Source organism: Stylophora pistillata, chromosome 6 (assembly GCF_964205215.1).
Source record: "Stylophora pistillata chromosome 6, jaStyPist1.2, whole genome shotgun sequence".
NCBI lineage: Eukaryota > Metazoa > Cnidaria > Anthozoa > Scleractinia > Pocilloporidae > Stylophora > Stylophora pistillata.
Window position 1 is genome coordinate 22,194,950 of NC_142524.1, and position 72,089 is coordinate 22,267,038.

The 72,089-nt window shown below is 39.5% G+C and overlaps 4 protein-coding genes and 2 pseudogenes across 6 annotated transcripts in view; 2 read left to right on the forward strand and 4 right to left on the reverse strand.

Moving 5' to 3' along the window:
- Positions 1–5,177: 5,177 nt before the first annotated feature.
- LOC148728812 (atlastin-like) lies at positions 5,178–7,446 on the reverse strand. The gene is made up of 2 exons (XM_088762468.1): positions 7,102–7,446; positions 5,178–6,566 (listed from the first exon to the last, which is right to left on the reverse strand). The coding sequence occupies exons 1-2, from the start codon at positions 7,429–7,431 to the stop codon at positions 6,477–6,479; spliced, it is 420 nt and encodes a 139-aa protein (XP_088618594.1). The 5' UTR covers positions 7,432–7,446; the 3' UTR covers positions 5,178–6,476.
- Positions 7,447–9,130: 1,684 nt separating this feature from the next.
- LOC148728813 (ryncolin-1 pseudogene) lies at positions 9,131–10,177 on the forward strand (annotated as a pseudogene).
- Positions 10,178–17,837: 7,660 nt separating this feature from the next.
- LOC148728814 (veficolin-1-like) lies at positions 17,838–33,337 on the reverse strand. 2 transcript variants are annotated; one of them, XM_088725552.1, is made up of 2 exons: positions 32,349–33,337; positions 17,838–23,069 (listed from the first exon to the last, which is right to left on the reverse strand). In XM_088725552.1, the coding sequence occupies exons 1-2, from the start codon at positions 32,482–32,484 to the stop codon at positions 22,882–22,884; spliced, it is 324 nt and encodes a 107-aa protein (XP_088581678.1). In that variant the 5' UTR covers positions 32,485–33,337; the 3' UTR covers positions 17,838–22,881. The 2 variants fall into 2 exon arrangements, 1 of the variants encoding a protein (XP_088581678.1); XR_015988862.1 differs by lacking the exon at positions 17,838–23,069 and adding an exon at positions 27,835–31,780.
- Positions 33,338–33,346: 9 nt separating this feature from the next.
- LOC148728815 (uncharacterized) lies at positions 33,347–38,610 on the forward strand. Its single transcript, XM_088725038.1, has 3 exons — positions 33,347–33,416; positions 33,843–35,410; positions 38,476–38,610. Exons 1-3 carry the CDS (start codon positions 33,347–33,349, stop codon positions 38,608–38,610), a joined length of 1,773 nt encoding a protein of 590 aa, XP_088581164.1.
- Positions 38,611–40,307: 1,697 nt separating this feature from the next.
- Positions 40,308–42,583, reverse strand: LOC148728816 (uncharacterized; annotated as a pseudogene).
- Positions 42,584–51,152: 8,569 nt separating this feature from the next.
- The window catches only part of LOC111324665 (microfibril-associated glycoprotein 4), a 94,950-nt gene continuing 74,013 nt past the window's right edge, over positions 51,153–72,089 (reverse strand). For both annotated transcript variants that reach the window (XM_088763310.1, XM_088763311.1), the window contains exons 3-4: positions 53,405–53,785; positions 51,153–52,882 (exon numbers count right to left, since the gene is read on the reverse strand). In XM_088763310.1, coding sequence (XP_088619436.1) covers positions 52,623–52,882; positions 53,405–53,785 — 641 coding nt within the window. In that variant the 3' untranslated portion in view covers positions 51,153–52,622. The remainder of the gene's footprint in view (positions 52,883–53,404; positions 53,786–72,089) is intronic.

Here is a 72,089-nt window from a genome sequence, read left to right on the forward strand (position 1 = left end):
ACAAATTTTTGTCTCTGGGTATAGATAATAATTGAGAACGGAATTTGTTTATTCGTTTTCTTTCGTCAGAATAAGATTTAGCCTGCTTCAAAAAAACAAGTTTCATTAAAAACGAATCGCACAATACACTGGAAACGAAATTCCAGATATAAGATGGTGGAGGAAATTCTTTTGCTAAATAGTCTGCAGAGCAGGCCTAATTTTGGCGAGGCAGTGATCAGTCTTTTCTTAGCGAAAATTATGGACGTCATCTTTGATTTGAATGGAAGCGGAAGGCTGGAGAGAGAAAGAAATTAGGGACTGGTCATTTATTAGAGGGAGGAGGGGGGTCGGGCTGATACATTTTAATTGTCCTATACATAATTTCACTTGGGCCTGTTCTCGCCACTGCATAACATAATGTGGCCACCCTTCGAGTCTGTACATAAAATAAGATGACCTACCCTCAACTACAGAAATATTTTAAATAAAACTTGAATAAAACTCGCCGAACTATTTAAAGCAAATAGCGAAAATAAGAGAAAGGCATAGAAGAGAAAAGCTGGTCGAGAAGAATAGAATTTTGGTTTAATCTCCAAACTACAGTCTGATGGTAAGAATCCAGTTAAGGAAGTCAATGTGGCTGCTCTAATATCCTTAAAAGGGACACAAGTTTACTGGCTAAAGCAAATGATGGAAAGATGGCTTACAAGTGATCAAGCTTGTACACTAATTTAAGAGTACTTGCCCTCTATCAGCTCTTCAAACAGTGAATCAGAGGACAGTGCATGATGTTGAGTAATATTAAGTTATACATGAAGTTTTTTTTCCAATGTGAAAGAACTGCTCTACACCATGTTATGTTGGTTTGTTATTGCATCATTTTGATAATAAATCGTATTTGAATTGTTGATTCCTTCAGTGTTGTTTCTTTTTTGTGGAACGGAAATTGGAATGCACAAAAATACATAGCCCCTCAGAAATGGTTGCACAATTTTATGCAGCCCCCCCCCATTTTCAGGTGCGAAAAAGGTATGACCCTCACCCTATTTTCACTAACCCACCCCCCTCTAATAAATGACCGGTCCCTTTTTACCAAGGGGATTAGTAACAATGGAAAAAAAAAAAAAAAAAGAAAGGAGGGAGTGAGTGTGGGGAGTGGGTATTATGAATATTTCGCCCTTCCCCGTCCCCTCCCTCTACCGTCGCCCCTAACTCCAAATCAAACATAACTAAACCGCCGCCTGGTTAGCTCAATTGGGAGAGCGCCGGACTGCTGTGCGGGAGGTCGAGAGTTCAATACCGGCCGGACCAACACTCAGGGTCTTAAAATTAACTGAGAAGAATATGCTTCCTTTCTTTAACATCAAGAAATGGTTAGATATTCTAGTCTTCTCGGATAGGGACGAATAAATGGAGGTCCCGTCTCCTGCAGGGTTAGGGGCAGGAGACGTTAATTTCCCACGCACGAGATTACTGTGTGATGGATGTCCTCCCCTGGGGTGGGTTGGGTGGGTATACAGCGCTTTGGACAATTAGTGGATTTTAGCGCTATATAAATACAATTATTATTATTATTAATTATTATTATTAACTAGCCGGTTGAATAGACCACGATCGCGCGCTTCTTAAAATTAACTCACCATAATAAGACGCTTGCACTGCAGGCTTAGCTTCTTGCTGAAGGGCTTAACTTGCTCGCTTTGACTTCATTGTGAAGGTAAAGAAAATAAAGAAAATATTATAACAACTAAGGTTTTTTTAATTTTTCTGGCATTTTCAAAGGATGAACTATTCTGAACGTTGTTCTCACCCATAATTTCACCCTAAACATCAATTAATGTTTCGCACGCTGGTTATTATTTTTAGAAAATTATCAAATTAAAGCTTATTTCCTACCAAGAATTCTACTACTTGACAAGAAAAAGGTACATTCTAGCTCCAGCTATCCAGCATAATCAATGAAAATGTAAGCCATGAAATCTCTTACCACTCGTTACTGGTGTGGGCAGTATATTCAGCTAGACTATGCGAACCAGACGAATGTCGGGAAAAACAGAGTTCTGTTCTAAAAGTTGTAAAAACACCATTAAACGGCTATGATTAAAAAACATGTTGTTGTTCTTCCATTATTCTGTCAAATCTGACAGACGATATGGTTATTTCATAACAAAAATCATTGTTAACATGAGATAAACAACTCAGTGAAAATACTGATGCGTTCTCGTTGAATTGTTCTTTCAATGTGGACAATATTTTGTAAGAAAGATGGATGCTTAATCTATCTTTCCTGGAAAGTAGAAGAGTGTTAAATACAAGCAAACCACTGTATTTTGACCAATATCCTCGCACACCTTATTTGGCCACTGAAATGAGATACTGCCTCTTCTTCTCTTCTCGCCACCGGATCGGTCTTCGACCCATTTTGAAGATGGCGCCCTGTAGCTAGCGCTTCCTACCAGCCGCGAAATGCTGCATTGTCAAAGGGTAGTCGGCTAAGAACTTTAGACATTGTTATTTGTGTTTCTCAGAAAGTTTTCGGACCATATTTCTGGGCTCGCCTACTTGGAGCTGGCCATTTTCTCACACCTTCTTGCACAACAGCTTAAAAAAATTTTGTTAGGTTTGCCTCTTGGCTTCACAACTTGAATCTTGGATTCTCTAAACCGCTGATGTATCACAGGAGAGAAAATTCATTCAGGTTCCTTTTCTTGTTCTATTATCATATAGTAAAATCCAGAAAAGTTTAACTAAGACACCTCTTAGTATTCGTGATTACGAAAACTAAGAGCCCCACCAAACCATTTTGTAAAATTTCTACAAAATCGAATTACGACCGTTCAAAAACCATAATCCGTAGAACAACCAAACACTACTATCATACTTGACGATCAGGTATGTGGAAAGCATCCTCCGAAATCTGTCAGAAGGGGTAGTTTGGAAATTAAGGAATGCCGGAATTTGGAACCGGAACTGGAATACTCGGAATACTTCGGAATATCCGGAATACCCGGAATGACCGAAAAATAATAAATTTTAAAAAATAAAAGTAAATTAATAAATAAATAAGAATATCGATTATTAAAAATTGATGGTAAATTCAGAACTTGATTAAATAATTTAATACGAAATTTTTCTCTGAGGGTCCCTTCCCCCCCCCCCCCCCCAAAAAAAAAAAAAACACTTACCGGCACTCTTCATGGAGATGCACGTATTAGAATTAAAAAAAAAAGTCTACGTCAGGCCAGTAGCCCATACAGCCTAAGCGACGGAATATTTGTACTCTAGTACTCTCTCTTCACCCTGGATGGGATGCAAATCCATCACATGGTTTCTCCCTGTTTTAAATTCGCCTCCACCGGTTTACACACCTGTAGGATGTCATGGTCCGTCTTTAGCACCTAATTATCGACCGATCTGGTAACCAGTGAAAATGAGATTTTGATAGTAGCAAACAACCACTTATCCTCAAGAGGTCTATTCCAAACGTATACAGTGTTACTGAATCGCACGAGCGCAATCTCTCAAGAATAGGAGTGTTCTTTTTCCCTTCTCTCTTGCTTCTTTGCTTTCTTTTGTCGACCTTGTATGTCTTTACCACTGGTTAAGCTAAAATAAATATACCTTTCTCCTCATAATAGAAAAAGGAGGCTTTCAAAACACGAAATGGACCATGAGTGTTTCCAAAGAATACTACACTCCCAGACACCACCTATCAAACAATAAGTATGCGGGCTTACACAATGATATTGTACTGAACTGTATGCAAATTTTTGGCTTAGCGACTGTAACCTTGTTTACATCGTTGAGAAGAAACCCCATCCCCTAAAAAACAAAAGAAAACAAAACAAAGCAAAAAAAAAAGAAACACTTAGTATGAAAGATCTTGAAAGTACTCAGTAGAAAGCGTATTGAACAAGATATCACTGAATTAACCGAATAAAAAAGGTTTTTTGCTTTTGTTTTTTTTTGGGTTTTCCATCCTGGCAAACGTCCTTTCGTTATATCTAAATTCTGCCTCGTGAATACGACTCTGCGGTATTCAATGAGACGGTGTAATTTGATAAATTGAAAATGATCCTTGAGTTGGAGACCAAATTGATATAATCATCTTTGAGAGGAAATTAATGAAATCCCAGAGTTTCGTCCTGTGCAAAACATCCTCAACGAGTGTTTACATCGTTCAGAAGTGTCAATAACGATATCGTCAAGGTAAGCGGTGAGATCAAAATGATTTCAATCGCCATTAAAACAATTCATCAACATTTTTCAGGTTTAATTTAACAGGGCAAACTAATGAAAGGACCCCGTTCTATTTTTTACGCTCAAATTTAAAATAGCTTTCATTTCGGCGTTCTTAATTTATGTGCAGGTGGTCATGGAATCTGGTGGTTTTCAAATTAAAACTATAATGCATTTCAATATTTTTTTACATGTTAATGGAATAATCGAGGGCATGCCTAAATGCCTCCGCGCAAAAATTGCACAGCTACCGCTGATGACTTCCGTAAATAGTATTATCACTCCAAATTCACCCATTCCTGTCTGACATATTTCCATGTAATTCTTCCAAAGGAATTTGTTACAGCAATGTTTTTCTATTCAGTCTATAAGAATGAAAACAAAAAAATTAACCTTTTAAAGTGTATAGCCTTCATTATCACAAGGAGAAAAGTTTTTTCAAAGCTTACAATGGTCAACGAAAAACAAAGGAAACACAGGAAATCGTCACAAAATCTATCGGTTAGACAGCTCACCCTATCAGCACACGTAAACTCAGTACTCTTGGCCGAAAATTTGGAAACATTTTGTAGAGTTAAGTGCTGCGAATGCTTTGGCTTTGTGAGTTAATTTGCCTTAGGCATGTAAAAACGGAGCGAGGGTACCGTTCTTCCGTTAATTTTCCAATGCAGTAAACGCTAAACATTGGCGAAATTAAAAACATACCATTGAACATAGAAAGACTTTAGGGGCAAACAAAAGATAAAGAAAAGACAAATCAATAAATGAGTTCACAATAAAAATAAAACAAACAAAAAATTCGGCATACAAAGAAACTTCACAATACCAATACGGGTGTGCATAAGATTTAGCCAAAAAAATTCTGTACAACCTTGTTAGATGAGATCGGTTTCGTCTCAAGGAACTCACATTCTGCTTTGTATTTTTCAAACTGGCTCTATTCGCGAGGCAACTCCCCTTCTTTTTTTTTTTTTTTTTTTCGACAGATAAATCAGCGACAGTGGCTTGCATAGAAAACGCCACAAACTGCATTCCATTTACAACAAAAAAAGATGACGCAATCCAACGGATAAATCGCTATCCAGCGGGTAGGTGAGAGCAAAACGTACCGCGATATCCACCGGATAGAGCTTTATCCATTGAATGGTGGTGGGGGAGATCGCTAATCGCAACATGCAGCAAATAAATTGCTACCACCAACTTTTTCTTTATTTCTGTTAATTTTCAGTTTTATTCTTTTTAAAATTCTAAAGGTGGCGGAGCAAAGTAGTAACCTAAGAATTCTAGCTGCCCTTCGAACATGTGCACCCAAGTTTTCGATAACTACACGAGAAATAACTAGGCTGCGGTTGTATACATTGTAAAGAGTTTAATTTCAACCCAGAAACACTGTTCTGTGGACAAATTATTCAGCTTAAAAGTAAATATCTGCAGTAAATATAAATTTGTGTAAAGCAAATCATTTTGTCTTGCGATATTAGAAACTACAAAGTGCTGCCATTAAGTAACAGTATGAAACCACCCCTCTCCATAAATTTAATTTCTTAATCCCCCGACAGAGTCAACGGCAAATATTTTCCTTTACCAGCAATTTTTGCTATTTACATGTCGTCTCACTCTTCATTCAAGTTTAGTTTTCAGAAAAAATAAACTACTCTTAGTTTTTTCAAAGATTAACGCAAAAGATTTTGGAAATTCACAGAAACAATTTCCATATTGACAACTGAGTCTGGATGAACAGACTGCAAAATGCCACTTATCAATGTGTTCACGAAACTCAGCAACAGTTACTGAAAAAATGATGGCTTGCCAGCCTTTTATGTTGCCTCTTGTACCCTTTTCCTAACAAGCGGTTTTCAATTACTTGCCAAAATTACTTCAAGAGTTAATTAAAACAAACAAATAGACAAACGAAAGTACGTGACTTGGTCTCCAACCCAGTTCAGTCGCAGTTCAGCTCGAGCGCAAATGAATTCAACAAATTCTGAGTTCATTTACAAGGGTGAAGTAAAAATTAAAAGATTATTTTGTTAATGTTTCAACACCTAACTGGAAACCGCACTTAACCTCCACTTTGTGGCAATTATCAAAATATCTCCAAGTTCTTCGCAATCGGCGATTGACTTATTCACAATTAATTTTTCGGACGCAATTACTTAAAGTAGTTGCGAGAGCATAGTCTGTAAGAGCGGTTGAACTTCCCGCGAGTTGAACTGCTTTTAAATTCGACTTTAACTCGTAGTTTTGTTTTTTCATCAATTAGTTTTCCTGGATGATTGTGGCTGAGACGCTATCACTGTTTGCACACCACGTTGAAATGCAGCATTGTATGCCGGCATAAATGCCTGAGAAGTAAACAATAATAATGAAAAAACGGTTAACCATTTAACTGAGAGAAGCTATTTCCGTGTATCTTCTTCTTCTACTTACACTGTCAACACTTTTCCTCGCAAACACGCCAGGATATGAGACAGACTTGTCCGTGAGAGGGAAGTGTCTCGATAAAGCGTCACTTCTTTCAACAAATTTACAAGGAACGTCGCAAGAAAGAAGTTCACGTTATAACTTGAAAGTGAAAAAGTTACTATATAATCCACCACATAAGCTATATATCTTAAGCCTTGCACTCCGTTTAGCAGATTTCACTCCGCATTACATATCACAACACTCGCTTAACCTTTTTTTAAGTGTGTAACCTAGTAACACAATCGCACCAATGCACCATAATTAGTTAGCACTTATGGCAAAACAGGTGACATTCGCCAGCTAAAGATGGCAGACTAGCCAGCGTTTTTGGCTGGCTACCGGCTCCTGTTAACAACTCTGAACATGCGCCTAGTTCCTACTCGATTTCCAGTATATTAAAGCATGTTTCCTTACCTCGTCCCAAATAACTTCTGCCACGTGATCCAGCTTGGCTCCATATTCTCTGAACTCCCCACTGAATCGAATGTAAGACCACACGACAATAGCTAACAGACCGGACCATATCACCAGATTGCACATGCGCACAAACGCCACCAATCCAATCGAACCGAACACACTTGAGAGAAAGTATTCCAGAACCACTAGCGTAAAGAAGACGGCCGGAGTGCGGGCAGCATTAAAGATGTTTTTGCCGTCATTAAGTTTAACAAAGTTCTCAAATGCCTCACCGATCTCCTTCTTAAGTCTCTTGGCGTATTCCCGGCTAAATTCCCTGCCTCCCATCTTCCGAGTGCCGTGTAACATCGCCAAAGAGGTTTCCATCGCTTGCTGGTGTTTCTTTTCTAATTTATGCGGCGCTAAGTACGGTGTGTCGCCGCCACACAGCTAAGAAGAAATAACACTAATAAACAAACAAACAAACAAAAAAAACGCAGGAATATATTGGAAACCTTCTACCTTTGTCTGTGTTTGCATTTGTGACAGCACTTGTCAATACGTTTGACTTAGTCGTCCCCCGTTAAAAAATCACCTCGTGCATTTGAAATGCTGCGTTTTAACTCAGCAGCAACAGTGCTCTTTCCAAAACTCACTTGCGGTAAATACGCTTGAGTGCAACCTCCATGCAGGCTCATAGTTTGAGCCACATGAGCCCGCCGAAGAAGGAGAAGAAGAAGGGGAAAAAAGTGACGGGTAAAAAAAAAAAAAAAAAAAAAAAACTGAGCCATGGTCTCCACTAAACTTACTTCGGTAGAGTCGACCTATTATCAAACCCAACATAATGGGGCATAAATTTAATTTTCTATCACGTATTTCAACTCACTTGTTCCCTCTGTTTTGAGTAAGAGTCTTTCGAGCTTGCAAGAGCTGCAAGGTTGTTAGCTTCAGCCGTAGCTTGGAAGAAAAGCAAAAACAATCCATAGATGGACTAGAATTGATGCCTCTCTCCTGTGTCAGAGTCAGTTGCCAATAACTCGCTATTCACTAGCAGAAAACTTACCAGCAACATAGACTTTGGTTGCGGTAGTTCTTCACCTTGGAAAATCTTCATATAGGCCTGTTGAAGACAAACGGACAGTCAAACAGACAGAGATTCGCTGGAACGAAGGTTTAACGCTCGAAACGTCAGCTTAGAAACTCTCTACAGTGGCCATGTTCCATCAGCAAAGTAAACTGCAGTAAGCGTCACAATAGGGTTCAGTTTTAATTATGACGTTGAAATTCGAAATGAACGTAAATAGCTATGGGTCGGTATGCAGTTACTCAGATGGAATGTATTTTTATTCGATAGAATCGAATTCCACTCGATTTGGGGAAAAAACATGTTCAGATATGTGTCCGTAGGCATATCTGTTCAGGGAAGCAAACAGTTTCTCGAAAGCGAATGTTTTCCGAAGTTCGAGGGTAATGTTGCAACGTGCTTCGCGTGACCTTAGCTAAAATTGGCGGATATCTCGCCTGTGTTAAAATGGGCAGGTCGAAGCTTTAACCAGCCAAGCCATAAGCATTTTATTGTCGTCTACCCCGGCGGGGGAGGGGGCGATTGAGGCACACATGTTTTATCTTTTGATATGGAGGTGTTTAGAATAGAAGGTAAAGAGTAATCTAGAACCTAGATCCCAACTGTGCAACTGTAACCGCTCGGCCGTGGAAGGTCAGGTTCGCGAGCGAATTAGCGGCTGGGTCAGAAGAAAATGTCTGCGAGGTCTAGGTTTAAGGTTTTGCCAAAACATTTATCATCAAATCCGGCAGTGGGGTAGGGTATTAGAACACAATTTTGGTCCTGAGGGGGGAATATTTGAAATGATCATTATTCAAAGGTCCAAATTAACAGGGGATTGCCAGAAGAGGGAAGAGGGGGGGGGATGCTGAAGTCTCGAATTTATCAACGAATAGACTATGAGCAGCAGTCCCTCCTTTTCGGCGCGCTAACATCATCGAGCGACGTATTTCGCCGGAAAGAGGGACTACTCGTAGTCTATGACGTGATCTATCCCCAGTGCCAGAGTTCCTCGAAGTACCAGGTCGTTATTTCGTTACTATTATTGTTGTTTTCTTTTATTTTTTAAGGTTTTTGTTTTATTTATTTTTTTCATTGTCAGAGCATGAGAACTGTACCGTGCTGTACAAATCTGGTAAAGCAATCAGTGGTGTTCATAAAATCAACCCAGATGGTGCTGGACCTGAATTTAAAGTGTTTTGCGACCAAAAGACTGCCGGTGAGGGATGAACAGTGCTCCAAAAGAGGCTAGATGGCACTGTTGATTTCCACTGCAACTGATCTGACTACAAGAAGGGCTTCGGTAACCTTGAAGACGAATTCTGGCTCAGACTAGACAAAATATTCCGCCTGACAAAGTCCCCGAGCAATCTTCGGGTCGATCTAGAAGATTTTGACAGCATGACTGCTTAGGCTGAGTACTGCATGTTTGCAGTAGCGAACGCGAGCGAGAAGTAACAGTTGAGAGTTAAGGCATATTCACGTAAATTCTTTGAGGAAAATAAAATTAATTCTTAGAAAGACTCAGAAGTTTTTGGATCACTCATATGTTTCTGGTGCAAATTCAAATGCTGCGAATGCATTGTGGCGAACTTCATCGACATTGTCTGTGATGACTCGGATTTAGTATTTACTTTCCAAAACTGTAACGAAGTACTCTCGACTGATGGTAACGGGAATTTGTGTCTTTTCTTCTTGAGTATATGGTCGAATTTAAGTCTTTTGAATATCTCTCAACAACTAATTTCAAATTTTTACTTTATTATAGGAACTGCTAGGGACTCCCTTACTCAACATCGTGGCTATCCCTTTACAACCAAGGATCAGGACAATGACAGCTACGAAGGGAACTGTGCTAAGGAATATAGAGGAGCCTGGTGGTACTTAGCCTGTCACAGCTCAAACCTCAACGGTTTCTATCATCATGGGCGGCACTCATCGTATGCTAATGGAGTCAACTGGTTTCACTGGAAAGGATACCACTACTCTGCGAAAAGGGCTAAGAAGAAAATCAGACCAGTGGAGTTTTAGAGTTAGGGCTGGATACATTATGCCGGCATTATTTTGGGCATAACGCTATTGTCGGACTGCAATGCCGATATAATAAGCATTTTTTCAGCATAAAGAGAATAATACTTCTCTGACCGTAAAGAGAAGTTAATTTTTTGTTTGGCCACAACAATTTCCTCTCCGAAATTTCTTTCCCAAGCCTAGGTAGTATGGTTAATGTAAATCGAGGTGAGCAAAATAACAAACCGTCACAAAGCATCATCTGGCACAAGAATTCATTAAAGAATACTTGGGAAATCATTGCGATTTGGGATTGGTTCCAGAACAAAATGTCTTTAACCATTCAATATGCCACTCTTTTGCTGAAAACGTGTTTGCTGTGGTGTCTTTTCCATGGCGCAGATCAAATGAAACATCTTTTACAAAATCAGAAGTTTAAAGCTTGGCAGTTAATTTGGTGAAATCTGCGGCTTTTTGTGGCCCTGTGCTTCGTGAGAGAATGCGATTTGGGATTTTACTAGCCTGATTGTATACTTGTTTCATGTTGCGGGAATGTCAGAAGTGACCAGGCTCTGAGAAATATTGATCATTTTAGTAGTGGACACGTTTTGTTTCGGACGAGGGGGACATATTTGCTAAATAAAGGTGAAAAAACGCAATTTCGCAAAATAGTAATTCTGGCAAAATTACTACTTTGCGAAACGAGTTCTATTATGGTCAATAAAATGAGAGGTGACCAGGCTCTTAGAAATACTTGATCATTATATTAGTGGACACATTTTGTTTCGGACGAAGACGACATATTTGCTAAATAAAGGTGAAAAATCGCCATTTCGCAAAATAGTAATTCTGGCAAAATTAGTACTTTGCGAAACGAGTTCTATTATGGTCAATAAAATGAGAGGTGACCAGGCTCTAAGAAATATTGATCATGTTATTAGTAGAAACATTTTGTTTCAAAAGAACAGGACATATTTGCTAAACAAAGGTAAAAAAAACGCCATTTCGCAAAATAGTAATTCTGTTAAAATTACTACTTTGCGAAAGGATTTCTATTAAAAATTTGACTGCATTGTTTTTGAAATGTTTTTTTATCAAAGAACTGAAACCAACGCTAAACAAACAGTGAGATTGAATTCGCGCTAGACTATTTGTTTAGAACAATTTGTGCGACGATTATTTTATTATTTTATTCTTTTATTCTCTTCCATTGAATATTGCTTACACTTTTTCACATATTTTAGCGTTCGCCACATTTTATCTTCTTCAACTTGCTTCAACATACTTATGCTGATTTGGAAAACTTACTTGAAATGACCTCAGAGAGGTCGAAACGTCGTGACTTCTTAGCGCTGGCTTTTATTTCAAAGTCGATTTCTAACAAACGACTTATTAAGAATTCTATTATGGTCAATAAAATGAGAGGTGACCAGGCTCTTAGAAATATTGATTATTTTATTAGTGGAAACATTTTGTTTCGGAAGAACAAGACATATTTGCTAAATAAAGGCGAAAAAAACGCCATTTCGCAAGATGGTAATTCTGGCAAAATTACTACTTTGCGAAACGAGTTCTATTATGGTCAATAAAATGAGAGGTGACCAGGCTCTTAGAAATATTGACCATTTCATTAGTGGACACATTTTGTTTCGGACGAAGAGGACATATTTGCTAAATAAAGGCGAAAAAACGCCATTTCGCTAAATTTCGTTTCGTTTCGTTTCGCAAAATAGTACAATTTCGTTTCATTTCGTTTCGCAAAATAGTATAAGCAAAGCTTTGTTTTAGAACGACCACACTGATTCTTTTTTTCAATCTAACGGCTTAATCGGGCGATTTTTTCAGTCCAAAGTGCAAGTTTTCATGCATGAAGCTCTTTCTTTCCTTTCTTTTACTACGAGTAAGGCAAGTTAGTTTTAAAATTCACAATTCTTGACGAAGGGAAACCGTCGATAAAAGCTACATAATTTTGCGGCGTTGTGCTGCGCGCAATTATAAACTGATCCAAAGTAAAGTATAAAGAATTCAGTATTTCCAGGTTTCTTGTTTGGGGTTAATAACAATTATGAATAAGACTTGTTATGTTCTTCCAAAAGGGCTATTTGGTCTGTAACTCGAAGGAAAAAAACGCTTAAAGACATGTTATCAATAAAGATTTAGAAATGCAAAGACTAGCAAAAACTAACGATAAAAACCGACGTTTCGGTGTCATCATGACGCCATTGTCAAGGAGAAATAAAAAATGAAGTTTGTGGCAAGTTGTAACCCTAAATTAGCATAAATATGTTACGAGCTAATTAAACAAATACTTTTCCGCGAATTGAATCGCTTTGCACGTTCAGAGTGGATGTTACACTACGAAATATCATTATTTACGCTTCTGTCCACATTGAATACCCTTAAAAGCTGTTCAAAAAAGATTAAGTTTTGTTTGGTTTGCTTTTTTTCCTCTCGTCCTCTTGCCGAGTATAGTTCGTGAATGTTTGTAATAACAAAACATCCTTATCGTGTTAATAAATTTATAATCAAATGGTTCGCTGATTAAAAAAAAAAAATGTACTGAGACACCAAGCATAGTGAAGGGCATTTTATCCCTTGGGTACCGATGTATAAACGGCACCCTCATGAGCGACTTTCCCAACCTCTCTCCCCTGGTGCCGCTAATTCGACACGCCGACAATTTTGCGACGATTTGAAATTCATCTTCGCCAAGTCTCGGCACAATTCCCTCAGCAAAACAAAGAACAAAAGGCTTTTGTTTGAACTTTTGAAGTCGAATTTAACCCACAAAAGTGGCCCATTTCTTGATACACTCCCATATTTCACAGTTATCTTTTACCTCATGATCACTCCGTCATCGCGTTAGGAGGCTACGCAATATATGTCCACGTTTTGGAAATTATGTCAATTAGTCAGCGTATCAGACACGTGTGTCACGAGTTAATGAGGGGGCACGGAATTTCCCGTACAACGATCAATCAGTGAAAAGAATCTGCATCCATTTAGATGACGACAAACTTAAGCTATTCCCCAATTTTCATCCCCAGGAAGATATTGGGGAGGGATGTGTACACTGAGGGAGGCTTGATACTCCACAATTTCGCATGGTAGCGGTTGCAACTTTCCTTTATTCTGGTAAGGTAATACACAAAAAGCTGGCATCAAGTTCTAAAATATCACTGGTCTAATTTTCATCTCAGCTCTCCTTGTATTTTGAACATAATGTCTTTTCCCATCAGCCAAGATGAGCCCTAAACCAAAAACCGACTGCGCTGTTCCATGATAGATCCCATTCAGTTTGGCCCTAGTACAGGTCCTGTCCAGTTAAACTTAGCTAAGGAGACGTCATCACATTTAACGTATTGGTTAAGGAATTTTTTACAGAGCTTTTCTTAAAACTGAATCACAGCATGCACACTCTAAAACTCCACTTGCCTGATTTTCATCTCAGCCCTTCTAGCAAAGCCAATTTTCCAGCTGTTCCAGTCGATTCCTTCAGCATGGGATAAGTCCTTTCCGTGACGATAGACGCCGTTCAGGTTTGAGTCATAACATTTATAGTGCCACCAGCCTCCTTTAGCTCCCTCGGCACATTTACCACTATAATCAATGTCATTGTCCTGATCTTTAGTTGAATCAAAGGCTCTGTGAGCCGACTCGTGAATTGGATAAGCCAATGTAATTTGTGTCGTCAATAGAAATGGGTGTTTGATTTCCATACTAAGGTATGAATCGTTAGACTGGTAAATGAGCATTTTGAGGAATATGATGTGAAACTAAATTAGGCCTCGAAGACAGAAAATACGGCTTGATTAGGATTTGGTGCAAGACAATCACTGTTCCAGATTTTACTCTAAAGGTTTGTGGAATGAAGTTCAAAAGGGTGCTGTTTTGTTTATCATAAAACCATTGTTCCAATATTGAGCTGTGTTTACTTGCGATGCAAGCATAGGGATAGGCATGTAAAAGCTTATACGCTGGATGGAACGCACGGACATAAGGATAAGCATATATGCATAAGATTATCAAAACGTTGTCTTCTTTTCATGCTTATACTGTCTAGTTAAGACTTGGTTGGCATAAACGTAAGGATAAACAAAAGCGAAAATCTTTCAGGCAATCAGCAAGCACTATAATGCTTATACCAACCATGTCCCTATTTAACATAACATCGACTGTGCGCTTGTGCTCATGTTTATGTTGCAGCTGAGCCCACCCGCACATTAGCTTGTTATGTTTATGCCTATGCTTGTGTTGCAACTGAGTACTACCCTTGAAGCCTGTTTCGCACTTCTGAGATAATTAGCAGGAGGATAAAAAAACAAGTACAAGGATGTTCACACCACTCTAAATTTTGTCTTTCGAAATTTTTATTGTTAGTCAGTGGATACTCAAAACAAGGAAATTTTCCTTATTTTGTGGGTCAATTCCTTGAAATGTAAGGATCAAGATTTCTGCTTTTAAGAATTTTATACTCTCCAATGAAAGTTCCTCAGTTTAAGAATACCACTATTAAAAAAACCATTTACATTCCTTGTATTAAGAATTATGACTTTGTATTCTCATTTTAGGGTATTTCCACTATTGAATAAATATCTCAAATCCTTGCTTTTATCAAGTATTCATTCTATGTAGAAAGGTTCTTCTTCCAACTAGATTTATGATAAATGCTTGCCAAAATTTCAGAAATATCTGTGGAATTGTGCTTGTCAAATTCCCAAGGAAATATAACTAAATATAATTTGAAAAAACTTTTTTTACATTAATTTTTCTTTTAACACACTCAATATCTGTGATTCTTCATGAAAGTAGACCACAGTTTTCAGTGTTCCTAGTTTAACCTAAATATAGAGCATTAGGAATATCCTTGTTGCATCAAATTCACAAAAATTTTTAAGCTTAAATGACAATCAAAGTGGTTGTCAAAATGAATCATAAATTTAAAACTTCCACAAGAATAAGCATAGAATGTAAACCGCTACCATTTGTAATTTTTACTTACAATCATGTGATTATTATACAAAGAATTACTGAACCAGAGTAAAGATATATTAATATGCATGCCAATATGGCTGCCACGCTCTTCAGAGCTATTGCAGTTTTCTATCTATTTACCTTTATAACTATGATAACTGTCAAAAGAGTTTATCGAATTCAATCTTTAACATCAAGATGCATTAGTTGGACGGCTAGATTTGAGCTGACAGTGTCCCGGTCTCGAAATCTCCGGGTAAGAAGGGCTATGGTGAAATGTGACAGTCGAGGCATGGTTTTCCTGGCCGCCCCTGAGAAGTTTTTTGTGCTCGACATTACTGTTAATATGGATGTCCATCCACATCCTGGACCTGAAGAAGTGGATAATGACCACGGTAAACGAAAACAGAGCTCCAACTCCTCGGACTTTGCTTGTCAACTTGCAATTGGGTCAGTCGGAATCCATTGCTCTCACAATCGTGACAGGCTGTTTTCGCTTAGACGTTCGGTGGGCCGACCTGCGCCTCATGTTTTCGATAATCTTAAATCCCTGGGAATTCTGAAATACAGAGGTCCGGGATTACGAAGGTTGGGGAAAATTACTAAACATATCTCTGCATCGCAACAGTCCGACAGATGTCGACCCATTGAAGTTGTTAAAACTCGGCGGTTTGCTAGACCTTATCGCATCCAAGATCCCGCTAAGAACAGATATCTTACGCCTATTCCTCGAGAGCCTACTAAATCATCTACCGGTTGCTCGGAGTTTGCCGTTCCCAAGTGTATGTTCATCAATATTTGCAGTCTCTCAAAAACTAAGAACAGAGTGCGTGCGGTGGTTGGACTTGAGACTGACTTACGATCTAAAGGTATTGATGTTTGTGTCGTATCAGAAACACACCTCAAACCGGCTCAACCGGATGCGATTTTAAATATTGAGAACTATTCCATCTTTCGTAGAGACAGAAATTGGAATGGCAGAGATATGCGCAATAAGGGTGGGATTGCTATATACATCAGGAACAATCTTGCAGTAGAGGATGTTTACCGCTCTAGTCTTTATAAATCAATTTGTGAAACTCTGCGACTTCCCAAGGGACATCGATTTGTAATATGTGGAGTTTATCATCCTCCAAAATTTAATTATGTAGAGATCGATCTAATGAATCATCTTGTAAATACCGTGGACAATTTACTGGGCAAACATCCACAAACAGTTGTGGTATGTGTTGGCGATGTCAACAAATTGAATATCAAACGCTTCGAAGAAATGTTTGGTTGGAATGCTCTGGTTAATTTCCCCACCAGAGGGAATTCTTGTTTGTACAATTTTTTCACGTGGTTACCCTTTTCTGATTGACCAATTCAAAATAACGTCGTCCAATCAGAAAAGGGAAATCAGCGTGAAGGTTTCTGGCTGGCACATGAGAATCTTGCTACGCATCCCAGACGCTCAGATACTGTGGGATTTTGATTTTCTTCGAGGGCTAGCTCCGGTCCGTTTGGATGCATTTTCGATTGAAAGGTACGAGGAGAATCGTGCATCCTTTGACCTTAATTCTGCGAAGTTTGAAAGCAGAACGCTGCGATTTTCGGGGGAAAATCGCTCGGGCGCTTGAATCCCTTCAAAACAAGGCTTCCACCCTTGTCTTTCTTTTATGCATTACATTATCGACGGCGAACTCAGACTTGACTCTGATGATGACTTCCGCACAGGTTGTCGAAACGTCAGTCACTACCACCGACAACAGTCCTTCTCAGGACTACACTCACCCGGACGATCAGAGTACACCTTCACACGAACTTAGACTCATTCAAAATCGCTAAAAAGAAACATTTTTGAGGTAAAAGGACAACTATACACCACAGGTAAAGTAGTTCAACGTTTATTTATCCATGATTTATGTACATAGTCAGCAATATATCACTATAGATGAGGTAAACGGTAAATCTGGTACATTCACTATAAAACAACGGTCTGCTACACAAACAGATTGTATGGGCCCCCTGTGTGATGATAACATAGGCATACACAGTGCGAGTTGCACCATTAAAGAAACAGCATATCGATTGATTGAACTTATGCTTGAGCTTCTTTCACTGCAGTTCCCGCTTGTGAACCACTTTCCAACGTCGATACAGCTCCAGGAATACCAAACAAGCCTCAAACAAGTCACTTTACGAGCAGTTGGCCGTGAGCGACACTTCAAAATCGGACTATCGGCGAGCAGCCACTCGAGTCGTTTGAGCTCGTGGTTGAAATTACCAAAAGATCAGCTTTTCAAATGTAAAATTTATATCTAAATAAAGTTTCCCATTTGGTAAGTGTTGGGATTCCAGTGAAATAAACTATCACAAGGTAGTTGGAATCTTAACGTTTAATAGAACGAACAACTTACAGTGCAAGCGAATCCTAGCACGAGGTAAGACTGACTTGATTGGCTAACTCGAGTCACATGACAACAAGCGATTGCGTGACAATAACGTTACCGTAAGCAAGGTGTTTCAGTGGCCTCACGGTAAAAAGCAATGCGGTGGTTGACAATCTCGGGGTGGCGACGTAGGTGGTTCAAACCCGCCGTCCTCATGTATATTTTTTGTTTTAACTTCCTGTCTTTGTTTTCTTTTTTTTCTTTTTCGGACACAATAACCATTTTCCCGGATGTATACATTTAAAAATAGAAGTATTGATGCCATAAATGAAATATACGCTGCAAGAGATAAAAGTGTATTCGGAGATTGGGCAAACTTTAATTAATTCACAAATGAAAAACGTTTACTTTTTTACTCTTTCAAGATTATCATTGGCTTCTTTTTCACTCCAACACTATTCTTAGCAACAAAGGTCACCATTTCGTTTGTTTATCACTCGCCAAAAACTATCAAATGCATTCAAAAGCCTAAAATAGAAAAAAATTTACAGGAATCGACCAATCGAGCGAGCGAGCGCCATTCATCACATCATACCTACAACTCGCTCTTGCGCACGCGCAATTCACGAGTTAAAACCGGCAAAGCTCAACCGGCAAACGTGAAAGAAATGGCAGGAAATCGTGATCACAAGGTCACTCTTGCCGTTCACGACTCACGTAAACGTGGTGCTAAATCTTTCTAATGTCCCCGAAGTTCGCCATACTGCATTTAATTTGGCACCACAGTTATACACATCATACGCAAGCGAGAGTCATTTTTTAGGCTGGGTGGGTGGTGGTAGGACACTGAGTAACTGATGTTTTTAGTTTTGTAAAGAAAAAGCGCATTGACCTTCTAAAGAACGAAAATATAGCTCTGATAGATGCAAGCATATCCCAGTGTTGTGATCTGATTGATGCGAGATACATAATTTGTATATGTAGTAACCTAAGGCTGTGATCTTATCGGTTCAAGCGTTATACTGTAAATATTTGTTTTACCCAATGCTGCGATCTTACTGGCGCGAGCTATATGCCAAAGTATTTTTTAACCTCAACGATGTAAATTTATTGGTGCGAACTACACGCTATAAAAATTTGTTTTACCCCAGTGCTGTGATCTTATTGTTGCAAGCTACATGCTGGAAATATTCGTTTTACCCTAATGCTGACCTTATTGCTATGAGCTACACGGCGCAAATAATTGTATTACCCAAAAGTAGTGATCTTATTAGTGCGAGATACAAGCTGACAGCTGCCGATTTTTGTTTTAACCCACGTGCTGTGATCTTACTAGTGCGAGCAACATACCGCTAATATTTGTTTTACCCCAATGCAGTGATCGTATTAGTGCAAGCCACATGTTGCGAATATTCCGGCGTTTTACCACAATGCTAGGATCTTATTGGTGCGACCTACAAACCACTCTATACACTAACTTTTCAATTCTTTTTTTATGTAAAAAAAGATAACTAGAAAAGGTCTGAGTTTTATGGAAATTGGTTGCCTCTGACTGTTGTTATTTCTGAAACAGACGTTTCGGCTAATGCTCAAGCCTTCATCAGTGAAGTGAAAAACCAAGATCGTTTTCATATGCTATTTAAAGTTCAATAATATACATGAAAAAACTTCTCAGTTTTGATTGGTTGAGATGAATGTAGTTTTCAGTCAATTCAGTGCAGCAGAGAGTTAATTGAGTGCAGAAGAGGGTTAATTCGGTGCAAAGAAAGAAACAAGCCAGACATTCTGATTGATCCAAGTGATTAGTCAATGTCAATGTCAAGGTCAATGTTAAGGTCATTGTCACTTGCAGGCTTTGAATAAATTATTTTTGCACGTGATGCGCGCGCTTTTCTTCTGCGTAGTTATGAGTAGGTACCTCGTAATGTTTCATGTATATTATTAATAGATAATTACATGATTTTCTCGAGCAATTGGAATAAATAAGCACTTGTAAATTTTTTTTAAAGACCACAAATTGCACTCGCCCTACGGGCTCATGCAATTTGTTAGTCTTTGAAAAAATTTACGCGTGCTTATTTATTCCAAATTGCAGTCAAAATCATGTGATTACCTATACAAAAAACGTGACGCGATGCTTGCGCGCGTAACTATGTATTTGATGCTCGCGCGGGGTCTTAAGGTGGCTCGTACCAGTTTCCTCGCGCGGGGAACAGGTCACTCTTGCGTGACGCGCGCGAGAGAAACGTGCGAAAGAAGCGCGAGATCAAAAGATGAAAATTCAAAACAAAGATGGCGGCGCGTGGAATTTTTTTACTTTTGTGAGAATTTTACCTAAGAGCTTGTATTTGATGTGTTGAGCGGCCACTGTGAATGCAGGAGATAGAAACTAAGATAACGAAGGCGAGTTTCGGAGAAGTAAAGGTTGCTTCACTTCACATTTAAAAGAAATATTCAACCGATATGAAATCTTGCGACGGCGAAAAAAGAAGAACTCAAGTGAAGGATATTCTACCCGAAGTGGAAGAAGACTTTGAAACTTGAAGGAAAATAATGAGATCTAGCCAGAAGTCATGTGTAGGATTTTTAAGATGAGCTCGGGAGGCTATCTTTGACGGCTGTTTACTGATTTTCTTAGCAGTAAACTTCTGTAAACATCAGATCGTAGGTGCTCGCGCGAGCACACGCAATTGTCAGCGGTAGCTAAAACAGATCACGAGCCAATGTCGATCTTATAGAATCCAGATTTTTAAATGCGCGAGAACGCGCGTGGAAATTGCTAAACTCACGAAAGCCATTGCATGAAAACAAGTCCGGTGACCCCTTCTTTTTATTGTTCCAATATGATAATAACGTCGAAAGGAATCATCAGAAAAAAAAAACTAGAAATTTCTACGGAAGGAAGTTTGTCATGTGTGAAAATTGCCCTTTTTATAGATTTTCTGAAATTACGCTCCGTAGAATTCTTTAAAGTCTTTGTGCACTTTCCTTTTCAAGTGCCAAAAGCAATCACTGAAAAAATCAGAGGGTCACCGGGTTAGTTTTCGAATTATTTAAGCCACAAGCTAAAAAATGCGTCTGAAGAAGCCTATGAAAGCGTTGCCATGGAAACTGCTAGTGACGAAATGACACTTATTTTTGGATAACCAATGATTATGTAATTCAACCCCGTAAAAGTGTTCAACTGGCCTTGGTCAGTCTTTCTGTTGTATTCTTTCAAAGTTACAAACCATCAAAAAGATGAAAACCGGTACGAGCCACCTTAATAGGCTTCTGGAATTACGATATATACATACGCTACTTGACCACTCCCCATGGGGGCTTTTCAGAGCCAATTCCCACCCATCCCACCCCAGGGGAGGACATCCACTACACAGCAATCTCGTGCGAGGGAAATTAACGTCTTCTACCCCTAACCGTGCTAGAGACGGGGACTACGGTGTATTTGTCCCTATCCGAGAAGACTAGAATAAGGTAGCAAATTCTCTTCACTTATAGTAAGACCACGAGTATCGGTCCGGCTGGGACTCGAATCCTCGACTTCCCGCACAACACAATCCAGCACTCTAAGCAATTGAGCTAACCGGGAGGCGGTTAGCTCAACTGGCTAGCTCAATACGATGTGGTCGTTCCCAGCATTCGGATCCAAAGTAGAGTGCTAGGCTTCACTATACTTTTTCCATTTTTAAACAAAAAGGTCTGTTGCGTAACAAATGGTCAGATCTAAAGAAATCTGTAAAATCAGCTGAATGAGAGAAATCTGTAAAACCTCCGAACATGGCAAATTAACCGCCAAAAATGTGTAAAATATAGCCTAATGTCAGCCAAGACAAGGATTAAAATCGTTTAAGCGGCGCAAAAACTCATTTCCATATCTATAGTTTGTTTCATCGTCGATTTCTGTTAAGAAGACGTTAACGAACTTGTGCGCGCGCGCCTCGCGAGCGCGTGCTTTGGGATTACGTAGGTTAAGGTTGCTGAACACAGTTTTCGCACGCGCTTTTGCTGATGCAATTCAGCGTGCGCACAAGGATTGCAAAAAAACAAAAATGCCGTCAATAGAGCGGTCATTTTATTTACTCAACTCGTATCCGCACTATCTGGGCTATTTTTCTCTATAGTTGGCGCAACGTATTGAGGGCTTTAATTTTTTATTACAAAGACATGTTAGAAAAGTTATCGGTGCAAAGAACCCAGCAATTCTCAGCTTTTTCGTCTTTACCGAAAGAACCCAGTTAAATGCAGCGTATGCGTAGTAAGTAAAAAAATTGCGATTGAATGGAAATTTGCTCTCTCGGAAATATGCCTATTTCTTGAAAAGCACTCATTAGAATTTCACAAAATTTGGCAAGAAAATACTTTAGAAAGTAAGTAACTGGAGTATTGAAAAGAATTCATTTTTAACAAAGGAGGTTCCAGATAATCGAGTGATTATCTGGAAGGGACAATTAAAGATCTCTCTGGTAAATTGTTAGCAAAATGGTGTTAACTTGTGAGTATCGTTTCAAGCTCGTTGCATGCAAATTATAAAGAAAATCTAATGACTTGATTTTCTACAAATAAACAAAACCGATTTAAAAGGCCTGTTTATATTTATTCATGTCGGCATGGCAACGACACATAGGTCAGTTTAACTATCAAAAAGCCAAGGTTTGTGTTGTTAACTTGCTTGCTGCCAGTTTTGGCGACCGAGAGATCAAGGGTTTTAGAGAAAATGGTTAAAGAAACACAGGTATCAAAAACTGTGTTCAACCACCTTAATAATATCGTAAGCAAATCACGCGGACCTTTCTATTTTTGACGTGTGCAATTTTGTTAGAGAAGAGTTGAAAGTTTTTCAGTTTTTCGAGTGGCGGTTTGTTTAACGGTCGTTGCCGTTTACCGTGAGTTTACAGTTTTCCGCTTTGGAATAAACGTGTTTGTTTTTGATTTTCCGTTTCAAAACTTTCAAGCCTTTTTCCTTCCAATTGAGTGTTCTCTTTCACGTTTTCTCTTTGTTTGTGAGGGTTGGTACAAAGGTGTATTTTTGATAAAAGATGGAACGAAAACGAGAAAAGACCACCTTGATCATTTATCACTTCATTTCCTTATTCACATATTTTCGCCTTTGCCCCATCCCGAAGATATATGTACAGAAGACGAAATAAGGAGTTTGAGGACCAAAACTTTACCAAGTAGGGGGAGGTAGGGGATAACGTTTTACCTGAATAGCTCTTCATGCTCAACTGATACTTCTTGCCATCGTTTGCCACTTGAAACATATAGTACTCGGCGTAAGCAGTATTGCCATCAACTTCTTCCAGGTCGACTCGAAGCTTATTCGAGGATTTTGTTAATAGGTGTATGTTATCCATTCCGAGCCAAATCTCGTCATCAGGGTTACTCAGACCAGTCGCGGTTAAAATCAACAGAGCCATCAAGTCTCTTTTGGATCACTGTCCATCCCCCTCCTGCAGTTTCAAGGTCACAAAACACTTTAAAGCCAGGTCCAGAATCATCCGGGTTGATTGTGTAAATACCGCTAGCTGTTTCACCAAATTCATAGAGCTCGGCACAGTCCTCAGGCACTAATGACGAAAAACGAACGAGTAGTTTCAAGACGAAGACCTGATACTGAAGGAGTCTCTCATTCGCTCCGCATTGAGATACCGTATTCCCTCAAATAATCGTCCACTCTTTATCAAGCACCCTATCGCGAATAAGCGCCCACCTCAGTACTGGGTCAATCAAACGCCCCTCTTAAAGAGGCACCTTCCTCTTGCCTGATATTCGTAAATGGTAGGGTTACAAGTTATTTACAACCACTAAAGCTTCAAAAAAAGAGGAATCAGTACAAAGGAACAGTTTCTTTCCCTTTCAAGATATTTCTATCTTCATACAGAGTTCCTTCATGTGCGTTATCCTTTCTTTCAATATTTTTCCTTTCGCTTGAGTAACTTAGTAAATGGTAAATGAGCACCATCCCATTCTCCATAAAGCGCGCGCTTGTCTTTTACGTGCATGGGCTAGAGAGTAGAAAACCTTTTCAAATTCATTTGATAACAGTCGTGAAAGAGTAGCTTTCGCACTATTTTTTAAGTACTGCTTTATTAAAAAAAAAAAAAATACTGTTTTAACATGGTACGGAGGTTGACGATAAAACGATTATTTGAAGTGCCTTCTTGTTTAATATAGAATACCAATCGGTTCCTGTCTTATTAAAAAAGTATTTCAAAACAATGTTTTGGCTAAAAGCCAAAATGTATGATTTGATTTGAAAGAAAACTAAAAAGAAACTAGGAAGTCAAACTCAAAAGGTATCATTGGTAAGTTTCAAGGTAGCAGCCTCACAACGCCTCGCGGTTCTTTAACCTTGCTGTTTTATGACGCTTTAAAAAGTCATTGATAATAAACAAAGAACACTTGCTTTTTAATGCTCATCAGCGAAAATACTTACAAACAAACAGATACAGATGGAGAATTATCAAGATCACAACAGAACTTGACTGCTATGTAGAGTCTCAATACTTGTTTCATTTGAAAAGGTCAAACTAAACGATCTCGTTGTTAATATTATTATTAATATTATTATTATTATTATCATTATCATTATTGGAGATCATAGGCTATCGCTTGAAATGGAAGAAGGTGCTAAAGAAGGAAGAATTCTCCCAATCAGCTATTGCAGGAAGTGCCGTAGCCTTTAGACAATGTAGCTAATGAAATTTCTCGAACAAAGGCGACACGGAAGTAATTCATGAGAGTAATATGGAAAGAGGAGAGCTGGCAGCTGGGAAAATACCCAGTTGTAAGCATGATTTTTTGGCTGAAAAGTAATCTTAGACAATCCTTAATGTTTTCTTTACCCACCACATTACCGTCTGAACGACAAATGCTAGCTACATTGCTATATGTGCTTTGTGTCTGTAATTTTTTTTCTCACTACCTGGTACATGTAAGCATCAATTTGTTTAACAAGGTGTCTCGTTTATATGAGGTCTTTATTACAAGTATTTTTAGCTTATAACATGTTGTCACAGACAAACCTTACACAGGAAACTAGTTTGCAAACAAGTCACAATTATTGATTTTGCATTAATGTAACAGCTGTAGTTTCACCTTAGTTTAGCTGTGTTTGTTATTGAGCAAGAAAATTGTGTGCTAGATTTTGTAATTGAAGAAAGGCAAAAAAACGAGTGCAAAGTTAATTACAGCAATCAATTCAAACCTGTTATGAAATTAAAAAACAATACATAGTATATCACATTGAATACCTTGGTGAAAGTGATTCATCCTTCTTTAAAAAGCCATCGTCAGTAGCAACCTCAGCACAACAAACATTAGTTAGAATAACTATTTGGGCATGGTTGTCCTTTCCCACTGTCCACTTCTTCAACAACAATTGATCATTGTCAGTGGCTGTTTGTATGTCCCCCATGGTCTACCTATCCACCCAAGATTTCACTGTGGTATTGTGCCCCCCCCCCCCACCAAGGTGTAATCTTCCATGGATAACGATAATCATTTTACTTTGAGCAATGGAATACATCAAAAAGTTCAATCCAAACATGAAGGGACTCATGAAGCTAACAGGTTTAACAAAACTGCGCATGTGGTCAAAGGCAGTAATCCTTTTGGCTGGTTTAGTTGTGCTGCCACTCAGTCCATTAACAGCAATATTGAGCATTAAGTTTCTTGATGAAAGCCATTTTTCTAGAGTTAAACTCGGCAGATTTCAAATGTTTTTGCATCTAAGTTCGATGTCATAATCATCTTTAGTCAATTTTTCATCAAGAAGATAGAGATTTTGTGTTATTTTGCTGAAAATACTACACGAAAGCCGTAAAACTCTTGAAAAACAGCTCATCTTTCAAACAGGCAGTCTAAATCCCACAGGTATCAACGAACGCTTTTCATTCCACTAATTTATTCGTGTCTTTCTCGTTACCATGTTCCCACCAATCGCGTAGCTCTACTTTCTGCGTTTAAAAGCACACACAACCCGCAATTCCTCTATTCGCTCCGACGAAGGGCTAACGCTCGAAACGTCAGCTTTTATAATTCTAATGGTGGCCAATTTACCATTTCAACCTTGTTGATATATTGAAATTATTTCGTTACCCCCACCGACGCAGCTCCAAACAGTTTCTTTAGAAACTATCAGCCTTTCTTATTTTCATGCTAGTTGAGGTCCACTTTCAGTGTCACTTTTAAACAACAACAAACATATGAAACATATGTGTGAACTGCGGTTATGAGACGTATATGAGAACGATCCTTCGCAGTAAAGCACTATTTGAGCAATAGTGAAAATCAGACCTGAAAAAAATTTCAGGCCTGTACGGGATTCGAACCACTGACCTCTGCGATACTAGTGCAGCGCTCTACCAATTGAGCTAACAAGCCAACTGGGAGCAGGCCATCAAATTAATTCGATATAAACCCGTAGATGATAAATCAAACAACAACAAACATATGAAACATATGTGTGAACTGCGGTTATGAGACGTATATGAGAACGATCCTTCGCAGTAAAGCACTATTTGAGCAATAGTGAAAATCAGACCTGAAAAAAATTTTAGGCCTGTACGGGATTCGAACCACTGACCTCTGCGATACTAGTGCAGCGCTCTACCAATTGAGCTAACAAGCCAACTGGGAGCAGGCCATCAAATTAATTCGATATAAACCCGTAGATGATAAATCAAACAACAACAAACATATGAAACATATGTGTGAACTGCGGTTATGTTTGTTGTTGTTTGATTTATCATCTACGGGTTTATATCGAATTAATTTGATGGCCTGCTCCCAGTTGGCTTGTTAGCTCAATTGGTAGAGCGCTGCACTAGTATCGCAGAGGTCAGTGGTTCGAATCCCGTACAGGCCTGAAATTTTTTTCAGGTCTGATTTTCACTATTGCTCAAATAGTGCTTTACTGCGAAGGATCGTTCTCATATAAGTGTCACTTTTATTTTCAAGTCACTCTGCCTTCCTCTTTTCTGGTCTTCCTCTTGGATCTCCTGCACACTCAATTTACATTTTATTCACTACATGGGTCCCATGCAAATAGAAATTGCCAAAAACACAGGAACATGACTGGCACACCAGATGTCGGTGAATGTTCACACCGAAAGAGAGGAATTCATTCGCCAATAATCTCTTTTCCTTTCCAGTTTCAGTCTTAATTTTCAGTGGCTTGGCACAAAAACAACACAAAGGAGTCACCGAAATATTTGAATTAACAAAGAAACATTTCCACAGAAAGTTTGAAGCAGAATACAGTGACTTATTGCAATTTGAAGATCTGGACAATAATATCGGTCAGCTTTTTGTTTTACCCAAAAATCTTTCCCACACAAAACTGGCTAAAGAAATAGTAATATCATTTCTGCAATCAACAAATAGGAATATAATTTCACCTAAAATCAACGAAATTCAGCAAGCTGGCCTGCACACCCATGATGCAGGTATTTTAAACAGTAAAAAAAGAAATGCTATGATCACCAAAACCTTCTCAACTATATGAGAGTGCAATCAATCTTCCAGTAGAACTAGATGCTTCTCTATACTTTCTTAACTGACAAAATAGTTGTACCAAGGAGGAAGATGAGAAAGAGATGCCTAATGACAAATGTTCTCAGGCGTGAGGAAGATGAAAACACCAAAAAGGAATCACCCATTTAACTGTAGAGATATACTTGAAGCAGTTATGAAGTCATTGCTCCTCCAACCACATTGCAAGAATCTTTCGTGGCATTCACTGCCACTGAACAACAAGAAACTTCTGGCAAATTGGTTGGTCAAGATCAAACGGGAAAACACGCCCGTAAGTAAAAAATCCTTTTATGCAGTGAAAATTTTGAAAAGGAAGGCTTTTCCAAGTCATATCTGGCCGGAAAGTAAGTCTTAAATCAGACTCAGTTCTGACAATATTCAGTTTCTCCGAACAGAAAACCAAAAGGAAAGCTCCAAAGGAAAGACGCTCGATTGATGATGACTTTCCGGCCAGCATATGACTTAGAAAAGCATTCTCTTTTTTTATCACAAAACACTTCAAAGTCAGGTCCAGTACCATCTGGATTGATTGTTGAAACACCGCTTGCTATTTTACCAGATTTGTACAGCTCGGCACAGTTCTTATGCACTGACAAAAAATAATATAAAAGTAATAATACAAATAATGATAATAATAATAGTAATAATAATAACATGATGCGCGAGCTGGTGGGAGGCAGAAGCACAGACGTACTGCGTACGTCTGTGCTTCTGCCTCCCACGTCATCCCTCCCAAGATGCAGAGGGCAGTGCTCTCGGGCACGCTGAATATTGCCCGGACTTCCAAGTTGGCAGTTTGACTTTCTGTTAGAAGGAGGACCGTAGACACAACGGAAAAGCTTTTTAGGATTATTTAATGTACATTTATTTTTTTACTCCATGGCTCACAGGTTACGGTTTTCGCCCTGTGCTGCCTGATTAGAATGTAGCATTCAGTTGATTTCTCTGCGACATCATAATAATAATAATAATAATAATAATAATAATAATAATATCAAAGTATGCAGCTGAGCTGGGTCTCCAGCTATGATTAAATTATCCTAACCCAACTGTCATCGATCGAGGCAAAGAAGTACAGTCCAAACAGGGGAAGCCAGTGATCAACAAGTCCCGGCAGCAGGAGATAAAATTAAATGTCTGAGGTGAGATGGCTAGAGAAATTTGTCATGAAAAGATGGGACGACGAAAAAGTTGATCTTGAAAAATATTTTGCGTGGCTTTCTTCATTGAAGAATGCCCCCACACACACCGTAGCAAGAATACAAGAGCTTTACCAGCAGCCTCTGACTACCAATTCAAGGTATACTAAAACCAAAAGATAAGTTCGCAAGTCACTGATGAAATTTGCCGTTTATGCGGAAAGTTCACAGAGAACGTACAGCACATTCTATCTGGCTGCAGCGCTTTGGCGCAAACCAAGTACTAACAGAGACATAACAATGCTCTTAAGATCCTATACATCAAAGTCCTGAGATCCTTGAACCTCATCAGTAAAGTGGAGTCATGGTTCTCAATAGCTGAACCAGAGCCAGTGTACAACAATGAACGTGCTACCGCCTACTGGGACGTCGCCTTATATGCAGACACGACATTGGTGAAAGCCAACAGAATCCATGTCACAATTATTGACGAATTAAACAAGAAAGTTGTAGTAATCGAGATGAGCTGCATGGCTGGAATAAAGAGGGGCGAAAGACATTAAAAAGACCACAAAGTGTCGTCAACTACGATTAGAGCTCACAAGCAGATACCCTGGGTACAATATCATTCATTACAATATAATCATAGATGTCTTTGGTCGTTGCTCAACAGAGGTGGAGCAGAATATCAAAGAACTGGTGGGAGACAAGAGCGAATCTATCTTGGGACAGATGCAGAAGGCCATCCTGACAAGTTCAATTCATATTGCAAGAACATTTAAGCTGAGTCACTAGATATTACGTATGAACAAGTGGAATTGATTCCCATAGATTAACATTACTGAACATTAAGACATTCAAAGTATTTTACAAATTCTTTTAATTATTTTTACTCATTTATATTTCTACTTAACAATTATTCGCCGAAGGCGAGGTGGATGCCGTCGAATAATCCCCAAGAGAAAGTCGAGGGGATTATTCGGCAATATTCACCGAACCTGAGGCGAATAATTGTTTTAGTTTAATTTCAGAGCTGAACAACAGAGAAATTTCTAAAATCATAAATTTTAGTAACATTTATTGACATTTGATTTTAACATTTAATGCAAACCGCGTGGAGCGATTTATATAGCGTCATATAAGGAACATTTGATTTTAACATTTTATACAAACCGCGTGGAGCGGTTTATATCGCGTCATATAAGGAACCGCCCGCCCAATCAGATTGCTGGAAAGTCTTTGCTCAGCTCTTAAATTATACTAATGTGGAATATTCCTTGCTTCGCGTATCCACTACTGAAAACAGTGTAGTCAGAATTTACGTTCATAATTTACATTTTGGCATCCCTCAGTAAAAGGAGATAGCGACTTGAAGCTTTGAAGAACGTAAGCATAACGGCGTGTTTAGCTTACCAGAGCCCTAGATTTAGATGGGGTCACGCAAAACACATCACAGTTTTCCTTGAGCTGTGTTCTCCCTAATGAAGACGTCCAAATTCGTTGTAAAAGTAGCTGTGCGTAGTTGTACTATACAATTTGACAAAGTAGAATGTAATTTTATTTGATAGAAGAGAGATTAATCCGGTTTGACGCGAGGATTAGCTCGGGTATTTGTTTGGGGACATTATCTTTGATTATCTATTCCGAGAAGCGGAAAGTGGTTCACGGTAGTTTCGATAGAAAGTCGTCTCGGTGCAAGTCGTTTCGATACAAGTCCTTTCGATACAATTCGAAGTCGATTCGTTACACATGTAAAGTCATGAAGGGAGGATTCTTCGTGATTAGTACTGTACTGGTTGTCCACATCAGGCTGGAATTCTGTGGGGTTCTCAATTGGGATACTATACGCATCAGGCTGGTATTCACCGGGGTCAACGAAGGTAAGCTCTGAAGCTCCCAGTTCCAGGTAGCTGGAAGGATCGGCGCAGGAGCCTGGATGCAAGCACATTGCGCATTGCCAGTCAATTTCTTTTCCATCTCGAACAGCTGCTCGGTAAACTTCTTGTAATTAAAGTAAAAATCTAAATTAGGATAAAGTAAATAAGTAAAGGTCTATATGTGTCAAAGTATATAAGCGGCAACCTCAAATAGCAATAATATGAGTAATAGTGTTGAAAACTTACCGGTTTTGTAGATTCGATGATTCCAGCGGAAACATCCATCACATTGAATGGCCTGCTGTTTTGGCCGAATAGGTTTATCGCATACAATGCAGTTCAAAATCTGCGCAGACGCCATCGTGATAAGTCGTGATAACTTGTAAAAACTCGAGAACTGTTGTTAACAGTCGTGATCGTATGATCAGATGATCATTCTTTAGGTCCCAGTGTGTTTCATACACTGATATCAGTTAGTTTAAAGCGTTTGGATTGGTTCATTCGATGTCATTAGAACGATAGGGTAAAAATTAGCGAGTTTTTTTTAACCAATTAGTTTACGCGTCTATTGATAGGATAATTTACAAATCCGCCTGTCCACAAGTCAGAATAACTACCGTTTCCTCACAGATCCGTTGCATCACCGACTTACACGACATTATTGAGAGTATTTGTGTTTCTTGATCGTGGACATAATATGTGCTGGAGTTATAGAAGTCTCAAATGTATTTATATACATCTCTGTTCTCGATAAATAAACTTCACCAACACTTGGTCTCGTTTGCATGTTCTCCTTGCGTAGGAGGCTTAGGTACATGTGAAGGTTCGCGGAGGTATGCACTTGTTTATTTACAACGGAGGTTTGTGCTCGTTCTGTTTAGTATGTCTTTGAAGGTTCGTTTGGTCATTTACATATAGTATAGTATTCTATATCGAAAGGACTTCATGATGATGATGATGATGATGATGATGATGATGATGATGATGATAATAGAGTAGAACACTAAAAGCACATTCAACCAGATCTCATCCTGAAACAAGTTTCATGTTACATGCTATTTGCCTTGTGTCCCGTGTGCCTTTTGGATATAGTTTCTTAGCCAAGGGGAAGGTAAGTCTATAAGTCGTGGATACGGCATTGCGTTAAAATGGGTTTTGAAGATAACTAAATTCCTTTGTACCAAGAAATACACTTTTACATTTGAACATAGGCAGCCAATGAGTAACTCTCGGATCGAGTTGACACTACTTTGAATTACTTTGAACTGCTTGGGTGATATTCGGTGAATGTTCAGAATTGACATCTTGGCTATCTATCAGTGCAAAACTGCAGACTGCAAACCACAGACCGGGTACAAAATGTAGACTGTAGGCTGCAGACCGAGAATTTTAAAAACTGTTTTTTCGTAGGATACGTAACATCATCTAACAACTTGTCGAGTGTTAAGCAATCGCTTTTCCACAATCATCTTTCGCGATCATTTCTACTATTACGGAATATTCCTTTCCCGTTTCCTCGCTTATTTTGTTTAAGCTTACGATTCATTCATACTTTTGATGATATGAGTGCTTATATGTTCCCTTATAAGTTTAATCAAAGTTTTGCTCAAAGCTTTGTTGGTAAGATTTACTCGTTAAAGGCTCATGATCACCATTTATAAACCTCCTGTGTGCCTGGAGGATCGACAACCAAATGTCTCAGTCTTCACTCAACTGATAACAACCCTGACAATTAGAAATCGAAACAATACAAAAATTATTTTTTTGAGTTTCTGACCATTCACTCATGCAGATCATTAAAGCCCCAATTTATGCGCCTAAAAGTTGAAGAAATAACCCATGAATACCTGACTTCTGAAACTTTGAATCTTCAGAGTATTTATGAAAAGACAAAGGAAACATTGTGGCAGTTTCAGACTCAACGAAACTGAACTATTCTCTTCGCTTCGTAGTTAATTTGCTAGAGCCGCAATGTTGTTTACCCGTTTCAGACCATGGGACCTATCTAGGACGTATAAAGATAAAAGGTTGAGTGGTATCCCGTCGATATATCGATTTGTTTACATCTGAATGAGTGAAACATTTGCATATTCTGACCCGTGAGGGTATTAGAAACCATCAAATAAAAGTACATTCTACCTTGTCAAAATGTATAGCTACGCATAGTAACTTTTACAACGAGTTTGAACGTCTTCATTCAAACTGGACTCCATTATGATGCTTATCATAATGATTGATTGCAGTCTACTGATGGAACAAGCGATAAGTAAATTTGTAATTCCACTTTACCTACCTAACAGTCTTCTAAGTCTACCGAACTCTCCAACCATATTAGTCTCCAGGCTTTCAAAGCGGGCTTCTAGGGATTTTAAGGCGAGAAAATGATACAGGGCCCCTAAACCTACAATGGCAACCACAACCGCGATCATGATGTTAGTGAAGCATTTACTTCCAATACAGCTGTTCAGCAATCTCCTTAAGAATCTGGATCTCTGACCATTAGTAATTTGGTTCTCACGGCACTTTCTTCAGTATCAGTCATTGTGCAAAGCGAAAGTGTAAGGCCCAGTTCAAACGTCGTACTTCAGCCAACTAGAATCGAATTCAACGATAGACTGAATTGATTCAGACGCGGAACTTATTCGGCCGAAACCAGTCAACGAATAAAATAAAAAGGTTAGGTCAGCTGTTTAGCCTTCAATTGTAAACATGGCAGACACCGGCAGCAATCTGCGAGAGCCTTTCTTCCGCTCAACATGCTAGAAAACAGTGCAGAAAGAAAATAAAGAATGCAAACCGTCCTAGTCTATTTTGTAGCCAGAAGAAGACAAGTGATAACTCTATGTGCAATCACTCTCCTTTTAGTCTTCCCTAATCGTCTCTCTGTCGGTTCTTCGGGCATTGTGTAGTTGTCGTCTGCGTTAGTAACGTCCTTTCCCGTCTCTTTTACACACGTCTCGCAAAAGGCGACGCTTTTACCCGCGACCCATCCATGGTAATCTTCCTCTTCTTCAAAACATCATCTACACAGGTCAGCATCGTTTCGCTCGGCCCGCCAAGCCGCCATTTTTCTTCTGCAACACTCCTTTGAGCACGTTCACATGTAAAAACTGCGTGGAAAATAGACTACAATGGTTTATGTATTTTATTCGGCTCCTGTGAATTACAGCGTCTGAATCGAAGCTGGTCTACAGCCGTTCTCTCCGGCTGAGCCAGGTGGGATTAATTGACTGAGCCGATAAAGAAGGTGAAAAACCTGAATTTTCAAGCGCTAGCCCTTCGTCAGAGCGAATGGAGGAATTGTGGGTTGTTGTAAGGGTTTACATGCAGAAAGTAGAGCTACGCTATTGGAGGGAACATGGTGACGAGAAAAAGACGAATAGATTAGTAGAATGAAAACCGTTCGTTGATACCTATAGGGTTAAGAGTGCCGATTTGAAAGATAAACTTTTGTTTAAGAGTTTTGCGGCTTTCCGAGCTGCCTAAATGTAAGGGAAGTCGATTGTATATTTTTTTGCAATAAGTGCAAGTTGTGCAATAGATGGCGTTGGCGGAGGTGCACGTGAAGTGATCAGTGATTTTAATTAATCGTTTGGGTCTCGATATTTTCTTCGCGTTGGAATGAAAGGACAAATTTTGCATCGAGTGCGAACGCATGTAGAAGTGCCGGGTTGGTCAGTAGTTTGAAATGAACTTCTTGTTCAGAAGAACCAAAAATGTGGGAACGTTTTAGGGTGGCACTGTCAAAATACAATAAATCTTCAATCTTCATTATGTCTACTTCAAGCCCTTGGTATTTTTAAGTACCGAGGATGTCGCGCTGGAAAGGCTGATATTTCTTCTTCACGCCGGGGTTGTAGATCATTAAATATTCAACTTGTCACCTCTAATGGTGTCAATCCGTCCGTTTTGAAGCCTCTGAGATCATTGCTGTCATCGAGTCTTTCTTCAAATAATCTTCGCTTTGCAATCTGTAATGCTCGCTCTATCAGGAACAAAGTGGAAACAATCATTGACCATGCTGTTGGCAATGATATCGGTATCTGTATTTTTACTGAAACTTGGTTAAACGATTTAGATTCTGTCTGCATTGCTGATCTTTCTCGTTATGGCTATTTATTCAAGAGTTTTCCATGGCAATCAAATCGATCTGGCGGTGGTGCAGGCATTTTATTCCGCGACTCTTTTGATGCCACACTTCTGGACGGGAAGGAACATAATTCTTTTGAATTTTCCGAATGGATTTTGAAGACAACAAATCGCTCTATCCGTATTGTTGCTGTTTACCGCCCTCCCAACTCTTCTGCGTCGGTATTTCTTGATGAGTTTTCGTCGTATCTTGAAAACATTGTCATGTGTCCTGAACCTCTTATTATCGCTGGGGATTTCAACTTTCACATGGATTTGGTGCATAGCAATTGTGCTATAAGATTTAAAGAGTTGCTGGAAACCTTCAGCCTCTCACAACACGTAACGATGTCCACGCATATTTCTGGGCATATTTTGGACCTTATCATCACTCGATCCACCAGTGACTTAATTTTGGGTCCCATTAACGTCACTTTACCCATCTCGGATCATTTTTTTGTTGAGTGTTTTATTCGCTTCCCAAGTTCATCAATCTCTACCAAGTCTGTGTCATATCGCAGGTTAAAGAACATCGACATTGATGCATTTAAATCGGACATCACCTCGTCTGTACTTTGCAGTGACACACACTGGAGCAACCTTGGCGATTTATCCAAGCAGTACTCCTCGACTTTAACAGAAATCCTGGATAAACATGCTCCCATAAAGACAAAAACTCTTGTTACTCGTGCAAAGATCCCTTGGTTTAACGCTGATGTTCTCCAGTTTAAACGTATTCGTCGCAAGGCTGAGCGGAAAGCTCTTAAAAGTGGTCTTTCTTCAGATTGGCTTGCTTATCGTAAAATCTGTAATAGATATTCTGCTCTTCTCAGGTCTACTCGAGCTTCTTATTACTCAGATTTAATTGGTCAGTGCGCTGGTGACTCCGGGAAGTTGTTCAAATTGGTTTCATTCCTTTGTAAGGATCCTAATGTTAATGATCTACCACCTCATGATGACCCAGTTCTACTTGCGAATAAATTTGGGGAATTCTTTGTTAAAAAAATTGAACTCAGCAAAGATTCCATCAGTGATATTGAAGTTAATCCTCCTTATTCTGATACTGCTGCTCCAGCTGTAGAACTTGACAGTTTTTCACCGTTATCAGTGGAAGATGTTTGCAATATAATCAGTACATCGTCTAATGCCTCATGCTCCCTGGATCCAATCCCTACATGGCTTGTGAAGTCTTGTCTTGACGTCCTTGCGCCCTCCATTACTCGCATGGTAAATTTGTCTATTCGCCACGCCTATGTTCCCGATGATTGGAAAACTGCAATTGTGAAACCTCTATTAAAGAAACCCGGTCTAGAGTTAACTTATAAAAACTTCCGTCCGGTAAGCAATCTAACATTCATCTCCAAGATCGTCGAAAAGGCGGTTCTTTCTCAATTGTTTAAGCACTGTGAGTACAATGCTCCTCTGCCGAAGTTACAATCAGGGTTTAGAAGATTTCACTCTACCGAAACTGCCTTGCTTAAGGTTCAAAGTGATATTCTTATGTCAATGGACCATCAGGAAATTACGCTTCTTGTGCTACTGGATCTAAGCGCTGCTTTTGATACAATCGATCATCAGATTCTCCTTAATGTTCTTGAAAGCGATTTTGGAATCATTGGCTCTGCCCATAAATGGTTTGCGTCTTATCTGTCTGGCCGAAAACAACGTGTTCTCATAAATGATCGAACATCAGATGATTTTCATTTGAACTGCGGTGTCCCACAAGGCAGCTGTATGGGTCCTATTTTATTCATATTATACATATCTCGACTATATCACGTGATCGCTAACCATCTCCCCTCTGCTCACGGATATGCCGATGATACACAACTTTATCTGTCGTTTAGACCCAATGACATATCTTCGCAAGACCACGCCATAGCTGCTCTTGAAGCCTGCATTTCGGATGTCCGCTCATGGTTGATTTATAATCGCCTGTTAATTAACGATTCTAAAACCGAATTCTTAGTTGTTGGTTCCCGCCATCAATTATCAAAAATCGCAATTGATTCCATCACAGTCGGTAATTCTACCATTCAGCCTCTCAACAGTGTTCGAAGCCTGGGTTCCTGGTTTGACTCCAATATGTCCATGTCCATTCACATTGGTAAGATCTGCAGCAAAGCTTTTCATGGATTGTATAACATTCGCCAAATTAGGAAATTCCTCAGTCCTGAGTCCACGAAGACTCTTGTTCACGCATTTGTGACTTCGTATTTAGACTATTGCAACTCTCTTTTATTTGGCGTACCCAAGTACCAGACAGAGCGTCTTCAGAAGGTGCTTAACGCCGCTGCTCGACTAATTTTTAGGATTCCCAAGTTTCACCATATCTCGTCCGCCTTATATAATCTTCACTGGCTTCCTGTGGCTTATCGCGTCCATTTTAAGTTGTTACTTTTAATTTATAAAGCTTTAAATAACCAAGGCCCACTATACATAAAAGAATATCTGCAGCCACACAGTGTCAAGGGTCATCAGCTACGTTCCTGCGATCAGGGTCTCCTTAAGGTCCCAAGAACTAACTTTAAGACCTTTGATGATCGTGCCTTTGCCCGTTCTGGACCTTTTTTGTGGAACGAACTGCCGCTTGAAATTCGAAACAGTCCAAGTGTAACGATTTTTAAGTCAAAGCTTAAGACACATCTATTCAAGCTGGCTTACAGTTTGTTTTGATATTTTGTCGTTTATCATTTTAATATTTGTAGTTAATAATGTTGTAAAGCGCTTTAGAATATTTTATAATTTTAGCGCTTTAGAAATGTAAATTATTATTATTATTATTATAAATATCGACCGAAACTCGAAGAAAACTGCGAAGTTCGAGGAACATATAATCCCCAAGGGCAAATATACGAGCATATTTTCCCGAAAAATAGAGGCTACTGTGTTTATTGTCCTTCAAATATCTTATAACGAGTGTGAAAAAAAAATGTTTACGAACAGCTTATTTTTTTGCCGTGTGGGATCAATGGTTTTCTTTTAAAGTGTTCAAATTTAGCAACAAGCAAATATTCTCTTCTTCTGTAGCAACCATTAACACTCTCTCTTCTTGAATCAAATTTTAAACGAAGACTTATCGTGGTGGAAGTAAGGTTCGAAAATTGGGGAATATTACTGGTTGATATCCTCGGATATCTCCCAATTTGAGCTGGGAGGATATTCGGTCACGTGAAGCGTTTAGATCAGTCGTACACGAGCAAAAATGTTTGATGGATCATAACTGGCGACAGATAACAAAAGATTTTCTCAAGTCTACGAATGATAAGTCCACTAATATAAGCGTAATCATGTAAAATTTAACTGAAGATGGGAGAACGTTTAGCTGTTGTTACAGAAGTTGAGATAAACTTGTTCGTCCATTAAGTCGTACTATGCATATAACACTGAAAAGTGAACATTCCATGTAGGAAACGATGAGCTGTTTATAAACATTTCACCTCCTCGTTGCAGAAATATTTGATGAATGATAATGAAAGAATCAGTAGTTCCCATTTTTCGCTTACGTATTTGTCCGCGGGAATTACTTTCTCTCTCTCAGCTTACAGTTTTCCGAGAGCGATATTGGTGGAAAACTGTTCGCACCACGGAAAATTAATATCCGAGCATATTTTCGTGTCAAGTGGAGGCTATTGTTACTATGCAGTGATCAATTTTCTTTAACTCTTTTTTCACATGAGCACAGAAATTTCCCGTATGTGCTCTCTATGGGAAACAGGGGGCGGTGAATGATGCTCAGTGACCAAGTGAAAATTCCGGAGAATTTGCATGGAGCAAGACATTTGCATTTCAATGGTCTTCATCCTAATCACACGACAAAAGCTTTCAATTTTTTTCCAGCTGACGGTTTTGGAAGTTTAGATGCTTCCGTTGTGGATTTGAGGAGAATCAATAGACCTTATTCCAAAATGGCCGCCAACCGGTATAAGCTGGGGCGAGTGGCGCCAAAACGAGGTCATAAGGGCCAGCCAAGATTGCTTGTCCCGTAAACAAACTGCCGCAAGACTGCTGTGTTCCGAATTGCACGAAAAAGGTTTATCGGGAGGAAGACTTAAAGATATCTTTCCACAAATTTCCGAAGAATAAAGACCTATTAGCTGATCAGATTTTCAGAGTACACTCGCTGGCAAAAGGACACTTCATCCTACCGCTTTTCCTTCCATTTTTCGTGGAACAAAGATTCTCCTAAGGGGCGAAAACCACCAAAACCCCGGTATGTAGTCTCTAAAGTGGGGCCTCAGGTTGCCAACGAAGAACTCGAGGTAAATAGTATAATCTTAAATGTTGAAAAGGTTGCCGACGAAAAGCTCGAAGTAAATACATGTAATACTAGCTTAAACGTTGACGAGGTATACGAAGTCCTTGAGGTCGATTGTACCTTTCAAGAGTGTAAACCTTCGCAAGAAGAAAGCGTGTCTGAACTGTGAAGACAAGTTGTGGAGTTGATAAATAAACTTGACGAACAAAAGGAGAAAATAACTGCCCTGGAGATAGAACTGAATGAAGTATAATGAGTTGGAGAAGAGATCTTTTTCCTTAGATCGGCTTAGAAACTGTAAGTCTTTGGGGTTCTACACTGGATTCGCTAGTGACGAAATATTTGATGCGTTGTACAACTTCTGTGACCCTGGTGAGAATGGCGAAAATATTCGTTATTGGCACTCATCATGCACAGGCCAGGATACAACTGGTCTTAGTGAAAATGATTAATACATGGAAACATTTCCAAAGCCTGGAAGACCAAGGTCACTGCATCCAAAGGAGTAACTTTTAATTACTTCGTGTAGATTAAGACAAGGTTTTGCAGAGGAACGTCTTGCTCATCTCTATGGAATATCTCAAGCTACAATAAGCAGGATAATAATAACCTGGGTCAACCTTTTATATTTAAGGCTAAAGGATGTACCCATATGGCCCTCTATAGAAAAGGTAAACAAACACATGCCAGAGCAGTTTAAAGAGAGGTATCCCTCTACTAGATTAATAATACAAATGAATAAAGGCTGATAGTTTCTGAAGAAACTGTTTGGGGCTGCGTCGATGGGGTAACGAAATAATTTGAATATATCAGCAAAGTTGAAATGGTAAATTGGCCACCGTTACGATTATAAAAGCTGACGTTTCGAGTGTTAGCCCTTCGTCGGAGCGAATAGGGAAATTGTGGTTGTGCGTGCTTTTAAAGGTAGAAAAGGAGCTACGTGATTGGTGGGAACATGGCAACGAGAAAAACACGAATAAATTAGTGGAATGAAAAGCGTTCGTTGATACCTGTGGGAATAATAATAGACTGCACCAAGGTTAAATGCCAAATGCCTTGCAGCCCTCGTTTGAATAGTGAACTTTTTAGTATCTATAAAAATAACACCACTCTGAAAGCCATTGTTGGAATAACCCGGGGTGGGGCACTCTCATTTGTGAGCCAGCTTTACACTGGACACATCTCAGACAGGGAAATTGTTCTACGCAGTGGTATTTTAGATAAAAAAATTTGAGAATGGAGATTCAGTAACGGCAGACAAGGGATTTACAGTGCAGGACCTGCTCCCTCCAGGCGTTGGGCTGAAAATTCCTCCATTCTCAGGATCTCAGGGACAGATGAGCCCAGAAGATGTTGTCAAAACGCAATAAATTGCCTCTCCGAGGGTCCATGTTGAAAGAGCTATCAGTAGAACAAAAAACTTTCGCATCTGGGATGGAATTGTCCCACTGAACTTATTTGGTGTGGTTAACCAAATGTGGATAGTATGTGCTGTACTAGGTAATTTACAAAAGCATATCATCAGTGTGTAAGTAGTAGGCCAATGCAAATTCCATCGGTAGACCTAGGAGCTAAAGGGGAAACCTTGTAAGGTTACTATGAAATTCAATCTGCTGGAGAATAAAATTACGAACATCACCTGGTATATTAAAGGCAACCATATTCATTCACATGTATAAGTTTTACAGTATAACACTATTACACATTTTTGTTCTTTGTATTCTTTTTTTAAAATGACACACCAGAATGGGGCGTAGTCGTTAGGTTGTTCACAAAATATGCATGATTGACTCACACGATAATTTATGAAGTTAAGTTAAAATTTAGGTTGAATAAGCAATCAGAGTTCAAAATTAGATCCAGAGTTCAACCTGTGTGATGTAGTTCAGTTCTAGATCCTGGAGTTTGTTGCTGTCCACCATATTTCCTTTTTGCTGCAGCTGGCATAAAGTAATGAAAATAGGTGTGTTCCAGTATTGCTCTGCGTTTCTTCCAGAGCTATTCATCAGAGTGAATCCTTTCAATGCTAAGCCCCCTGCTCGTGTACACAACAAAGTCGCACCATTTAGCACCGGTGAGGGCCATTTGGCCCTGGACTTGATCATAGTAAACATGGTCCTTTTTTAGTTTGGGTATCCCATCTTTAATTTCTAGATAAAAGTTAGGGTCACTACAGGCTTGTGCTGGAGAAACACTGAAATTTGAACTTGGACATTTTACTTCCATTAGACCATACTGATCTTCAGGACATGAAATATCAACAACTTTCCCATCAGGGGTGCATCCAAGGAAAAACAGTTTTGGTGATACAAAGAATCCAGATCTTTCCACTTTTACTGGGTGTCCAATTCCATACATGTGTTTTTTGTAATCTCGTAATGCAACAGCCTCATATTTAATACCATGATCAGTACTTGCTGACCTGAATAGTTTAGCATCCAGCATGTCACCACAAAGCTTCTCATGGCTTCTTTATGATACCTTTCCAAAATTTGAGACTGTAAATCTATACCTGCGTTCCTCAGTCCAAGCATTACAATTATGCTGATCCCTGGTATTTTCTTCTATCTTATTTGCATCATGCATTGTAACCTTAAGTTCATCTAGTAGTTAATTCTGTAGTATATCCAGATCATCAGGCAGATCCAACACAAAGTCATCATTCAAATCATCCAGTGGCAGTGAAGGATAAGAACGTTGGGAATTTGATGCTCTTGAAGCTTGTTGACTTGGAGCTAAGTTACATGTAACTTTAAAGTTAAACTCCTGAAATGCAAGTTGGTAAGATCCAAATAACCCGGTACGACTTTCCCCGAACCTGGTGTCAACAGGGTCATTAGTGTTCAGTTCACAAGTTTGTACCAAACCCAGAATTGGATCTATTTTTTGAACAGCCTCCAAAAAATCATTGAATTTTGATTTCCTATAAACTTTTCTTGCCTCATAAAGCAGACTTGTGATACCACAGCTTTTGTGTTCACCCTCTACTTGTGTTTGGAAACAGAAACCTCCATAATAGGGTAGGAGGTAATACCTTCGACTCGGGGCTGATGCCACCTCTGCAAGTTAGAGGTGCATGCTGCAGAACAGTTTTCGTCTTCCCCATGTTGTAGTTCTGTGACACTTTTACAGTTATAAAGAGTGTAATTGCATCTCTTTAGCATTAACGCTAAAACGTGATTGCAAAAACCAGATTTCCCGGCAGCACACGAGGGGCAACAATTTGCATAAACAACCTCTCCAGAAATCAAGCATAAAGCAAGAATTAAATTGTGAAGGCTTTCGTTCCTCTTAAAGCTATGAAAGCATTGTCAACGATAATAAAATTACTGCTCATCAAAGTTTGTGTGAATATCGTGTAAATGTTCGTCTTCAATGTAGGTTTTAGCCTTTTTAAAGCCTGTGGGAACAGAATGATGTGCATGTTTATCCTCACCGATATGCTTCCCAGACTTTCCAATATGTCTGTCCATCTCTGCCTTTGTAAAAAGAGGCGCCTTTTCAAGGGATGATCCCCAGCACTCCGATGGAATTTTCTGTTTCCACTGTGTCCCAGGTGACGGTGTTGATGAGCTTGCTATAACACTTGAGTCGTCCGCCGTTCTGTGGGAATTCACACCCATACGGTAAAGGTTCCCTTTCGTGTAGATCATCGCGGGATCTGGATCGACAATATCATGATCTAACCTTCTGCTTACATATTCCTCTAAACTGAAATAAAAGAATCCAAATCATAACTCTACATAACGCACACGGCAAACGATCCTAAATATTCAATACGTCTTACCTTTTTACTAGCTGGGCTTTAGTTGACAGACCTTTGCACTAGTCGCCGCGACATCGCAACCAAAACTGCAATTCGGAGTTCTTCAGTGTTGAGGGTTTTCTTCTAGCAAGCGAACTTCCCGGAATATCTTCTTCGGTTAGTAAACAGGGTCTATATAAAGCATTTGCCATATTTTCTCTTCCTGACCGGAAAGGTACGTTACTAAATGATGCGTTTGATGATAACTTCTCAGTCAAAACTGTAAAATTTCTTAGGTTTCGCCCTCATGACCTCGTTTTCGTGCAACTTGCCCCAGCTTTTACCGGTTGGCGGCCATTTTGGAAAAAAGGTCTCGCCCCTGACAAAGTATCATTCTAGCGATTCTGTCTCTGCGGTGTAAATAGCATTTTGCGTTATTGAAATGCCATCGAAGCGTGTCTTAATATAAATCGAGGGACCGGGACTCAATCGTCTGCTTTATGTACACAGCGTACTTTCGTAAAAAGTTGAAACTGAAAGAGCGGGATATATTTTGGCTAAATCGCTTATTTCAGAGGGTTTTTTAGAAATTGACCGGTTCTCATGATCATGCTCTAGTTGATAGGCTCCCCTAAGTTAAATTTCTTATTATTCATGCGACTTTCAAGTTTAATCAGTACATGAGATATTCATCCCTTCCTATCAGATATTACGCAAATCTGAAAAAAAGCATGCGGAAAACAAAAGGCTAGTTAAGCAATACAACGCACTTTCTATCAGTTTACCAGCCTAATTTTAGAAGAACACGAGAAAAGTTTGTAAATCATGGACAGATGGCGAGTTCTTCCAACATTTTAAGGTGAGTTATTACGCCGGTAAACCGATAGACAGAGCAGTCCACTTATGTTATGAAATAAGTACGGGTTTACCGGTTAGGTGATCCATAGTTTTTTGACCAATCAGGGTGCTCCTAGTATCTCAGTTATTTTATAACTTAGAGTACACCGCGTTCAACGAAGAGTTTGCTATCAACCACATTTATGGAACTCAAAGTTCACTTCGAACGAAATGGATGACTGCATTTCTATATTTAGACATTAATTCCTGTAGAGTTTTCAAACGAGAAGGAAGTCATATCAAAACCACAATCAAGTTCTTAGGGGATTCCAAACAGATATGATAATGGTAAAAGAACGTTTAATTTGGCGGCGATTTCTATTAGTGGTCTATCTTAGTCGTGCTGTTTGGACCCTCCTGCAGAATGGAATTAGTTAGCTGTTAGCTGATCAATCTGTCTCTCCAGACTTGCCTCAAGGCTTGTTTTTAAGGACTTGATGGCGTTGCTTATGTGAGTTGTTGTGTTCTGCTCGCCCTGAAAGAACTTTTTCTCCATTTTTTCTACAAGGGATTCTATGGCGACGCTGAAGCGAGCTCGATAAATCAATCAATCAATCCCATCGCCCAGAATACTATTGTCTTTCGTGACATGTACTTGCAGTGCCCATTTAATCAGCGGGCAGCATAATAATTTGCATATCCTGAACCAGTCGGATGTGATTGGTCAGCAGGTAAAGCTTTGGGAATACACGAGTCTCTTTGCAGATTTGAGCTGCTGTCAATCAAACGGTTGGATGCGTAAAGTAAATCCCAAGGTGATATAAAGTGAACAATAACACTAATTAACAATAGCCACGCTCTTAACAAAACGTTTAGCAAATTCGTTTGCAGCGGATTCTTAGAAAGACTGACAGACTCCCGTTGGTTAAAATGTTTTCTGAATTATAAAAATTAGTATCATGAAAATAGAAAAATTTAGAAAATAGTATCGTAAAGAATAGGCGGTTTAAAAAGTGTAAGTCGCGATCAGGCGGTTTTCGAGGGCGAAAGGCCTGCGGTTGCGGACTGACAACAAAGAAACGCCTGATTGAAGGTTATAAAAAGTCAGGGGAGATTAATAAGATTTAGTCCAAATTCACGCCATTTGCGAGTTTCAAAACGCGACATGTGAAATCTCTCTGTTTGAGAAATTGCTATGAAATAATGAACAAATTCCTTCGATCGCATTGCCACATTTAATCGCAAACGATCGCTGGCGGTTGCCTGCTATCATATGTGAACCAGGCTTTACTAACAACGTTCTATTCTTTTCGTACCTTCCATTTCATTTCGTAATTCTTGGTTCTCACACATCAGCTCTTCATTTTCCTTTTTCAGCCGATGGATGATGTCCCCAGGCATTTGGGTGATCTCGTCTGCGTGAAGAGCAACTTGACACCAGTACTGAGATCGCTCCGCTTGGCGAGTTGCATTGTTTTTGACGCCACGTGCTTTTTTCATGTAGTCCACTCTTCTGTAGACGGCCATCCCAACTCGAGAGCGAGCAGACGACGATAATTCGTAGCCGACTTTAACCAAGCTAGCCTGTAGGCTATCGAAAACTTGGCTGTGACTATGAAGCTTCCTCCATTGCCAGAGGCCCTCTCCATTGAGTTGAAGAGTAAAGAATGGGTTTTTGTTACCCATCAACGGTGCAGAGATATTAATGAAAGCAGGATTGACCGGGGATTCTACGAGCTCTGATGAGAGCTCCCGATCAATACGCTGCATTTCTTGTACGGAACACATGACTGAAATTATGAGACTCTTGAAACTTAGGTTGTTTTAGCGATTGAATGAGACTTACGATTGAAGCAGCTTTTTTCCCCCGAGGGTAATTGTTTCGAGGGAACAATATTTGCGACATTAGAGCCAATTAGACAGCAGTTGCCAACAGTTACGCATCTGAATTCATAACATACATACCTACATACATACATCAACTTTATTTCAACACGATAAATGTTTAAAGCTTCGCGCTTATGGGGTCGTGCATTTAACTAGTCCTAAAACTAATGTCTATTACTAACTTACATACAAAATAGAAGTAAGAATACTAATAGTTAATAAATGTAAAAATTTGTATAATATATATGATATAATTTGCATAAGATATCTTTAAAAATAAATATAGTCTTGATCACAAAAATTAATTGTTGAGGCAGATGTTACCTTAAAATGAAAATCTTTCGTCTGTAAATAACACTTTTCTTTAATAAACAGTTATACTGAAGTTTTCAAACATTGCTAGACGTATTTAAGTAAGTAACTTGATTTCTGAGTCAAGCATAAAGACCAGCCAAAGGAAAAATCTTAATAAGGGACATGTAAGAGAATAATGGTATCGTTAAAGTTCGATTAGTCGAACAATCGAACTCGCAAAGATAGCAGGTTGCATGAACCTTACACCAAGGATTGAGTTCAATAGCCGGATGTTCTGCCCACTTTCTATTTCGTTAGAATAATAATAATAATAATCACTTTATTTAAGTCTCAAAGCTACATAGCCGAACACGAATGCTCTACTAACTGGGGAGACTGAAATGAAAATAAACTGTAAATTAAATCAAATCATGTAGGTTTTTGAGGAGAGGGGAAAACCGGAGTACCCGGAGAAAAACCTCTCGGAGCAGAGTAGAGAACCTACAAACTCAGTCCACTTATGACGCCGAGTACGGGAATCGAACCCGGGACACATTGGTGGAAGGCGAGCGCTCTCACCACTACGCCAACCCTGCTCCCAAGAGAATCGCTTCAATCGGTAGAGAAATATTTGAGCGATTCTTCTGACAACTGGCATGTGATTGCGACGATCGTCGAAATAGAACTAAAGTCTCTCTTGCGACAACGATGGAGAGGTGTGGTTTCCATATGATAATAACGATCGCTAAATATTTTTGTAGGGATCATATCTTAAAAGCTTTTAGTCTTTTAAGCTTTGTCTAGTTACCGCCTCATTTTCAATACTAATTGATACAGCGTCGCTCTACCAATTGGCTTGTTAGCTCAATTGGTGGAGCGCTGCACTAGTATCGCAAAGGTCAGTGGTTTGAATCCCGTACAGGCCTGATTTTTTTTAGGTCTGATTTTCGCTATTGCTTAAATAGCGCTATCTACGGCGAGGATCGTGCATCATATGTATCTAATACCGCAGTACAAAATATATGAACTTCATATATTTCATTGTATCTCAATATTAACAATAACAATATTTACAAGCACTACCGCTAAGCCATGTGGGCTTTAAGAGAACGCTTGAATGAAACAATATTTCGAGATTCCCTGAGTTTAGGGGGTGGCGCATTCCCAAGTTTACTAGCTAAAAATGAAAATGACCGATGTAAAAACTCAAGATTAAAAGGAGGTAAATCTAGCCTTGTACTGAGCCCACGTAAACTATACGGTACATTTCTAACATTAAAAAAATCACTTATATAAGGTGCCCCCTTATCATAAAAGCACTTATATAACATAACTAACGATTGGAATTGCCTACGATTCTCCAAGGACTTAATATCGGCCAACTTCAGGAGGAAGTCGTAAGACACAGACTTCGAGAAACCTAATATAGTTCTTAATATAAAGTAATTAGTTGTCTCTATTTTAGTAGTCTCCGCGTTACCTACTCCCAGTAAAAGGAGACTACAGTACTCAAGATGGTGGAGAACATAGGCCTTGTATAGACAAACTATCACGTCCTTAGAAATAAACCTACGTATTCTCCGCAAAACCGAAGCCTTTGCACGTACCTTATTCAGCGGTTGCTTTATGTGCGCTTTAAATGTTAATTTGCTATCTGGGACCACCCCTAGGATTTTAAGTGTATCCTTTGTATGGACATTAGAATCAGTAAAATGGAAATCATACTGGTATGAGGACGGGCCAATAGCGATAGCTTGCGTTTTAGCGGCATTAATCTGTAAAAATTTCATCTCGATAGAACGCTCAGATCAGAGTTAATTATATACTGCGAGACTGTTGGTGAGACATCAGAGGCGTAATGAGTAGTGTCGTCCGCGTATAGCCTCAAGGACGTATTAGTTATAAAATAATTAAGATCATTAACATACAAATTAAATAAGAGTGGACTCAACAGGGATTCCTGTGGTACACCAGTTTTAACGGTTCTCCACGAAGAATATACACCATCAAGTTTGACCCTCTGTCTCCGTCCAAAAAGGTATGCGGTCATAATTTCCAGCGCATCACGCGTAAAACCATATGCCTTTAATTTAGCTAGGAGAAGCGGGTGACAAACAGAATCAAAAGCTTTACTTAAGTCGATAGCCACCGCTGCAACAGCTTCTCTTCTGTCAAGAGAGGCTCTCCAATCTTCGGTCAATTTCAATAAGGCCGTGCAACACAAGCGACCCTTGAGAAAGCCAGACAGATTCGGTGAGAGCCGCCAATAAAAGGCTTCATAGATTGGATCGAACAATACCTCATATAATTTCGATAAGGAAGTCAGAACAGAAACTGGACGATAGCAAGTCTCATCCGTCATACTTTCCTTCTTGAAAACAGGAACAACGTCACTGCTATTCCAAACTATTGGCCATTGACGATTGGTAATAAAATAATTGATTAAACGGGTACCGGCTCTGCAATAACAGGTGAGGATAAACGAAGTAGCCTCTGAGATATTTTATCGCAACCAACAGCCTTGCGAGGGTCAAGAGTATCCAAAATTTTCCTTATGTAGCCAACATCAACTGGGACGAGGTCAAAAACATCATCACAAGTTTTCTCAGCAATGACTTTAACACTAGGATGATCAACAAACTCAACCATTTCCTTACTGTCACCATCGCTCCTGGACGCCTCGCAAAAGTAGTTGTTGAACATTTCAGCCACCATTAATGAATCAGTAGTTACACGCTCATTCTCAATCAGAATTATCTTTGATTGCTTGTTTTCTTTGCTTGGAAACAAGGGTCTCAACTTATTCCAGAACTCACCATGATGTTTAGTGTTTGACGATGCCTCCATGCAGAACGCCTTCAACCCTTTTCGTTTCAGGGATGTGACCTTGTTCCTCTGTTCCTTGAATTCCTCCCAAGAGGTTGTTGTTGGGCTCCTTGCACGTTTCTTAAACAGTCGATTACGACGCGAGATTTCGCGTTGAATTAATGGAGTTATCCATGGCAACTGATCACCTCTGACCAAATTTTTCTTTATTGGTGCGTGTTTGTCCAACACTTCAGTGTACAATTGCGCCCAAGGTGCCATAAATCATCAACGTCGTCTTAAATGTAAGCAGAAATCCAGGGAACAGTTTTTAAGTCATTTAAAAATTTGTCTATATCAATTTGTCGCATAATTCTGTATTCAATTTCACGTGCCTTAGCCCTTGGTAATTTATTTTTTTGCACTGCATAGATAAGATCGTGATCACTGAGACCCATATGCAAATTACCACAAGTTGCAAATCGTTCCGGATGGCTAGCGAGAATGACATCGAGTAAAGACTTTGTTTTTTCAGTCACCCTTGTCGGTTCACTAATTTGGTTTTGCAAACAAAACCTATCACAAAGGTCCATGAGTGAGTTATCCTCAGCATCAACACCATGCTCCCCAACAAGCAAGTCGATATTAAAATCACCAATCAATAATATTTCCTGACGGCTAGTATACATAAGTTCAATAGCTGATGTAAGCGACGACAAGAAATCAGTAATTTTACAGAATTTAGGTGATATGTAGCACGCACACACTATAAAGCGAGCCTTCTTAGAATCCATGACATCAAGACATAATGATTCGACTGATTCGGGCTCCAGATTACGTCGTACACAGACAGGAAGATCTTCCCGTACAAAAGCTATCAAGCCACCAGTTCCTCTCTTGCGATCACGTAGAATAGTGCGATATCCCAGTTGTTGGAGAAAACTATCTGAGGTTGTACCATCGAGTTTTGTCTCCGAAATAAAGAAAATGTCAAATAAGTACTTGTTAAGAATATTTTTGACCTCGTCAAGCTTATTTTGTAAAGAGTTGATGTTCAAATGACCTATTTTCAGATTGAATTTGTAGTAACCATTGACGTTCCTAAAAAAACAGTCAACAGAGTCTCCTGAATGTTCCTCCGCAATCTCAAAAACCTCGCCAGTGGAGCTCGAATCTCATGCCGCCGAAAGAGAGAGATCATCAAAGAAGCTGTCACAAAACTAAGGCTTCGTACAAGAAAAGCAATACCAGATCCCTTCTCTCCGATAGCAAGACAGCTCGTTCTTGCTCATTTTCGTACGTTTGATGTGGAATACTGCCGGGCAGGACGAGCAGCGGACGCCATTTTGGTTCTTTCTCATGGTTTTAGCACAATACCTACAAAGCGTTTTAGAAGAACTATTAAAACTTCCTTGAGGCCCCTGAGGGCCGGGATTAGACTCCACGTTTCCATATAGCTTCAACAGTAATAGCTGAGTCGTAGCAGTACTGTTACTCTAGTACAAAGCACGCCGTCCGAGGTGGGCTTTCTTGCTCCTTCGCATGTAATTTTGACGATGCAGACATGAGCTCAAAGAACCAAAGAACTGAAGCTGGGTAGAAACATTACCCATGTCCTTAGGTCCAGCACATAAATAATTGGTGGGAGATAAGTATGCGAGACCAGAACCGAATCCTCCAAGAGTGAAAAGAGCGAAAAGTGGCAGCGCATACCAACATGTGTAAGTCGCCATCTAGCCATCACTCGGTCTTCTCGCTACATCAATCTTACATCAATCGTAAATCTTGCTCTGTCTGATCATAGTTAGCTAGAGACTTGATGGCGTTGTGAATATGAGTTTGGAATCGCTGTTCGCTCTTTTCGAACTTTCTTTCTAAAGCTGACTCTAGGGACTCTATGGCGTCTTTGAAGAAGATCAAATTTTGCTCTGTGGTAGTGGAGTTACTGTTCCAAATATACACGACTCCTATGAACCCAAACCATTCGCTTTGAACAGTTTTTTTTTTTCAGAAATCTAGTTAACAGTCCAAATCTGTGATTATTGGTACCTTGGTTTCCGACCACTGTTTCCCCGTGTGTCAGTCATTATTAGTGACAAGTGTGTTGGCGATTACGGTGACAAGAAGATAGTCCGTTATGTCCGCATGGATCACACGTTTCAGTTGCTACAACTTTCCACCCTTAAGCATTCGTTGTGCAATGAGTTGCGAGACCAACCTCGGTCACACAAAATGAATCCTATTTATTTCCCACGAAAAAGAATTCTAAATTGTTTCATCGGATGTGCGACCTAAGAGCACTTTAACTCAAACCTGGTCCTTTTTTCTAAATATTCATTTTTATTAGTTTTCGGGGGCAGCAAGTGAGCGTGAGTACTTCGTTTCGTGGGAACATACCGACCCATACGAAGTCCGACATGCTTGTTAGTGCAGTTGTCTTTTTATAATTACTTGCAGTGCAAAACTATCATGATCCTGCATGGGTAATGCTATCTCATCGCATTCGTGACTGTGTGTCTTGCATGCTAGATTGTCAATACTATGTACCAGCGGCGGTCGTGGGCGCGTGTGCAACGATGGAAATATTTTGCTGCGTTGTAGGCTGCTTTATCCCTCAGACAGAGAAACTAATGGATAAAATTCCAGCCATAAGTCAACATCAAGGGGCACTCACAAAACAAAATTCTAAAGGAAAGTGCGATCGATGGATCGTAATCTTCAAGAAAGACGCGGTAAACGCAGGCGACATCAAGTATCCGCATGTGTTTTCTATTCACTCTCATTTAGAGTAAAAGCTAAATGATAAACGAGTTTCGATTGCTTTTCTGACTTATAAGTTATGGGAAGACAGACGCATAAATGAGGTCGCTATCAGAAACATTTTGCCGTGGAAGGCTGAGAATGATTCGTGCCTTACACTAGTCAAAAGTGTAGATAGAGGACTAGAGTTCCAAGTAATACCGCTGTTTTGAATAGCTATATAAAACCCCAAAAGTGGATTCTAATTTTAAGAAAAACTTAGCTGTTGTCCTTACTAAAAGTCGCAGGGGGGCTTGTCGGTTGTCACTGTTTATTCGTATTTGAAAATCAAGTTACTTGTATCATGAGGGAAGGAGGAGAGGAGAGACATCAGCTGATCACTGTTATGGTTCATGGTTCATTTATTTTACACTATTTACATGAAATTAATATAGATAGAAAAGTACAATTGCAACAAATGATTACAGAATAAAATAAATAAAGTACAGATTATAAAAATGTGTGTGGTGGTCAAAGTAGCGATGGCTTTCTAGTTGGCCACTACCTACTTTTAGATAAAGAAAGAAATGGGACTGAGCTTTATTGGTATATAGTAAAAAATGTGGAAGGTGTTTGTAGAGCGTAGGATTGATGTGCAAGAGAGAATTACGTGTATATAATTCAAGGTATGTTAGAGATTACTGAACCAAGCAAGAAGTCTATACAGGACAACCTTAATAAGAAAAATAATTTGGATATATCAACAAAGATGAAATGGTAAATTGGCCACCGTAACGATTACAAAAGCTGACGTTTCGAGCATTAGCCCTTCGTCGGAGCGAAGGTTGTGTGTTGTTGTGCGCCAATGTAATCTATTGTATAACTTGCACTCATTGCAAAAAGATATACATTGGCGAAACAGGCAGAAGACTGGGTGACCGGTTCCAAGAACACCTTCGAGACGTGGAAAGGAATGACAAGGACACATCGAAACCAGTCGCTAGACATTTTAATTTAACTAATCATTTTAAGCAGCATATGGTAATCTGCGATCTTTCCTTACACTTAGGTAGCACGGAAAGCCGTAAAACTCTTGGACAAAAGCTCATCTTTCAAACCGGCAGTCTAAATCCCACAGGGATCAACGAACGCTTTTCATTCCACTAATTTATTCGTATTTTTCTCATTGCCATGTTCCCACCAATAACGTAGCTCCATTTCCTGTTAGAGGTATTAAAAAATTATGGAAATTGCTGGAACAGTTGTTGGATTGTTATATGATTTAAATGTGAGTGAGCAGATTTTGAATCTGACAACATTTTCAAATTTTCAAATTTCAAGGATTTGGTATTCAGGGAAAGAGGGTTCCCGTTTTTGTAAAAAAGAGACTTCGGATGCATTTATTTTGTTTAGTACTGATTTTATTTAAATTACTCTGATAAGTGTTGCCCCAACACACATTGCACCAAAATTAAGATAAGGATAAATAGGTGCATAGTACAGTTGTCTTAGCATCTTTAAATTGAGGTAATTCCGCAGTTGGTAGAAGATTCCAACTTGAAAGTTTTTAGTCAGTTTGCTTTGTACATGTGCTATTTGAGTTTTCCAATTCAAATGCTCATCTAAATAAATGCCTAAATACTTGACAATTAGCTTTGCGATCAATGTTTGAAATATTAATATTGTGTATAGTTGGCTTCTGTGGAGATGTTAATATCATAAAATTTGTTTTCTTCATGTCAATAGACAGTTTATTGAGTTACGTTGCAGTAGTTAATTACTTTCTGAAGTTCTGTTAGGACTGACTAATCAAGCCAAGTCAGCTTGAAATACCTTTAGAATTTAATTTCTTTCAGTAAACTAGCATATATGCTCTAAAACTCCACTGGTCTGATTTTCATCTCAGCCTTCTTCAAGGAACTGTAGTTTCTTTTCCAGGTATACCAGCTAACTCCAGAAGTTTCGGCCCTCCTCTGACGATAGACACCGTTCAGGTTTGAGAAAAAACAGTCCTCATGATACCACCACCCTCCTTGAAATAACTCAGCACAGTTACCTTCATTGCTGTCATTGTCTTGATCCTTAGTTGAAAAGGAATAGCCATGATGCCCTATGAGGGAGTCGCCAGCAGTTCCTAGAATAAAGTAACGCGAGACATTCAGAAAGACTTTATGCCTGTTATGCAATCCAACCTTACCGAAGAAGCAATGACACAAAATTCCCATTACCCTCCGTCGAGAACACTGAGGTACAGTTTTGAAAATTAATACTATTTCTGAGTCATCATAGGTAATGCCCATGATAGTTCGCCCACTTTGATCAACTGCTTTTAATTTTACACTACAGATGTAGTGTATTGCGTTACATAGCGTCACATAGCGTTACAACTGTAAGGAACTCGATCGTCTCATAAATCTACCCTCCTCGGTAAAAGTAAAAGTAATTACGTATATTGTATAGTTAATATACTATTATTGACTGAAATCAAGTTGAATTAAAGGAAGGAGGCTAATCACTTGACCCATGAATACTCTACAACAAATGTACAAATGATTAAAAAACTTATGAGTCGTTCTCAAAAACTCTATACCCTCAACCAAATAGAACTGTAAATTTGATATAAAAGAATTACTTTTATTTGCTTCAAAAAATTTACCTGAATATTTCGAAACACTCAACCGGTACTTCTTGCTTTCGTCCGCCACTGCAAACATGTCGTACACGGTATAAGCAGTTTTGCTGTAAAAATCTTCCAGATCGACCCGAAGCTTGGTCGTGGATTTTGTCAGGCGGTGTATCTTGTCCAACCCGAGCCAAAATTCGCCCTTGAGATTTCCAAAGCCATTCTTGTAGTCAGACCAGCTGAGATCGAAAATAACAGAGCCATCAAGTCTCTTTTGGACCACTGTCCATCCTCCTCCATCAGTTGTTTGGTCACAAAACACTGCAAAGTCAGGTCCAACATGATCTGGGTTGATCATATAAACACCACTGGTTACTTTACCATATCTGTACAGCTGGGCACAGTTTTTAGGCACTGATAGACAAAATTATAATAAAATAACTCTAAAGATGATAAAATTTAAAAAATAAGATAATAATAATAGCTATAATTATAATATTAATGATGATGATGATGATGATAAATTATAATAAACATTGAAGGTTAACTCTCCCAGACGAAAGTTCCGTGTTAAATGTTAGTTGTCTTGGGTCCCGTGTGCCCTCTGGATATGGTTTCATTGGCCCAGGGGAAAGGGGAAAAGCACTATCACTTGAGAGGTGGGGACTTATTTCATCGCCATTAACCTTTACAGTTGACTTGCCTAGGATGCCTCCCTGTTCTGCTCTTTGAAACATAGTGCTACACCTCAATACGCGAGTGTTTTACATGCTTCCAGGAAATCCACATGTAAAGTCCATGAAAATAATTTAGCTATCTACAGGAGCCTGGATTATATTGTCTCGGTATTGAATGAAATAATCCGGTGCTCGCTGTTGTTGGGTGCTTTTCTTCTCACCTATGAGCCGTCGATAGCACCCATGATGTTTTTAAATTGGTAGGGACAGCAAACATCACAATCGATGACTTTACCTCATCAAAGGTCTCTGGAAATTTTACGAGTCCACTACGAGGTTCACAGAGGCCAAAATTTTAATAAACGTCTTGTGCCGGCCTAGATTACGGAAGAATTTTGCACATAGAACCACCGGTGCAATCCTTGAATGAAGATTTCCGCGCGCTAAACGGTACAGTCACAAGGCAAGAACTTTTTACTGGTGGTGAGCAATTCCTAAATCGTGAGTTTCGTCTTTTAATCTCGAGCCCAATATATTGCAGGATATTGTTTCAAAAGTGTTTTTGTTTTCGTTTCCTTAATTGCTGTCGAAAGTACTATTTAAACAATAGAGTGTTTCTGTCGAGGAACTATCGGCTGATAGTTGCCCCGCGAAAATTTTATGTTTTTAAAACAAATATTTGCCCGAGAAGCGAAGCTTCGAGTGCAAATCATCCTCGGAGACCCAGGGGTTGTGAGTCGATTTCAAGTTAAGGGCAGAAGAGCCCCTGGGAACATTGTCTTACAAGACTAGTTCCAAAGGGTCGCATTCGTTCTGGCATCTGATTGGTGCCAGAAAATCTTTGTGTTTTTCTGCCCAATCAGAGTGAAGTGTCCTTTCGTGTGTTTTAACACGCACATATACAACAAGCTCTGTCGCTCGCTATGTTTGTTTGGGCCGTGCGACGAAGCTTCGCCCGAGGTGAAAAGTTTCGGTCTCAGCACACAATGTAAGAGAAATCGATCAGATTGTCCGCGAAACCTTACCGTAAATTATACCGAATACTTTCGCAGGTATCACAAGAGAACGTGTTTAAAAGTTTGCGAGGTTCGTATAAAACATAATGGTTGCAGGCATTGATATGTCGCTTTAAACGTTAGATGAGATGTAAGCTTAAATCTTTTTTAGTTTTTTTTGTACAATTTGTTGTGACTGAAACTTTTCCAATCCCGTGAAGTTATTTCGTCGCACGGGCCACGCAGGTATGTGAAGCAACTGGCGCTTACACTTACGTAGCTTTCTGTGCGCGCCAAATTCTAATCGTTGCTTTGTAGTAAAGTCTTTACAATATGGCCAAAGTTGCAGAGAACGTTAAGTACGTGGATGACCTCCAGCAAGCGCTTAAAGAAAGCTTAGCTGTGTTTCCGGTTAGCTAATTAAAATCTGAACAAAGACTAATCCTAGAGAACATCGTGGAAAGGAGGTATGTTTTCAGACAGTTACCGAAGGTGTTTGGAGACAGTTTAATCTTTCAACTGCTGCGTTGAGTGTTCAAATTCTTGAGCTCGAAAGGCCACGGATTCTCTTCTAGTCCTTTGGTCATTATCATTTCACCTCTTTTGTCGATTGTTCAAGAATCGATGCTGCTTTCATTGAGGAAAACAAAACCAAAGACCAAGAAATATTGGATGGAAAGGGCGGGCTTGCTTTATTGTAAATGTCAGCTTAGTACAGGGTTATCTACCCACATCTAATAAACAAAAGTTTCCACGTTTAGCTTTTCTTTTTTTTCCAGCGAAGATTAGTTTAGATTTTGGCCGGGCGTGCACAAAAAGTTGCGTAAGCGCCAGTTGCTCGACATACCTGCGTGGCTCGTGCGACGAAATAGCTTCACGGATTGGAAAAGTTTCAGTTACAGCAAATTATACAAAACATCTTGAAAGATTTAGGCCTACATCTCATCTAAGGTTTAAAGCGACATATCAATGCTTGCAACCATTATGTTTTATACGAACCTCGCAAACTTTTAAACTCGTTCTCTTGTGATACCTGCGATAGTGTTCAGTATAATTTCTGGTAAGATTTCGCCGACAATCTGATCGATTTCTCTTACATTGTGTGCTGAGACTAAAACTTTTTACCTCGGGCAAAGCTTCGTCGCACGGCCCAAACAAACATAGCGAGCAGCAGAGCTTGTTGAATATGTGCGTGTTAAAACACACGAAAGGACTCCAAAGGACACTTCACTCTGATTGGGCAGAAAAACAAAAAGATTTTCTGGCTCCAATCAGATGCCAGAACGACTGCGACCGTTTGGAACTAGTCTTGTAAGACAATGTCCTCAGGGGTTCTTCTGCCCTTAACTTGAAATCGACTCAAAGCCCCTGAGTCTCCGAGGATGAGGGCAAATATGCTAGTTTTAAGAACATCAAATTTCCAAGGGGCAACTATCAGACCGATAGTTCCGAGACATAAACACTCTATTGTTTTTATTGTTCACAACTAAATTTTCTTTCGCGCCTACAGCTTGTCAGAAAGGTCAATAATTCGCAACCGTACATTGGCTAAATATTACGTTATACCTGTCATAATTGAAAACTTAATGTTTTTCCGATCTGCCCAACTTCGCGGCCGTCAAACTATTCAAAACTTTTCACGGATGAGTACTATCAATCCAGGTATTTTCCGCGGACGGGCACTATCCATCCGGGTATTTTCCGCGGGCGAGTTCTATGGGCTGATAGTGTCTCTCCACGGATGACTGGCTGGATTACTCATTCGCCTTTCGCTTTTCTGTATAGTTTTAGATATATTTAGATTTATCAAATTATTAGATTTTGAATATATTCAGATTTTAAGGTCTTCAAAGAAAGATACAAACATCATTCCCCATGTATAATTATTAATAGAATTGTTGTGAATATCATTTTTAGCATTTTGATAGATCAAATAATAATAATAATAATAATAATAATAATAATAATAATAACTGGATACAACTCTGAACTTGAATACCACTGAACCATCTGTAGCCCAACAGAAGAACCAGAGATAACTACCAAAGATCTGCACATCAAGAAGCATATAAAGAAAGTTGTAAATGAGTAACTTGTCAAAAAAGTCGAAGATTAACAGTTGCAAGGAAATCTTAAAAGAAATATGGCAAGATGATCAACTGAGCCATGAAAATTGTTTTGTATGGCTCAATAAATGAAATGTGCTCCTACCCACTGTATCGCAGGCATCATGGAACTGTACGAACAGCTCACACCAACAAAGGTCTACATGGCCTACAAGACTGGAACAACGGACAAGAACGATGTCAAATGTAGAATGTGTGGCGAAGGTTCTGAGAGCATGGCACATGTACTTGCTGGTTGTCCATCATTAGCTCAGTCCAAGTACTTAGAAAGGCACAATTTTGTTTTGAAAGTCTTTTTCTTTGAGATGCTCAAAGACCTAGAGCTCGCTGATAGTACTCCGCCATGGTTCTCAGATGTGAAGCCCAAACCTCTTTATAAATCACCTGATGCTGAGGCATACTGGGATGTACCAGTATATGCTGATCATACATATGTACTATCTAATCGTGTGGATGCACGTTTCATCGACCACAAAAACAATAAGGTACTTATGGTGGGAATGAGCTGCCCTTGGATCAACAACAGAGACAAGAAAGACAAAGAAAAGACCAAGAAGTATGAAGCACTTAGACTTGAGCCGACAAAACAACACCTAGGATACAAGATCTCACAAGTAAACGTCATTATAGATGTACTTGGAGGATGGTCTGAAGCTATGGAAACTGAAATGAAGGGCATCTTTGGTACAAGATACAAAGAAATATTGCTGAGAAGGCAGAAAGCTGTATTAAGTAGCACTTTGAACATTGCAAGAACATTTAAACTGGTTACATCGTAAGAACTTTAAGGACATGATTTGGTGTTTATGAATAGTATTTTATGAAAATTTTATGTTAAGGATATTTTAAGAGCTGAACAGTACATCATGAACATTAAAAAAAAAAAACAACATCTTAGCATTGGGCCAATTGACATTTTTATTCTTCCCACCAATAACGTAGCTCCATTTTCTGCCTTTAAAAGCACACACAACCCACAATTCCTCTACTCGCTCCGACGAAGGGCTAACGCTCGAAACGTCAGCTTTTGTAATCGTTACGGTGGCCAATTTACCATTTCAACTTTGCTGAAAAATTGAGATACATACAATTCTAAATACGGTTTTATTAGCCAGGGGGAAAGGGGAAAAGCACTATAACTTGAAAGGTAGGGTCCTATTTCGTTACTCCCACCGACGCAGCCCCAAACAGTTTCTTTCGAAACTATAAGCCTTTAATCATTTGACATTTTTATTGTTTTATATTGATCATTTATATTTAAGTAGCATTAGATATGATTATAGTTAACAGTCCTGTTATCCAGATAGGCTACGAATTTTCGCCCTATCTTGCTTAGCTCACTAGCATCCAAACGTGTATACTGCACATAATAGTAATAATGTCATTTAAATCTTCCGGAGGAAAGCTCCGTGTAAATGTTAGTTCCTTTGGGTCCCGTGTGCCTTCTAAATACGGTTTTATTAGCCAGGGGGAAAGGGAAAAGCACTATAACTTGAAAGGTAGGGTCCTATTTCATGGTTGTTCACATTTACAGTTGGCTTGCCTTGGATGTCCCCATGTACTAATCTTTGCAAAATAGCGCTGTATCTCAATACACGGGCGTCGTGCATGTTTCTGGAAATCCACATGCAAAGCTCATAAAAACATTTTTGCTAGCAGAAAGCTTTTTATGAGCTTTTTGGTAGCAAAAAACTTTTTATGGTATTGACTGAGAATACCGGTGCACTGTCGTTAGGTGTTTTTGTTCTGACGTGTGGGCCGTCGATAGGTTCAACAACGTTCAGCAGATTGCTAAGGTCAGCAAACAGCACAACTGATCAATGTATCTCTTCAAGGGTCTCTGGAAATTTTACTTGTTCATCGTGAACTTAATAGAGGTCGTTAAGAGCGTGTCCGCGAGAAAACCGTGCAGAACCAGGTGATAATGCTCAAATCACCGATTTAGCTCACACTTGGTGGAAATGCTACGTATCATGAGTTAACGAATATGTGAAAATAATATTTTAAAACATTTGATTCCCTGGGAGATATAGGGTCCTCCTTGGAAAATCCCCATTACCTGCTTTGCATAATTAATTAGCTAACTTTGGATTGCTGCTGTGACAAATCGAAAAGCTATCTGCAAATTCAATCAACTGAGTTGTGTTTTGTATCTATCAAACTTCAGGAACAAAGAACTTTTTCATCGTTTTTCTTTCCTTACCTCTCCCTTAAGTAAAGACGTTTCCTGGGTTTGACAAAGTCCAATCCCTGATGACCAACCACTTCTGATCAAAATCCTACATTAGCAGTGAAAAGCATTATTTGCCTTCTAAAATCAACAAATGCAATTTTTGGGCAACGGATTTCATTACCCGTGCTGACTAACCGCTTTTGGTCTGTTTCCTCAAAATACTGTAAGCCCCATCTTTGTTTTATTAACTTAAAATAACTTGAATTTACAAGAAATTTCCGAGAGTATCCTTTACACCTGAACGAGGAGGGAATCTTTGAATAGCGCAAGTTGAGCCCTTTTTGAGAAATTTTTTGCAGCCATATTTGGGTTAAATGTTTAGTAAACGCAACAATCGATGATGAACTTTTTGACGAAAGAAAGCAAGGAAGAAACTTCATAATACATTCATGTCTGTGATGCCTCACAGTTGCAACTATTTGCCTGACATCATTTCTTAGGGAAGTAGCCATTACGTCCAAAATATACTAGATTCGAAATAATTTGGATATATCAACAAAGTTGAAATGGTAAATTGGCCACCGTAATGATTACAAAAGCTGACGTTTCGAGCGTTAGCCCTTCGTCGGAGCGAATAGAGGAATTGTGGGTTGTGTGTGCTTTTAAAGGCAGAAAATGGAGCAACGTTATTGGTGGGTGCATGGCAACGAGAAAAACATGAATAAATTAGTGGAATGAAAAGCGTTCATTGATCCCTGTGGGATTGAGACTGCCGGTTTGAAAGATGAGCTTTTGTTCAAGATTTTTACGGCTTTCCGTGCCACCTAAGTGCAAGGGAAGACCGCAGATTGCCATATGTTGCTTAGAATGATTAGGTAAATTAAAATGTCTAGCGACTGGTTTAGATGTGTCCTTGTCACTCCTTTCCACGTCTCGAAGGTGTTCTCGGAATCGGTCACTTAGTCTTCTGCCCGTTTCGCCGATGTATATCTTTTTGAAATAAGTGCAAGTTATGCAATAGATTACATTAGCGGAGGTGCACGTGAAGTGATCGGTGATCTTAATGGATCGTTTAGGTCCCGATATTTTATCAGTATCGAGCAGTCGATACGGCGGGCAACCATAAAGTCAAACTCTCAAAGCACACCCCCTCTACTTTGGCCTATTGCCTATGCTTATCGCTACTCTTGTCCAGTGGCAATGTTGAGCGAAACCCTGGTCCAAAATCAACTTCTCAAAGTGGAAACTTGAAGTTGAGTACGGTAAAAGGCTTAAGAATTTGTAATTTGAATGTGCGAAGTCTTGTCAACAAGATGGATGAGATCCGAGTTTTTTGTGAGACCCACCTACCGCACGTTCTGTCCCTAAACGAAACTTGGCTAGATTCATCAATCAGTGACAGTGAAATTCAGCTTCCCGGCTACTCACTTGTACGAAGAGATAAAACCCGCCGAAATGGTGGTGTTCTCATTTACATTTCCTCGAACCTCAATTACGAAGTTATTCAAGAATTTGAAAATGATCAACCGGATATTCAATGCCTTTGGATGGAAATAACACCTCCAAAATCTAAAGGTTTTATTTTCTGTTCCTGCTACCGCCCACCGAATGCGGACAACGCTGCAACTTACGTTGAGGGCTTGAGAAATATGTTAACAGTAATGGCTGATCGGGAAAAGGAAATTGTCATTACCGGGGATCTGAATTTCGACCTGAAACAGTCGAATAAACCTGCATCTACGAAGCGCTTTATGAACATGGCGAAAGAGTTTAGTCTGCGGCAGATTATTGATAATTTCACTCGCATAACTGAAAATTCAAAGACCCTGATCGATTTATTTTTTACCAGTCGTCCGGATCTATATGTCTCTGGGGTAATACCAGTTGGCTTTAGTGATCATTCCGCAACATATGCCGTCCGTGAATTACATCGTTTGAAACCGCCTCCCCCGAGGATAATTGATACCCGGAATTTCAAGCGTTTTAATCGTGTTGCTTTCATTGAAGATCTAAATAAAGTTCCATGGTCATTGACGGATTCCTTCGCAGATGTTGAGGACGATGGGACTCATTTAAACACCTTTTTTGTGAAGTAGCCGACACCCATGCCCCAAGAATCCGCGTGCGAGTCAGGGGAAATAGGGTACCATGGCTGACACGTGAGGTGAGACATCTAATGAATGAGAGAGACCGCTTTCATAATCTTGCATTGAGGTCAAACAATGAGCTTCATTGGAGCTCTTACAAGCGCTTACGCAATATTGTGACTTTGAAGCTCAGAAAAGAGAAAGAAAGATATTACAACGAACTGTTCCAGGAGACAAGAGGAGATTCCCGTGGGACCTGGAAAAACCTAAAACGGCTACTCGGAAATGGCTCAAAGAGTAGTAGCGCTACTGCTCGTACAGCTAATGAAGCAAAAGACAAGTGTAACACCTTCAATAGCTTCTTTGTCTCTTGTGCCGAAGATTTAAGGTCGATCCACCGATCAACCGCGCGATCCTTTTCCAAATGGCTACCGCAAATTGTCCGCCCAGAAAAATTTAATCTACGAAAGATCACCGCGACGGAAGTTAGAAAGGCTCTTAAAGATTTAAAACCGAAGAAAGCTACAGGTGTTGATGGTATTCCATCTCGTCTACTAAAAGACGGATCAGACGCCCTAGCCTATCCACTATCGCTCATTTTTAATTTAACTATCCAACAAAACGTTATTCCTGCAGAATGGAAAAAAGCGAAGGTGACCCCTTTACATAAATCAGGTTCAAAAGATGACCCAAGAAACTATCGCCCCATATCGGTATTACCAGTGGTATCTAAAGTCCTAGAGCGTTTAATCCACAAGCAGCTTGCAAGTTTTTTTGATGATCATAACTTGCTCTGTAAATTACAGTCCGGTTTTAGAAGAATGCACTCAACTGAGACGGCTGTAACTTATTTCGCCGACGAGATTCTCCTGAATATGGATAAGGGCCTTGTTACTGGTTCTGTGTTTATTGACCTGGCAAAGGCTTTCGACACAGTTGACCATGACATTTTGCTCAGAAAATTAGAGTACTATGGTATATGCGAGGAAAGCCTTCTATGGTTTAAGGACTACTTTACGGGAAGAAAGCAGTTCGTGCAAATTGATTCTCATTCATCTGAAGAGCTTGCTATAACTTCTGGAGTGCCACAAGGGTCCATCCTCGGACCCCTGTTATTCATTGTCTACATTAATGATTTACCACGTTGTGTCAAACACTGTTCTGTAAATATGTACGCTGACGACACAGTTTTATACCTTGCTGGCCCAACAGTAGACAATTTAACTTTTTACTTTAATCAAGATCTTCAATGTCTATCTGAATGGCTAGAAGACAACAATCTTGTTCTCAATGTTTCAAAAACTAAGTGTGTACTATTTACATCTCGAATGCATAAAGAGCGCGATTGTATTTTAAATCTTAATCTTATCGGAAAGCTCATTTCTTGCGAAACTACTTTTAAATACCTAGGCGTGGTGTTCGACAATTTTATGACTTGGAAGGCTCACACAGACTATATGTGTAAAAAGGTGGCGTCAAGAGTTAGTATTCTGGGCCGCATTAGAAGTTTCGTCACAAAAGAGGCAGCAATACTTGTTCATAATACCTTAACTCTTCCCTTATTTGATTACTGTGACATTGCCTGGAGTAACCTTTTACAACAAGATATAGATCGACTACAGCGCTTACAAAATAGATCTGCACGGATTATTACACGTTGCTCTCGGTCATCTGAAGCAATAGATCAGCTGCAATGGCCGACTCTTTCCAGTAGATGCTATTACCACAAGGCTAAACTCGTTTTTCTCTGTCTCCACTCATTAGTTCCTGGTTACTTTTCATCATATTTTACCAGATTTTCGAATATTCACAATTATTCCACGAGGCAAAGTCTGAGGCTATCCCTACCAAAAGTAAAACAGAATTTTGGGAGAAGGACCTTTCTTTTTACTGGCGCAGAAATTTTTAATAAACTTCCTTTGAACATTGTGAAGAGTGAAAACATTCAAACGTTCTGTCGCCGAGCAAAACATTTCCTTTTACCGTAATTTTGATATTTTATTTACTATGTTATGTTTTGATTGTGTTTTTAGCTTTGTAGTTTTAGGCTGTTGATGTAGTTGTGAAATCTTAGTCATTGTATATATATATATATATATCTATTCTAGATAATTTGATGTAAATTATTTTCAATACAGGGCCCCTATGGATACCAGCCTTAGAGCTGAATGGGCTACCCTGTGTAAATAAAGTTTGCTTTACTTTACTTTGTGAATGAAAGGACACGTTTTGCATCGCGCACGAGCGCATTTAAAAGTGCCTGGTTGCTCATTAGTCTGAAAAGAACTTCTGACCAAAAAATTGCCTAAGTTTTTGTCGCGTTTGAATGAAATGAGCGGAGGCTGCGAAAAGATAGTGCTTGTCTCTGGATCGTTTTGAAGTAATTTGAAGTTTTTAAGAATGATGGATTTAACTGAGTGGTTGTGAGGGTGAAACGTGAGAGTCAATGGAATGCGGTCGGAATCTTCCTTATGCGACGTTTGTAGTGCTGAATGTCGATCAATAAGTTGAGCGCGGTGGTAACCCGCTTGAACAACGGTAGCAGGGTAACCACGTTTATCGAAGAACTGGCACATTGACTCTGATTTGTGGTGAAAATCAGAGTCATTACTACATAAACGACGAAGTCTTAGAAACTGAGAAAAAGGAATGGAATTCTTAACGTGAGATGGATGAGAAGACGAATATAACAAGTAATTATGCGAGTCTGTAGGTTTGTAATACACACTAGTGCATAAACCGTTGCCTTCAATTGAAACTTTGACGTCTAAAAAGGATAAAGAATTGTCAGAAATTTCCCAAGTATATTTCTGACAATTTTAATTTACCTAATCATTCTAAGCAACATATGGCAATCTGCGGTCTTTCCTTGCACTTAGGTGGCACGGAAAGCCGTAAAAATCTTGAACAAAAGCCCATCTTTCAAACCGGCAGTCTCGATCCCACAGGGATCAATGAACGCTTTTCATTCCACTAATTTATTCATGTTTTTCTCGTTGCCATGTACCCACCAATAACGTAGCTCCATTTTCTGCCTTTAAAAGCACACACAACCCACAATTCCTCTATTCGCTCCGACGAAGGGCTAACGCTCGAAACGTCAGCTTTTGTAATCATTACGGTGGCCAATTTACCATTTCAACTTTGTTGATATATCCAAATTATTTCGTTACTCCCACCGACGCAGCCCCAAACAGTTTCTTTCGAAACTATCAGCCTTTATTCATTTATACTAGATTCGATTTGTTTCGTTGCGTAGTTGAAATATTAAACGCAGTGAGAGCCTTCGAAAGATCGATCAAAATTATTGATCTTGTACTGCGTAATACTTATCGACTTACATGTGTTGATGGCAAAAAGATTATTTGATGCCCTGAAAATTGATGCAAATCAAAAGGATAATCAGCCATCCGTGATCACATTAAGCCTGTGATTTTGTTCAGTGTTTAACTTTGACATTCATTGGCTATGTCAAATCTTGCTTTGTGTTTCTAGCTATAGCTAGTCTACAAAGTTGGAAATGTAACATAGATTAATTATTGGTTTTCGAATGATGGAACCAGTTCGAAAAAGTTCCGCGTACTATTTCATTGTGAGATGAAAGTACTCAAAAAAATAGCCGTCTGAAAATAACCTATGTTGTTTTAAAGGACTACAGGATTCTAGTAACCATGTACTTGATTATTATGGTATGCAGGAAAACTACTTAGCGTTTCGCTTGAAAAGAGACGAAAAAACAGTCTTGGATGGGATATGTATTTGAGCACGGAAAGTCGGTGGTAACGAGACTAGCATAGTGGCATTCAAATCTGATACATGTCTTCGTTCAAACTGATCTCATAACCCTTTGTTAACTTGGATAACTTTGACATGGATGTATCCTTGTGCCTCAGATTGCATAATACATTACGGCGGCCTCTTTGCCTTAGCCACATTGTAACCGGTTATATAACAAACACGCTCGACCGTTGAATAATATAGCCGGCTTGATAAAATAGGGCGAAGGCTTGATGACGGTACCCCATGATCCTTTAAAGCAACCTTCCAAAATTGTATGTGTTTGGAAATCAGCAATATTTATTTTTTCAGTAAAGGAAAAGGAAAATAGGTCTTTTAAGTCCTGTCACTGAGCAATTCAACGATCGAACGTAACAGATCTCAGACCAGATTGAGGACTGAATTGAATGCAACCAGGCCCGAGGTATCAATCAACAAGCCACCCTAGTGACGTGTAGTTAGCTTGCATTTACGTCTTAGATCCTTCTTCGTCGAAGCTTTGGACTATTTGTACGTGAACACTGGAAGTTCCCCTTCCAGTTCGCTTACCTGCGATGAGTACAAATATGGCCATGGAGAAAGTCCCTGAAAATGGAGAGATTTCCACTTTTCAAATGTTCTTTCCCATTTTAGTCTTGCATGATGTTCTCTCTGAAATTTGCTGTAGATTTCAAGTAATTTTAGGGCAAATAAACAAAGATGTGGCTCACGACACTTTGATGGTACAAACCGGCAAAAAGCGGTTAATGTTAATTTTATGTGAACAAGGGTAATGAAATCCGTCGCCCAAACATTTCATTACTGATTTTCAAAGTCAAATGATGGCTTTCACTTCCCATGTAGGAATTATCACGGACCAGAAGTGGTTGGTCATCGGAGATATTGGGCCTTAAATTACACATATTTTTGGAATTTGTCAAAACCAGAAAAAGTTTTCTTCCCTAAAGGAAGAGGTGAAGAAAGAAATGAAATGAGAAATTAAAACAGTTAATAATCTTGAAGTCTGACAGCTATATAACACAACCCTGTTGATCGAGTTTGCGGGTGGCTTTTCGGTTTGTCACAGCAGCAATGAGAAGTTAGCTAATTAAGGGTATTGAGCCCTTTGATTCTGGAATTTACTCATTGAATCGTTTTGATGATGATGTGAGATTGAAAATCAGCAACTATATGGCCCAACACGGTGAATTCTACTGAAAGGTCGTCTTCGTCCTAGAAAATCGATGTTCAGGATTTCTCTGCAGTCTTCACAGGCGTCCTAAGCTCACGTCTCTAGGAAAAGCGACAACCTCGTTCCCAGGGTCTCTCATCTTCCCGCCCTCTGGAGCGAGCGAGGAGAGACCCTGGTTTAGGCTGATCACGTGTTTAGAGAGCAAAAAATATCCTTAGGGACGAGTCGTTTGTTTGCTCGATTTTTGCCTCATATCCTTTGTCATCTTCAAATCTACGTTATCGTTGTTCAGGTCACCACGTTTTATAGCAGCCTTCAAGTCGCTATATCTCGGAGTTGGTATTGTAACCTTAATTTAAAGCCCAAACAAGTCCAGTGTTTAGAAGCGATGTATTCGGGCGGAGATGTTGTAGCCGTTTTACCGACGAGATAGGGTAAATCTTGGATTTTTCATCTTCTTAGTTCATCACTCTTCTTCGAGAAGTTAAACAGTCAACGACCTGTACCTTCCTTGTCATTTCGTCCAGTTGTTTATGTTGTTTCGCCTTTGAATACCTTTATTAAAGATCAAATAAGAACGAGCACCGGCAGCCGTAGGTTTTTTTGTGACTAAATTGAACGCTGGCACGTCAAATTATGTAAACAAAGGAAAGCAAACAGTTACGTGCAATCGTGTGCGCATATTTTTCCTCTTCTGAACCAAATAGGTACTAGAAAAAGAGAAATCGGTTTAAACGAGCACAAAAAAAAAAAAAAAATCTGTACGAATTTTCCTGGTCATAGACAACATCTTCGCAAACATATCTGACGGCGTGACGGCGGCTGAGTCAATCGAAGGTAGCTCATTCTGAAAGAAATTTGTCACCTTTCGTAAAAACACTCGCAACTCAGAAGCGGCAAAGAGGTATCTGGGACCGTCGAAACGTAACAAAAAACAAATCTGGCAAAACACTATCGAAGATACAGTTGTTTACCTCTTTTCCAGCCAAAGAGTGCATTTGTGTTGGTGCTTTTACGAAATTTAGACCGCGACGGCTTCTCTCAGATTCCCTTGCATCATAGCCAGGGTGCCTGACACAGATTGTGACCATGCCCACGAAGGTCTGCAAGTCGGCTAGATTCTGTGGGGAAGGCATGTCTCTGATAGCCTTAATCTTGAGAGCATCAGCTCTTAGACCATCTAGAGTCCACGTAAACCCGAAAACAAGATGTTTGGTCTACTTTAAACTGAAACTTATCCGGGTTGAATCGTATGTTGTTCTCCCGTGCTGTGTCAAGGACATTCAGTATGTGCTGATCGTGCTCTGCTTCGCTCTTTCCGTAAACAAAGGTATCGTCTGCAATACCAATCAGGCCCTCGAGGTTTCCAAACACATTGTCCATTTTCTCTTGGAACACTTCTCCACTGCAGGTAAGTCCGAAAGGCAGCCTCTTCCATCTGTATTTGCCCCATGGAGTAGTGAAAGTGCAAAGTTTGCTGCTGTCATCGTCCAATTCAACTTGCCAGAATCCGCTAGGGCATCGAGGATACTAAAGTGGGAAGCACCACTGACCTTGGGAGTCACATCATCTATGGCTCTCACATTGTGAGGGGTGCGCTGAATGGCTTTATTGAGGTCACGGGGGTCTAGGCGTAAGCGGATCGTGCCGTTGGGCTTTCTCATGACCACTGTTTAATTGACCCATGGTGTATACTTATCATGTATTTCTACTAAAATGCCTGCCTGTGTTAGCCGTAGAAGTTCTTCTCGGTAGGCACTTTGCCGGTAGACTGGAATCTTCCGTGGGAGGTGTTGTACTGGGGGAATATCCGACTTAGTTTCTAAATGGTATATGGGGCCAGGAAACAGCCAAGTCCAGTAAAGACATCTTGATACTCTTTCAGAAGGTATTCTTTCGTCAGTGGGAAAGGAAGTGGCTTACCACGTGCGTCGAGTAGTTTAAAGGACTGACTGGTTGATTCGCTGCTACTTTAGCGGCGACGGCCCAATTAAGTTTCAGAAGATTCAGACTTTGGGCTGATATGTTACCAATGATAGGAGGCCCATCGACATCTACAACTTCCGCCTGGATTACTTTGGGTTCTGGGCTGTTGGGGCCCTTTACGTAAACTCGGCAGATGCCCAAGCTCGGGATTTCAGTTCCACCATATGCTGTTAGCTTGGTGGTAGGTTTCTGTAGATTCATAACCCGAGGGGCAAGTCGATTGTACAAAGATGTGGGTATGATTTTGGTTTCAGCACCAGAGTCTATCTTACATAGGACGGATGTGGGTTCAGTGATAGGGAGACTTCCAAGAGGGCTTTCACTCTAGAAGAGATGGCATGGACACTACTAGTCAAGGGTGTTACACCACTTCGGCCCAGAAATATGTGATAATTGGGATCTGGTACGGACTCGCTTGCACCATTACTTGTAGCTTCAATGTCATGCACATCTTTCTTTTTAACTTTGATAGGCGTACCTTAGCTAGGTGTCCTACTTTACGACAATAATGGAATGTGGCATTCTTCGCTGGACACTGATCTCTTGAATGAGGACCCCAGCCGCAATTCCTGCAAGCCTGGGATTTACCTGAGCCAGTGTTTCGTCGCTGATTTTTGAGGCCTTGGTATCCTTTAGGTGCATTGATGGAGTGTACTTCGGTATTTATTAACTGAAGCTGTTTTTCTGCTGACTCTTCTGACTTGGCCATCTCACGAGCTGCGTTAAACGTGAGAGCATTTCCAACCTTAAAGCAGTCCTTACGTATACGGTCAGATTTCATACCCAGCACAAAAAAATCTTTAAGGAAACGATCGTTGCGTTCGACTGGATAGTTGGCTCCCTTCACAAGAATTCTTAGTTTCGCAGAGGGAGAGTACGTTGTCGAAGGTTATAAAGCTCCCACGCTGCTATTAACTCATTTGAGTGTGGTTTCACGAGGTGCTCAAATCTTTCCCAGTAGTTGTCCAGCTTTTTCTGCTCGTCTGCAGACAGATCCCAGCTGTTGAACAGTTCGATCCCTTGCTCTCCCGAACAGTACAACAAATGTTTACACTTGATTTCCACGTCAATTTTAGCCATCGGCCCGATGAATAGCAATTCGCATCTTTGTCTTCACATTTTGAACCGGCTGTACAGGTTTTCGTCTGTACTCCAGTCAATTGACGGGCCTTTGTCGATGAAAGACGCAGTCGCCATGTTGTTTGTTTCACACGTTCGCTGACGCTTTTAAGAGCGGCCGTCCGCGTAAATATCGCCCGGAGGTGTGCAATATAAAAAAAATCGAAAATCGCTTAACTTTGCCAGAATATAGATCTGAATGAACTATTTCTAGAAAAAAATACTTTGAGTTCAATTGCATTTTTATTTTTCGCGAACGGCGGCAAAATCGGTTTTGTGGCTCTCACGTCAGCTTCACGAGGTTTAGACAAACATTATTTGAACGTCGCTTGAAAATAAAAAAAACAGTAAATATGACCAAATATTTTTCTAACGAAAAGTAAACGTTTTACAAACAGTCTGAAGTGTTATTTGTTCGACTCCGTTGCAATATAAATTTTTGGGGAATTATTGTTTTTTTTCAATCTTTCACTCATTTTGTCGGACAAAAAAATGGCAAAATTGAGAGGGTAAAATCGCTCCTTGGTACATGGCATGGGATTATATCAAGTTCATCCAGCGAAAGAACAAGGTTTCTTTTTCAAATAACTCCAATAAAATTTTCGGGCTACTCAACCTACGAAGTTTTATGACCCCGAATAAAAGTGACTCAGAAGTCAAAACGCGCCATTCCTTGTCACGCAATGGGAGATGAAAAATCAACAACGCGCACGTGGAAAAGATAACAGACTGCTTTGGGAGCAAAATATCGTTACCAATCTGAATAAAAAGTTACCTTTGATCAACATTTGTCGTTTCTGCTAGTCAGGTTAACTGAGATTTAAAATTTTAGCGGTTATTTTCGAAACAAGACAAGCCAAAAGGTAACACCGTCCAGTTCGAAGCGGCCAAGGACGGATAGAAACAGTAAAATAAATGTTTGCCATATTTACACTTTGATTTGTTTATTGTTCATAAATTTGTACATACCAAGCATCAGCACCCAATATTGACTGTGTATTCGCTGCGTAAACTGCCCTTCGCTGTCTCGAAATGTTCAGTAAGGAACGCGTGACAGACCGACCCACAAGTCCTTGGGCCCCAATCAGTGCAAGAGCAAGCGTCTTTACTTGAAACACTGGTAATCTTCCTCTATATTCAGTTTTTTTCGTTTAGGACGTTGAATTATGCTTCAATACTTTTTGGGTGAATTTTTCCCCTTGTTCAACCCCCTCCTCTTTTTCATTCACTGATCTGTTGAAATTTTACACTTTGATTTGAGTATTGTTTATAAAGTTGTACCTACCGTGCATCAGCGCCAAATATTGTTTGTGTATATGCTGCCATGAACTGCCCTCCGCTGTCTCGAAATTTTCAGTAGGGATTGCGTGACAGGCAAATCCACAAGTCCTGGGCCACAATTACAAGAGCACGCGTCTTCAGCAGAAACACTGGCACTCTCCCCTTATATTCAATATTACTTCTTTGGGAACGTTGAATTATGCTTGAAGTCTTTTGGAGGACTCACGTATGAAAATGCTTGTAATACAGTAAACACCCGAAAATAAGAACCTAGTGGATTAAGAACCTCTTGGCAGAAATTTGCCATTTTAATACCCCTTTAAATAAGAACCTGTTTAGCCAAACATGATCAAGCAGGTTCTTATAATATGGGTTACAGCTAAATTACAGGATAAACAAACCACAAGTTACTGACACAATTTTCTGGTGTGTGTAAAAGAAATAGAAGATAATTTACACAAAATACCCAATATATTACAGTAGTGCAAACACTATATATGGTATATAGCTAGTTCCATAGAAATAGCAGCATTTAGTGTTCTTTACTTGTTACAGTAGTTGAAAGTTACAGTTATACAGTATTATATATAATTTTATCCCGTATAAAGCTTATTTATTATTCTTATGATATATATGCAAAACAATGAGAACTGTATCCCCCTCTTAACAATTAAGAACCTAATTAAAAACCTGTTTTGCCAAAATTACCAACAACTACCCCTTTAAAAAAGAACCTTTTTTGCCAGACTGCCAAAAAATAAGGTTCTTATTTTCGGGTGTTTACTGTAACTAAAAGCAAGTCTTTATCCGTTGTCGTCACCACGGTCAACACTAATTTTCTCGTACTTTTATTAATTAATGCGGGAAATATAACGCGGGAAAAAAAAGAACTGAAGCAAAACAACATGTACAAGGCCTTCAATAACCATCGTTAGGTACCTTCTCGAGTTATCTTATTCTTTATACACTACATAACGTCACAGAGTCAATACGAAATCGTGAGAAATATTGAGATGTTGCCTGCCCTAGCGAGAAGAAGATCTGCCTCCGTTTTCAAAAATGAATCAAAGCAGTCATAAAACTTCAGGTGACTCTTGATGTTTCTTCTGCATGTCTCTATCGCCTCCCATAAAGCATTTGTCAGGTTAGAACCACTGCATCCACAAGGCCCTCCAACAAGTTCAGAGTAGCCACAGATTGTCATTACATATACACAACTGTGCAAAAGCGCACCGTGGTACAGATTATCGACGCAGAAGTACTCTGATTGTGTGTCAATGTGAAAACGTTCATCTTATCTATGTATATGGAAAGTGATCGTATCAG

What these genes read in the sequence shown, in the direction of transcription:
- LOC148728812 (XM_088762468.1), bottom strand. Translation starts at nt 7,431, where the DNA reads ATGGGAGGCAGGGAATTTAGCCGGGAATACGCCAAGAGACTTAAGAAG. An exon ending in CAGAAGTTATTTGGGACGAG is followed by an intron (nt 6,567 to 7,101) that starts GTAAGGAAACAT and finishes TTTACTTCTCAG; the next exon opens with GCATTTATGCCGGCATACAA.
- LOC148728815 (XM_088725038.1), top strand. Translation starts at nt 33,347, where the DNA reads ATGGAGGAATTGTGGGTTGTTGTAAGGGTTTACATGCAGAAAGTAGAG. An exon ending in ACGCTATTGGAGGGAACATG is followed by an intron (nt 33,417 to 33,842) that starts GTGACGAGAAAA and finishes GTCTACTTCAAG; the next exon opens with CCCTTGGTATTTTTAAGTAC. An exon ending in CGCCCTCCATTACTCGCATG is followed by an intron (nt 35,411 to 38,475) that starts GTAAATTTGTCT and finishes AATGTTGAAAAG; the next exon opens with GTTGCCGACGAAAAGCTCGA.
- LOC148728814 (XM_088725552.1), bottom strand. Translation starts at nt 32,484, where the DNA reads ATGATCGCGGTTGTGGTTGCCATTGTAGGTTTAGGGGCCCTGTATCAT. An exon ending in TAGACTTAGAAGACTGTTAG is followed by an intron (nt 23,070 to 32,348) that starts GTAGGTAAAGTG and finishes TTTCGTCATTAG; the next exon opens with TGCCTGAGGACTGTGCCGAG.